At 51.7% G+C, this 70,459-nt stretch overlaps 1 protein-coding gene, 1 long non-coding RNA gene and 1 pseudogene across 3 annotated transcripts; 1 reads left to right on the forward strand and 2 right to left on the reverse strand.

Moving 5' to 3' along the window:
- The first annotated feature begins 25,513 nt into the window (after window positions 1-25,513).
- Window positions 25,514-32,306, forward strand: LOC133040436 (uncharacterized). 2 transcript variants are annotated; one of them, XR_009688958.1, is made up of 3 exons: window positions 25,514-26,260; window positions 27,102-27,227; window positions 32,185-32,306. It is a non-coding gene; the product is annotated as an uncharacterized LOC133040436 (long non-coding RNA). The 2 variants fall into 2 exon arrangements; XR_009688959.1 differs by lacking the exon at window positions 25,514-26,260 and adding an exon at window positions 26,313-26,464.
- Window positions 32,307-34,483: 2,177 nt separating this feature from the next.
- On the reverse strand, window positions 34,484-60,240 carry LOC133040025 (basic salivary proline-rich protein 2-like). Its single transcript, XM_061119777.1, has 5 exons — window positions 59,866-60,240; window positions 55,475-55,604; window positions 54,005-54,117; window positions 35,841-36,034; window positions 34,484-35,612 (listed from the first exon to the last, which is right to left on the reverse strand). The coding sequence occupies exons 1-5, from the start codon at window positions 60,238-60,240 to the stop codon at window positions 34,484-34,486; spliced, it is 1,941 nt and encodes a 646-aa protein (XP_060975760.1).
- A 6,533-nt stretch (window positions 60,241-66,773) lies between these two features.
- Window positions 66,774-67,875, reverse strand: LOC133040026 (endogenous retrovirus group PABLB member 1 Env polyprotein-like; annotated as a pseudogene).
- Window positions 67,876-70,459: the final 2,584 nt, after the last annotated feature.

Genomic DNA, 70,459 nt, shown 5'->3' on the forward strand with positions numbered 1-70,459 from the left:
ATATATCCTAAGTGATGAAAGGGAACCTACAACCAAGACTACTCTAACCGGCAAGGCCATCATTCAGATTTGAAAGGGAGAGAAAATCTTTACAGATGAACAAAAGCCAAAAGAGTTCAGCACCACTAAACTAGCCTTACAAGAAATGTTAAAGGGACTTCTCCATAAAAACTATGAGAGAGAGAGAGAAAAAAATCTCACTGGTAAAGGCAAACATTGAGTAAAAGTAATAGAATAGCAAGTTATAAATCTAGTAGGAAGGTTTAAAGACAAAAGCATTAAAATCATCTATGTCCATAATAAGTGGTGAAGGTGTAATATGTGACATCAGCAAACTAAACATGTGTGTGGGAGGTAATAATGTAGGGTTGTTAGAATGCATTTGAACTTAAGGTCATCAAATTAAGTAATCATGTATTTCTATAGGTTGTTATATATGAACCTCATGATAACCACAAATCAAAAGCCTGTAACAGACACACACAAAGAGAAAGGAATTCAAACATGACATTAAATAGCCATCAGGTCACAAGGGAAGGAAGCAAAAGAAGAAGAAGCAAAAAGAACTGCAAAAGCTATTGGAAAACAACTAACAAAATGGCAATAAGCACATACCTATCAATAATCACTTTAAATGTCAATGAACTAAATGCTCCAGACACAGAGTGGCTGAATGGGTGGAAAAATAAGACCCATGTATGTTGCCTACCAGATGCTCACTTCCACTATAAAGACACTCACAGACTTAAGGTGAGGAGATGGGAAAAGGTATTCCATGCAGATGGAAATGAAAGGAAATCTACTTATATCAGACAAAATAGACTTTAAAACAAAAACTGCAACAAGATATAAAAAAAAATATTACATGATGAAGGGGTCAGTCCAGTAAGAAGTTATAACAATTGTAAATATGTTTGCACCCAACATAGAAGCACCTAAATACATAAAGCAAATATTAACCATAAAGGGAGAAATTGATTGACAGTAACACAATAATAGTGAAGACTTGAACACCTAACATATCAAAGGGATGGATCATCTAGACAGAAAATCAATAAGAAAACACTGGCCTTAAACTATCCATTAAACCAGATAGACTTAATAGATACACGCATGTATGTTGTTGTTCAGTTGCCCAGTCATGTCCAACTCTTTGCGACCCCATGGACTGCAGCACGCCAGGCTTCCCTGTCCTTCACTATCACCCAGAGCTTGCTCAGACTCATGTCCATTGAGTCGGTGATGCCATCCAACCATTTTATCCCCTGTCATCCCCTTCTCCTCCTGCCTTTAGTCTTTCCCTGCATCAGGGTATTTTCTGATGAGTCAGCTCTTCACATCAGGTGGCCAAAGTATTGGAGTTTCAGCTTCAGCATCAGTCCTTCCAATGACTATTCAGGACTGATTTCCTTTCGGATGGACTGGTTGGCTCTCCTTGCAGTCCAGGGGACTCTCGAGAGTCTTCTCCAACACCACAGTTCAAAAGCATCAATCCTTCAGGGCTCAGCTTTCTTTACAGTTCAACTCTCACATCCATACACGACCACTGGAAAAACCATAACTTACATATATATTTACACATGCATACATATATTTTTTATCTGAAAGCAGCAGAATACACATTCTTTTCAAGTGCACATGGAGCATTCTCCAAGCCATAAAAGAAATCTCAATAATTTTAAGAAGATTGAAATCATATCAAACATCTTTTCAGACTATAACATTATGAGACTAGAAATCAATTAAAAAAAAAACAAACTGCAAAACCAACACACTTATAAAGTCTGAACAACATGCTCCAAAACAACCAATGTATCACAGAAGAAATAGAAAGGAAATAAAAACAATACCTGGAGACAAATAAAAATGGAAGCACAGCAATCCACAATCAATGTGGTTACAGTGACACAAATCTGCCTCAGGAAATGAGGACAGCCTCGAACAGCCAACCTAGCCTCATGCTTACAGAACTAGAGAAAGAAGAGCAAAGAGAACCCAGGATTATTAGAAGGAAAGAAATCGGAACAATCAGAGAGAGTGGAAGTCAATGAAAAGAGACTGCCCAAAAGACACAGTAGAAAAAGAAACAATGAAGCTATGAGTTGGTTTTTTGAAAAGATAAACAAAATTGATAAACCTTTATCCAGATTCATCAAGAAAAAGAGAGAAGACTCAAATAAATAAAATCAAAAATGAAAAAGGAGAAGTTATAACTGACACCATAGAGATAAAAGTGATCAGAGGAGATTACTATGAATAGCTATGCACCAATAAAATGGATAGCCTAGAAGAAATGGGTAAATTCCTAGTATTAGTAACATACAATCTCCCAAGACTGAATCAGGAAGAATTAGATCAGGCTAATTACCGGTAATGAAATGGAATCAGTAGTGATAACAAACAAACCAACCACAAGAACTCCTGACAAACAAAAGTCCAGGGCCAGATGGCTTTACAGATAAATTCTACAAAACATTTAAAGAAGAGCTGCCACCTATACGTCTCAAACTAGTCCAAAAATTTAAAGAGGCAGGAGTGCTTCTTAATTCATAATATGATGAGGTCAGCATCACCCTGATACTAAAAAGAAAAGACCCCCCCAGAAAGAAATGGGTCAATATCCCCTCTGCCAATGGTGAGGACCCCGAGGAGAGCATGGGCCATGGCCAGCCTGCCTACCGCCAACCTGGGGCCTCAGTCTCTCTCCTGATCGCAGCCCAGCTGCTCACACGCGTGTGGCCCTAGGCCTCTGTCTCTGGCATACACACGCGTGGCCCTGGGCCTCTATCTCCAGCACACACGAGCATGGCCCTGGGCCTCTGTGGCAGTGGCTCCCGCATGTTCACGTCCGGGGGAAGCAGAGCCCCAGCCTGCCTGGACGCAGGGCCACTTCATCAACCTGGCCTTTTCCTGTCGCTGGGCTGCTGACCTGAGTCCAGAGGGAGTGGGCTTGGTGGAGGAACCGCTCCCCATGGAGGCCGGCCTGGGGTCCAGGAAGCTGCAGGAGGAGGAGGCCACCTTCCACTGTGAAGGCCCTTGGTCTCTGGATGTGGGCGTGCCTGGCATGCAGCTGCCCGAGCCCTGTGCTGCCCTGGGAACTCCGGCCATCCCAGGGCTCAGGGATCAAACAAGGGGGCCTTTTCTCCTCCCGAGACAGCCCTCCGCCCTTGAAGTTTAATGTGTGAACCTTTGCCCAGCCCACGTCCAAGATGCATCACCCTGCTGGGGGGCTCCGGAAGGTTCCGGCACCTGGCCCAGGCAGCCAAGGACAGGGACCAGGGGCATCTTCCAAGTGCTCCTTGTGACATCATGAGGGTGTTGCTGCCGCTGTGACCTCCAGCTCCGGAGGCAGGGGCGAGGCCAGCCTGTGAGGGCCATGGGGTGGGATCCGAGGGGGCGGGAGGGTGACCACTTTGTGGGGGGCCCTGTAGACCAGAGAGGCTTAGAGATGCAGCAGTTTGTCCCCAAGGGCCAAGTCCTCCAGAGTCAGGGAAGCCGGTGATTAAGTGGGCAAAAACTTGGGCTGACGGCGTGGGAGGGGATGGGGGTGCTGACTGTGTGTGGGGCATCCACTCCACGGTGGGCCTGTCCTCTGGGAGGAGCGGGGTGGGCGCTGGCCTCATTCAGACCCGGGGAAACCTGGCACTTTAAGGGGAGCTCGGCCGCTCCTCTCTGTGGAGCTTCCCAAAGACACAGAGTCTCAGAGTTCTCACTCCAGGGAAGCCCAGCTCCGCAGGGCAGACTTCCAAGTCCTCACAGAGCAGGAATGCAAGCAGACAGACAGACAGACAGACAGAAGAGGTCACCAGAAAGCAGTGGGTGGTGGACAGAGACACACTGCCGTTGGTCCTGGGGTGGGAAGCAGGGACAGGGAGGCCACGGATGGGGTCTCTGGAATTCTGAGTGGGAAAGGCTGAGGACAAACGTAAATAGACCCCCAGAAGATGCGCGTGTGGCCCGGCTCCCATGCGAGCCCACGGCGGGCTCACCCGCATCACCTAGGGCTTACTCTGCGGTCCTCCCGGGCTGCTCGGGCTGCTCCTGCGGGCGGGCGTCCTCCTGTGTCCCCAGCGCCTGGCTGAGTCTGCCCCTCCCTTTTATACCGGCTCGGTGACCCGGGGCCTGGCGCCAGCTCAGCTCTGGGAAAGACGAGCTGCCTTCCGACCGGTGGCCCCTGGAGACGCGATGGGCCCCGAGGGCAGCGGAGACCGTGCCCGCGCGCTGGCTTCTGCCGGGATCGCGTTCGCGCCGCTTTCTCCTCCGGTGGCCTGCTCCTGGGACCCCTGGGAGGCGGAGGTTTTAAGAACACAGCTGTCATCAAACCCCCTTTATCCTAAGACGTGTGAGCGAAGGTCTCCAAACAGTACAGGACTAGCTCTTAGTAAAGCAGCCAGGCGTAAGGAGCATTTTTCTTTTTTTAAACACTTTTATTTTATATTGGAATACAGTTGATTTATAGTTATGATATTTATAGTTTTTGCTGTATAGCAAAGTGATCCAGTTATACGCATACACACATCCATTTCTCGTTTTTTCCCATGTGGGTTATAACAGAACATTGCTAGAGTTCCCTGTGCTCTCAGTAGGTTGCATCTAACAGAGTGTATCTGCTAATCCACAATTTCTAATTTATCCTCCCTCCCCCCAGCTTTCCCCTTTGATAACTATAAGTGTTTTCTGTGCCTGTGAGTCTGTTTTGTAAATAAATTCATTTGTATCATTTTAAAAGATTCCACATATAAGTGATACCATATTTGTCTTTCTCTATTTGACTTCCTTCATTTAAGATGATAATCTCTAAGTCCATCGATGTTGCTGCAAATGGCATGATTTCATTCTCTTTGGATCCACCTTCTAGAGTAATGAAAATAAAAACAAAAACACATAAATGGGACCAATTATACTTAAAAGCTTCTGCACAGCAAAGGAAACCATAAACTGAAAACAGCAGGATGGAAAAAAATATTTGCAAATGATGTGGCTGAAAAGGGATTAGTCTCCAAAGCATACAAGCAGCTCAGGCAAGCACAACATCAAAAAACCAAACAACCCACAGAAAAAGGGCAGAGAACCTAAATGGACACTTGTCCAAAGCCGGGGTCTGGGGGCAGGAGGAGGAGGAGGAGGAGGAGGACACCCCCAGACCTGTATATGTTTTCTGTTTTGAAATGACCCTGTTTGAAGGTAGAAAATGGCTGAAATCAGCTATGTCATGGGTTTGAATTAATGTAAACAAAGTGAGCTTTTCTAGGTGTTGGTGGAAGTGTTGTGGACACGCAGAACAGTGTCTGCATCCTGGGCAAGCAGACATCTCCTCCTCCTCCTCCTCCGTTTTCCATCCAAAACTGGCCCATCCTCTGACAGGCGTTGTGTCTGCCTGCTCTGAAGGGCACAGGCTCTTCTTCAGAGATCGCCTCCGCTGGGTTTCCGAAGCCTGCTGTTCGACAGTCAGTGTTAACCATGGAATGAGCCTCCGTGGAAGGGGAGGCTTCCTCTGTTAAGCAAGATTGCAAAGAGAGATGCGATACTAATCGACTGTTTTCCTGACATATTCCTGTGGTGCCTTTGAAAATCTGAAGCAAGAAGCATTTAATCCAGGGCGGAGTGGAGCCCTGGACACATGACTTGCTGGCGAGGGTAAGACCTGATCACTTTGGAGCAGCTTCACCCTGTGTCCCTGAGGGTCACTGTGACCCCACGCGTTTGTGGCTGAGTCACAGGAGCCAGTCTCACCTGTGGACATCACCTGTGGATGTCACCTATGGACATCACCTGTGGACCTCACATGTGGACCTCACCTGTGGGCGTCATGGCACCAGCCACTGGGGTAGAGTGCAGACTCTTGCACAAAGGAAGCTGGAGTGTTCTGAGTGGTCCTTTGGCATCCGGGCCCTCGGCCTGTGTCTGGAAATGCCCAAGAGGCAGAACGTACAGCAAAAATGTGGCAGGAAACATGTCCTGGGGATGGACAGGGTTCCAAGTCCCCTTCTGTCTATCTCTCCCGAAAACCTGGAGTGGAAAAATCCCGTCTTTTCTTAAAAAAGTGGAATTTAAAAAATAAAACCCTACCTGCTGCCTAAATTCTCTGGGTGATTGCTTTTTTCTCCTTGTAATTCCAAGCTAGACCCCAAATATTTCTTTGTAAGATGAGATCATTTCAACCTGCAAATGCTGATAAGACTTGTCTGCTCCTGGCCAGGATGACAAGGAATTCGCGGTGGAGCAGGGACTTGGCCATATCCTAAAACACGTCTGTCTTAAGGCCACATCTTCACCTGAGTTTTTAACAAGACTGAGTACTGGTCACTAAGGCTCTGCTTCCTCCTGGGTCCTGGCAGCCACGGCCCACCCCTGAGCCAGCAGCTCACCCTGAACCTCCACGCACACTGCCTTGGCGATGGTTGGGGGGCAGGGGTGTCAAGAGGGGCAGGGTGTTCACTGTCTTAGTTGTGAAGTTTCCTGGTGTATGTGTGTCAAAAGCTAACAAGCTGCACACTTTAAACGTGGGCTACTTACGACAAGAGTATCCCAATAAACCTGTTAGAAAACAACAGAAAACATCCATGGGAGCAGATCCAAGAGGTAAGTGGATGAACGGAAGTCTGAGTGCAGTATCGATGGATCAGGTGGGGGCTTCTGAGTTCATAGGAAAGAGAGAGAGGGCCAGAGAAACAGAAAGAGAGAGAGGCAGGCAGACAGACAGACGTCTCACGCACAGGGACTTCCACACAGTCTAATGACCAAACCCAGTTCCCCTGGAAAATGAACAAGATTACTGTCTTTATTCTTATTAGTTCACTTTCGAAGTCCACTGGTTTTGTAATTTTCCATTCCCCTTCATTAAAAGGTGTTATGTGATAAAAGGCTGGGAAACCCCAACTCTCCAGGCTGAATCAAACTTGAGGCAGGACTGTGTTCAGACGGGAGTCCTTTCTGTAAGCTGGCCATGTCCCGCGCTTACGAGAGGGCGGGCGGGCGCTGGGCACCCCGGGGGTTTGTGGGGCCACCGTGGGTGCCCAGTGCCTGGTTCTGGCTTCTCCAGAGATGACTGGACTACAACTACCCTGTCCTGAGCCAGTCTCCCTGAGTAGCTGTGTCCATGCTGGAGCGAGGACCCTGACGGTCTGACCCCAGGGCAGGGACCTCAGTCTCCCAGCCTGGCCTACAAGCTGGAGGCAAAGACAGGGCCTGGGTCACAGGCTGATGGGAGAGGGGCTGGGGGCAGAGCTTACCTGCTGAGTGCCCCCAGGCAGGGGGGCCAGGTCTCCACTCACCTGGGTTGCTATTCGAGCACGGGCAGAGCCCAGACCATGGGGTACCACTGCTCCAGGTCCCAGCACAGGGCCTGCCCCTGCCTCAGTTCGCTGGACGCTGGTGACGTCCAGCAAACGTCCTGATGGCTGGGGTCACTGGGGTGACTTCCAGTGGCAAACTGGGGAGGCAGGTTTGCTTTCCTGCCAGTTCACGAGTCTCATCAGCGAACAGGAAGGAAGCCAGGAACCACTTCACCATGAATCTGCATTTCATCTGTTAAAGCAGGTGAGCCAACTGCCTTTCCGATGCAGTTAAACTGCATGGTTTCCCCAGGAGCTGGTTAATTGGGGGATGGTGTAGGGGTGGGGAGTGGGGGGTTGGGAGTGGGGGGCTGCACACCTGGCCTTGTTTATCACCAGCCACCCGGAGCTGCATTAGTTTTGTTTTTTAGGTGAAGTTTCATTTTTTAAAATGTGCTTTATTGAAGTTTAGTTGATTTACAATGTTATATTAATATCTGCTGTACGTCAGTGACTCAGTTATACATATAAACATTCTTTTTCGTATTCTTTTCCATTATGGTTTAATCACAGGATGTTGAATATAATTCCCTGTGCTATACAGTAGGACCTTATTGTTAATTCATTCTATTATATATATAATTGCATCTACTAATTCCAAATTCCCACTCCATCTCTCCCCACCACCACCCATTGGCAAACACTAATCTATTCTTTATGTCCAACATTCCCTTTCTGTTTCATAGATCAGTTCATTTGTGTCATATTTTAAATTCCACACATATCAGTTCAGTTCAGTTCAGTCGCTCAGTCGTGTCCAACTCTTTGCAACCCCATGAACTGCAGGAGGCCAGGCCTTCCTGTCCATCACCAACTCCCGGAGTCCACACAAACCCATGTCCATTGGGTCGGTGATACCATCCAACAAGCTCATCCACGGTCATCCCCTTCTCCTCTTGTCCTCAAACTTTCCCAGCATCAAGGTCTTTTCCAATGAGTCAGTTCTTCACATCAGGTGGCCAAAGTATTGGAGCTTCAGCTTCAACATCAGTCCTTCCAATGAATACTCAGGGCTGATTTCCTTTAGGATGGACTGATTGGATCTCCTTGCAGTCCAAGGGACTCTCAAGAGTCTTCTCCACCACCACAGTTCAAAAGCATCCAATCTTTGCACTCAACTTTCTGTATAGTCTAACTCTCACATCCATAAATGACTACTGAGAAAACCATAGCCTTGACTAGATGGACCTTTGTTGGCAAAATAATGTCTCTGCTTTTTAATATGCTGTCTAGGTTGGTCATAACTTTTCTTTCAAGGAGTAAGTATCTTTTAATTTCATGGCTGCAGTCACCATCTGCAGTGATTTTGGAGCCCAGTACTCAGTGTAGCAACACGATAAAGAGCCTGTTGACCCTCGCCATTTGCAGAGGCTGCCCGTGTGCCACTCAGGGTCCTGGTCCTTGGGAGCTGTAATAATGAAAGCACCACAGACCAAGTCCAAGATCGAGGTGCCAGCCCACCTCCTGGTTGAGGACCGTCAACTTCCGTTGCTTCCTCACATGGGGGAGAGGAGGGAGCTCCCTGGGAGGGTCTCTGCTATGGGGCACCAATCCCAAAATGAGGCTCCACCCAAGGCCCCACCTCCTCCTGGAGGCCCCACCTCCCGACACTGTTGCCCTTGGGGTAAGGATTCCAACACAGGAATCTGGGGGCCACAGACATTCAGACCGTGGTCTCGGGTTAAAGTACTATGACAATTTTGCTGGCAGGACCCTGAGCTTGAGAAGTGAGAGAGCTCCCTTATCACAGAGGTCATCTGGGGCAGGGGGCTGGATGGTGGCTGACCTCTACCGCCCATGCTGGTGGTTCTGCCACAGAAGCAAGGGACCTGGACTGACTCCAGCCCCACAGGATGGGCTGTCCTGCCTGCCCACCTCTGCCCGGGTAAACACAGGAGCCCATGATTCCTCACGAGAGCCCCCTGCCCACGAGCACCCTGCCTTTGTGAAAGCTCATACCGGGGTGGGGTGTCAGTTACAGTCCCCACTATCAAACTGTGACCCTAGCAGCAGCACCCCCAGAGCCTCAGAAATGCAGACCCTCAGGCCCAAACCAGATCCACCAGAGGCTCGTCAAACCTTGGTGAGTGAGCGTCCTCTGGTCCTACAAGCCCTTCTAGTCTGAAAGCCTGTGGTGAGGGGCCCCTTTCAAGTACACACCTGTGCCTGTGTCTGTGTCTGTTTCCAGGTCCACTGAATACAAATCAGGGAGAGAGGGTAACATTTAGTCACTCAGCTAACAGAGCTTCTAAACTGGTATGGTCACTATGGAAACAGTATGGAGCTTCCTCAAAAAACTAAAAGTAGGGCTGCCATATGACCCACTCTTGGGCACATACCCAGACAAAACCATAATTCAAAAAGATACAAAAAAAAAAAAAAAAAAAAAAGATACATGCACCCCAATGTTCACTGCAGGACTATTTACAATAGCCAAGACATGGACATCAAGGCTGTATATTGTCCCCCTGCTTATTTAACTTATGTGCAGAGTACATCATGTGAAATGCCAGACTGGATGAAGCACAAGCTGGAATCAAGACTGCCGGGAGAAATATGTATAACCTCAGATATGAGGATGACACCACCCTTATGGTAGAAAGTGAAGAGGAACTAAAGAGCCTCTTGATGAAAGTGAAATAGAGTGAAAAAGTTGGCTTAAAACTCAACATTCAAAAAAGCTAAGATCATGGCATCTGGTCCCATCACTTCATGGCAAATAGATGGTGAAACAATGGAAACAGTGATAGACTTTATTTTCTTGGGCTCTGAAATCACTGCAGATGGTGACTGCAACCATGAAATTAAAAGGTGCTTGCTCCTTGGAAGAAAAGCTATGACAAACCTAGACAGTGTATTGAAAAGCAGAGACATTACTTTCCGACAAAGGTCCCTATAATAAAATCTATGGTTTTTCCAGTGGTCCTGTATGGATGTGAGAGCTGGACCGCTCAGAGAAAGCTGAGCGCTGAAGAATTGATGCTTTTGAACTGTGCTGTTGGAGAAGACTCTTGAGAGTCCCTTGGGCTGCAAGGAGATCCCACAAGTCCATCCTAAAGGAGATCAGTCCTGGGTGTTCATTGAAAGTCAAACATGACTGAGTGACTGAACTGAGCTGAACTGAACATTGAGTACAGACAAACTAGATGGGAACAGACACTCCCATCACCTCCTTTCTGCTAAACAATGGAAACCAGTGCTGTTCAGACCCTCAAAATCAACCCATTTCAGACTAACAGCCCTAATTTAAAGGCATGGATGATGTTCTGCTGAAACTAAATTCTGATGTTGAATTTAGTCACCAGTGTGTCTGGCTTCTTTATGTCTTATTGTGTCTGCCTGGATATTATGATTTCAGATACACAAGTCATCATTCAATCTCTCTCCTTATCATCAGTGCTATTTACCGTTTTTAATAACTTGTTCATTTTACCAATGGATACATCCTACTCGTGGGGCAGTCAGCTGAGCGGGGCGCCCCAGATGCTGGGCTGAAGGGTGAAGACGTCCGCTGCAAGGAGGCTCTGCTGTCATGCTTACTGCTCTGAGACCCATAACGCTGGTTTCTTCCTGACCCACCTGTCTTAGCAGTTCTTACCCGGGTGTGTTTATGGGGAATGCTGCCTTCTCTGGGCCAGAAGGCCCCTTCTCAGGCCATCCTGGAGTGAGCGCATGCTGCTTACATCCCCAAGGAGTAAGGGGGGTGACAGCTGGGAGGACAGTCCAGGTGCTGGGTGCCAGCCGTTCGGCGCCGGGCTGGGGACAAATCACCAAGGTCAGGAAGCTGAGCAGGAAGTGGGGCACTCGTCCAGGTGGACGTCCAACCCCTGTCCGCTCAGATGAACTTGTCGATGACAGCAAAGCTCCTGCTGGAGTGCCACTGTGGCTCTGCTCCACGTGTTCACCAGGCGCACATCAGTCAGCTACTGCGGTGTAACAACCACTCCCCACTTCCTGCAGGCTTGCAGACAGGGCCACCTCCCAACTTCCTTCCCCACTTCCTCCACCTGGACCCCTGAGCCTGCAGCTGGTGTTGCCCCAAGCAGCTCAATCCCCCCATTTGCTCCTTTTCAGTCTCTTCTCCTTTGAGTTTCCTTTGAGGCTGAGCTGTGTTGGGACCAGACTGATCTGGTTTCCGGGAGTGGTTTTCTGCTGTGATTTCCAACAGCGCTTTTGCCTCTGATCCCCAGGACTCTGCCCTGCTGGGGTGGCTGAAGCAGATTTAAGGTTTAATTTTGTCAGATTTGTGACATGGGGACTGGAACAGGTGGACTTTCAGAGCTTGTCACATGCATTTCTAAGTGATCTGGATTTTGCCCAAAAAGAGATCTAAGATTCAACCAGGTGATCGTGGGTGGTTCTGGATGTTTAGCTCTGCCCCCCACCCCAGGTCTCACACACACAACACGCGCATCTCCCTTCCAGAATGTCCCTCCTAATGAGAGAAAAGGAGGCTCGTGAGTGCTGACTCAGAGGAGCAGGGGGTGGGGGGCGGCCTCCCACATCACAGGCGTCACTGGGTGAGCCTCCAGGCATTAGCTGTGTTCTCACAAGCATGCAGTCAGCTGCGTCCTGCCTGGCCCAGGACGACCCTGCAGACCTTGTGGATGGCAGTCACCTCTCGGTGTGGGCCTCAGAGATGGAGGAGGGGTGAGTCACTTCTCATCGTAAACTTTTGGTAGCAAAATTGCTCAAATAGGCATATGTGCTATTTTCCTGAGATAAAAATTACCTAAGAAGTGGGAATTTTAGAACAAAGTCCCGCACTCTGGGATATACTATAAATGTCTTGGAAGACGCCTTGAAGTGTGACCTTGGCAGGTGACCTGCGTTTCCTCCTTCCACTGTGGTCTCTTTTTCCCTGTCTCTTTTCTTCCTCCTGTCTCGCTGAGGAGGAAAAATCAATTGTTCTGCCCCTTTCTGTCCCCACGTGACAGAGCATGTCCTCCCATGCTGTTCCAAGCTCTTAGACATGCTAAAACCCACATGGTGTTTGATGAGTTCCTGCTTCAGAATTTACTTGGCTTTGTTGGATGTTTGGGTGATTTCAGTCTTCCGCCTCTCATTATAACCTGCAAGGATGTGTCCTCAACTCTCCTCTTGCCTCCCAGCTATTTTAGTTTTTGGTAGAGTACTTCAGATGGACTTCGCCTTGTGGGGATGAGGATGTTTTGGGGCCAGACACCCCAGGAGAGACCCCAGCAGATACCACCAGGGAAGGAGAGCTGGGGTCTTGGTGCAGCCATGGCAGGAATGAGGCTGAAACCAAGCAGCTGAGAGGAGTGAATCAGGGACTTTGGGGTAAACTGTGGAGATGTTGGTTGCCATCTTCCATCCATCTGACGATTAGAACAATAGAGTAAATAAACACATGGTTTGCCTCATTTAAAGGGACAGGGAGATGGGGAGGCTGTTGGATTTTGGTTCTGAACCCACATGGGTCTGGCTGTCGGCCTTTCTGCTGAGCTCACGGCTCATAGTTAACAAATGGTGTGCCCTGTTTTGATCGGACATCATCCTTTCAGTCTGGAAAAGGCAGGGCCCACGGTGCTGTGCAGGGGGCATCCCTGGGTGCGATGTCCCTGGGCCGGGTGCCCAGCTGGCCTCCTGGTCCCACCCTGGCCCAGACCCCTCTGCTTCTTATAAGCACAACAGCCTGTTCACCGCTAAGTCCTTCACAGCCTGGCCACCACTGCAAATGGTTGCCACCTGTCAGCTCCTCTCTTTTATCACTGGGCAGCTCGTGCCTGTCCTTGGGTGCCCAGCAAGCTGACCATGAACGTGCACTTGTTTCAGGTCGGTGCAGCCTTGAGTGGTGGGGAGGGGCTGACAGGTTAGTTATAGGAGCACAGGTTCAAACGTGGGGCCAGGCTCAAGACGATTGTTTCCTTTGGACCAGAAGGGCTGGCCCCGTTCCTCAGGGGAGACCAGTGTGTCCTTTGCTGTTGGAGTGTCTTCTGATCTGAGGGGGCTTGGACCCTCTGCTGTCTCACGGGGGCTGGAGAGGACCAGCAGGAAGCTGGGTCTGGGGTCAGTCTGCCCTGTGTCCCCCCGGGAGGGGGTGGGGTCAGTCCCTGCTCAGGGGTACCACTGGGTGATGAGCCTCAGTGCCTGGTTTTACTTTAAAGGCACATGAAAAAGTCAGAGGCTGACACTGCCCCCCTCCACTCTCTTGCGTAAGTGGGGTTCACATTCGCCATTGTTTTTCCCAAGGGGGAGATACAGGTGGCCCTGGGAGCTGACCGGCCAATGTCCAATCATGGGCAAGCACAGTCGTTAGCACCAGCTGATGCCTGATCTGGCCGTCCTGACCACCTGAATTAGCTGGTGCATCCCATGAGCCCTTCAAGTGCATGAAGACCCCCGAGATCGCCTCCTGCATTGGCTGCGTCCTGACTTAGGGAAAGAGTGAAGGACATTTGAGGCCTTGTGCTTCCTTCCAAGATGGAGTAAAAGCAACCAGTTCACTCTCGCACTAAAAACAACCACAAATCAGGGAAAAACATGAAACTGGTTTTATATATTGGACAGCAAGTAATGAAGGGCAGTAGCCTCTGGGAGATGGAGAGCAAATGAGGTGAGACCTACAGTTGGGACAGCTTCCCTCCTTGCCCCCCAAGAGATTGCAGGCCCTGGGGGAGGGGGTACTAATGCTCACCTTGGGGGCAGAGATGCTCAGACACCTGCAGATGGTTTCTCTGGAGTCTCTAGTGGAATGTTGACTGACACATGAAGGTGAGGAAAGAAGCATCAGAAGGATGAGGGCAAACAACTCTGAGACTCGACTGGCCTGAGACTCACCTGGCCTGAGATTGTTTCTCCCTGTCACTGGCCAGGATCACATTGGATAAAGAATCAGCTGCTTATGAGAAACTGTGAATGAAGACATGAGTGGGTGAAAAGTAAAACATAGGAAAAGATACACTGGGCTGACACTAATCAAGCAAAACTTGGACTTGCTATGTTGACATCAGACTCTACAGTAGAGACCATTGACAGTCACTGAATACTCACCTATCAACAGCAGAAAGCTCATCATTTGCAAGTGCACATGTGACATTTACAAAGGCAGATTCTTCCTTGATTATTAAAACAGCTCTAAATAAGTAGAAAAAAGATCAAATCACACAGTGTTCTATGACCACAATGGAACTGAATTACAAATCAATAACACAGACTTATTGGAAAAATTCCCAAATTACTTGGAGACCAATAACACATTTATAACAACATCTGGGTCCAAGGAAAAATCCTAAGGAAAACTAGAAAGTATTTTGAGCTAAACAAAATTGAAAACCAACACATCAAACTCTGTGGAATGCCACTAATGCAGTGCTTAGGGGGATTTACAGAACTAAACACCTGTTTGGAACTACGGAAACTCTCAAATCAATGACCTTGTCTTCCACCTTAGAAGAAGAAAAGCAGATTAAATACAAAGTAAGCAGAAAAAAGGAATAACAAAGACCAAAGGGGAAAATCAATGGAGTAGAGAATAGAAAACAATAGAGAAAAATGAATGAAAATCAGGTTCTTTGAGATCAGCGCGGTTGACACATATCTGGTGAGACTAAACAGAGAAAAGAGGGGAGTATCAGAGAGACACATCACTATAGCCTCTACAGACGGGAGAGAAGCGTTGTGGTCGGTGGAGACTCTACAGCTTGGATGAAATGGGCAAAATCCTCGAATGACACAAACACAGACAGGAGGTCTTGTTTGTGTGTGACCCTCCTTGATGGCTTGGTGGATTGATTTTATTTTCTGTAGATTGAGTGTGCAGTTGTGACGTGTGACTGTGTGATTTTGTGTGAGTGTGAGGCAAGAGCAGGGTAGCACCCCCACACCCCCCACTCGGTCTGTGATTCAGACCCAGTGTGTCCCGTGTTTGCTCAGCTCTCAACTGAGAATTGGTTTACCTCAGACCCAGTCCCTGGAATATTCTAATGTACTGACCTGGGTTTGGGGCCATGTAGGTTCTCCTCATGTGCAAACTGGCTTCCCTGGGGCTGAGGTAAGCTGGGATATTTTTACTTTTGTTTGTGTTTAAGCAAAAGTACAAGTGATGCTGGGAAAGATTGAAGGCAGGAGAAGGGGATGACAGAGGATGAGATGGTTGGATGGCATCACCGACTCAATGGACATGCTTTTGAGCAAACTCCAGGAGATGGTGAAGGACAGGGGAGCCTGGCATGCTGCAGTCCATGGAGTCGCCAAGAGTTGGACACGACTGAGTGACTTGGCATGCATGCACACACAAGTGAACACACTAGGCTTCTGTCCAGGTCCTGACTCCCAGCAGAAGCCAGCGAGTCCCGGCAGGAGGGCGAGGGGACTGGAAAAGGGGCCCTTCCCATGAGCGGAGTGTCAGGCGGGAGCAGCCCAGGTGTCCCGGGTGAGTCCTCCCCCACCTCTCGCCCCTCCAGGGAGCACTGCTGGAGCTAAGACCTGGTTGCTTGGAGGCCATGGGCATCTGGTGTGTGTGTGTGTTTAGTCGCTCAGTCATGTCGGACTCTTTGCCACCCTTTGGACTGTAGCCCGCCAGGCTCCTCTGTCCACGGGATTCTCAGGCAAGAACACTGGAGTGGGCTGCCGTGTGCTCCTCCACTGGGCACCTGGATCTGCTCCCAGCCCAGCTATGCAGGAGGGGAAAGCATGGCACTCTCGTGGGCTTGGGGAAGGGACCTGGGCCCAGCTGTTCCCACCTACTGTCTGGTCACAGACCATGAGGTGGCTGTGGGCTGGTCACACCCTGTTTCTGCTGGGATGGCAGCTAGGTCGGGTCTTGGCTTCCAAGATGCTGATCTTGTGCCATGCAGTGCCCGTCCACGCCACCCTGCCATGGGTTCCATGACTGTGGGTGGACAGACAGATGGTGTTCAGTGACCTCTTGTCGCTGGCCTCACAGTCTTGGCTCTGATCTGCTGCCCACACTGAGGCCCCATGCTGGGGTGACAGCAGAGACCCCCATGTCTGCAAGGTGTGAAGGAGGGGCCCCATCACCCTCTCCCAGCCGCCCGCCTTGCTTTTCAACCTGACAAGTAGCAGGTGTGCCATCTGTGGTGCTTTCTGGGAGTCAAGTTTCCCTTCAGAAGCTCACCTTGGGTTCCTGGGCTCCCCCGACCCCTCACCCTGCGGCCTGGGCCCTGATTCTCCTGGGAAGCAGTTCTCTGATCTCAGTTCCCATTTCTTGGGCAGTGTCAGATCTCCTGCTGAGGGCTGTTTGGGAGGGGGCTCTCGCCCCCACCCCCCACACCTTGGCTTTGCGGGTTGACCTCAGGTGGGTGAGGAAAATGCTTCCTTACAGAAATGGCCTGACCAGTGCACACTGGGGGCCTCTGATCACCGACACCGTGGGCCTCAGGGCACAGACCTGGGTGAGGGGCCATAGGACGCCAGGCATCCGGGAGAGGACCCCCACAACCTCCCCGCCCCAGACTGCCACTGCAGGGGTCCGGAGTTGGGGAGGGAGCAGGAAACAGGGCCTGCAGGCTCCGCTCTGTGGGGACCCAGGCCCCTCATTCTCATTGACGGGAGGCAATGGGGTGGCCCTGGCCATGGTGCCCACCACCTCTGGGTCTGCACGCTGCAGCCCGGCCCCAGGTGGCTGCCCTCGGGGTCCCTGCCCGCGGTGGGTTCCTGGGGATGTGGCTGCCTGCAGGCCCGGGTGGGCTGTCACTGAACTCCTGGCTCTGGATGCCTGGCCACGACCTGCAGTCGTCTGGGCCAGAGGCCAGGTCAGTGCTGGCCCTGCTCGGCCTCCCATGCACCCTGGTCTGATGTTTTCCGTGCAGTTCAGCAGGGCGGGCGGGCGGGAGCGGTCTGTCGTCACCTCCCAGCTGCTCCTGGGCTGACGCCGTGGCCTCCATGGGAGGGGTCAGAGTGCTGGGGCCAGGGAGAGGGTCCGGGGGGCTCCTGACCCTTCTGGATGCCCACAGCCATGGGCGGAGTGTGCTGGGAGCTCTCAGAGCCTGTCTAGCTCCACCTCCCCGGACCCTGAGCTGAGCGAGGCCCCGGGTCCCCTGGTTTTGGCATCCAAAATGGAGGTCTCTCAGAAAACCCCAGGCTTTGGAGGTGGGGGCCCATCGGCGGCGGACCAGGCATTACACTTGGGAGCATGACATTCCCCCAGCAGCAGTGGTAACCAGGAGTCCCAGTCGGGAGTACGGTGGCCCCCTCAGCAGCAGTGGCCACATTAGGCTCTCAGCCTGGTGGCCGGGTGGCCTCTGCTCTGACAGGTCCCCTGTGAGGGCTGGGCCTTGGCTGGGCCAGCTGGCTTCATCCGGGAATGTCTGGAGTCACGCGCAGGCCACTCTGTGACTCAGGATGGCCACACTTGCCCGCGGTGGGAAACAGGGTGGCACAGGCTGCCCAGTCTGGGGAGCTGCTGACTCCGGGGTGTGTTTGAGGAGGGCGCATCCCACAGCCTCTGGTTCTAGCAGGTGGATGGTTCCGGCCGCTGTGGGACATTCAGCCTCCACCCCGCCAAGGGGATGGTCAGCCCCATGCCTGCGCCCAGGCACGGGGTAGGGCCCTGGCCACCGTGTGAGATGCTGTGATTAGCTGGCTTTTTCTCACCCAGTGCCTGGTTTAATGACAGAAGCAAATATTTTTTTGGAAGCTCAGAGTGAGGCAGAGAAATTCATCTTGAAGTCATGCTGCAGACAGCCACCCACACCGAGGGACGTTCTGAGGAAAACATGGCTCATGGAAACGTTCCCAAGTGAGTGCTGAAACCACAGATGTATACTTCAAAAAAATGCATTCATGTTATTTTTAGAATTTATGCTGACAACTGTTATATGCGAGCAGAGAGGGAACGCCACAGACATTAACAAAATGCTGTTTATTTTAGGTTTTTATTCCTTTTCTGCTCAAAAGAACACAGTGAACTGAACGAGTAACATGTCCACTTGAACTGTCTTGTTGTCCCTGAAACGCTGTAATTTTTCTAGTGACGTTGGAAGCTATTTTGGTTAATGAGATCCTCAGCTTGTCTCCAAGGAGAGGTGACTCCTCCAGGGCCTCCCGTGAGCGTGTTGCCTGCCACCCAGCCCCCACGCCCGGAATCTGCAGACTTCCCACTTGGCCCCCCTCAGGGACACGAGCTTGTTTCTTCCAGTGCAGCTGAGTACTACATGTGCAGTGTCTGGATTTCCAGACTGGATGCATATTTCTTTGGAGAGGAGCTGGTACCTTCAGGGGCTCTGGGCCCGAAATGAGAACCAGGCCTGTGGTCCTCAGCCCCAAGGTGGCTTCAGACTCTCTAGCGGGATGAGAAAAACAGCCCCACACCAGACTCAGTGGCCGAGGGACACTCTCTGGAGGGGCTCTCAGCACCCTTGCCACATTCCCGGTCTAGAAGGTGGGAGGTTCCCTTGGTCTCCAGTTATTGTGTCAGACTGTAAAGTCAAGGCAATCAGGAAGCCCAAGGGGTCCCCAGCCCAGTGGCTCCTCCAGGGTCTGCCTTCAGGGCACCAGAACAAGGCTGAGGCAGGTGCCTTGGTGGATTAGACCCCCTGGCTCTTGATTGAACTGCAGGTGTGTGTGTGTCTGTGCGTGAGTGTGCATGTGTTTATGCTACTGACTAGACTCAGAGCAAAAGTCCAAATGAGGGAAAGCAACGGAAAATTTCTCAAGTGCACCTAGGTCCTTCCCTCGTCCCACAGACGCCTCCACAGGCTGATGGCCCTGCACGGCTGGGCACTGGGGTGCAGCGCTCCGGCTGCTTGCCGAGGGGCTAGCCCCAGGGGCTGACCCAGTCCGGCCCCTTGGAGCCTATGGAGAGGAGAGCCCATCTGGACCCTCAGGGCCCCACATCTCCCATGTGGCTGACTCACTGGGCCGGGAGGAGGAGGGCCAGGGCAGCGTGGACTGGTGCTGGTGTGGGCTCTGGGAGCTGCATGCGCGTGCGTGCACATGATGAGAGCATGCCCCGGGTGTCCTTTGGCCTCGCTCCCACCACCTGCAACCGGGGTCTGGTGGTCCTGCCCCCAGACCAGTTCAGACTCCGAATGTGTACCTAGGGATTGGGAGGTGCACAGAGAAAGCCCCTTGTACCCCTCCTCCCACGGGAGGGCTGGTGGCTTCCTTTTCATGGTGTAGGGAGGGGGCCTATAGTCAAGGGAGTGAGAGCACAGTTGAGAGAACAGTTTGGTTGCAAGTTTTCAACTTGTTTAGAACCAGGAAATGATGACTTGGGTGAGACCCAGTATCATGGTTCCCGAGTCTCACGTGAGAGTGAAACATTTCATCACACACAACACTGTATGTGACACAGTACTACACCCACCCCCGTGTGTACATGTCTGTGTGTGACAACACATGTGGTCCTTCCCGGTCTTCACCTGTGTGTACATGTGTGGGTATGACAACATAAGCGGTCCCACCAGGTCCTCACCAGTGTGTACACATGTATGTGCAACACAGGCAGTCCCTCCAGGTCCTCACCTGTGTGTACATGTGTGGGTATGACAACACAGGCGGTCCCTCCCAGTCCTTGCCTGTGTGTACATGTGTGTGTGTGACAGCACAGGCGGTCCCTCCAGGTCCTCACCTGTGTGTACATGTGTGTGTGTGACAGCACAGGCGGTCCCTCCCAGTCCTCACCTGTGTGTACATGTGTGTGTGTGACAACACAGGCAGTCCCTCCCAGTCCTCACCTGTGTGTACATGTGTGGGTATGACAACACAGGCGGTCCCTCCCAGTCCTTGCCTGTGTGTACATGTGTGTGTGTGACAGCACAGGCGGTCCCTCCAGGTCCTCGCCTGTGTGTACATGTGTGTGTGTGACAGCACGGGCGGTGCCTCCAGGTCCTCGCCTGTGTGTACATGTGTGTGTGTGTGACAACACAGGCAGTCCCTCCCAGTCCTCACCTGTGTGTACATGTGTGTGTGTGACAACACAGGCGGTCCCTCCCAGTCCTCACCTGTGTGGACATGTGTGTGTGTGACAGCACAGGCGGTGCCTCCAGGTCCTCGCCCGTGTGGACATGTGTGTGTGTGACAGCACAGGCGGTGCCTCCAGGTCCTCGCCCGTGTGTACATGTGTGTGTGTGACAGCACAGGCGGTCCCTCCAGGTCCTTCTGGGGCGGCAGCACCCGGGTGAGGCCAGGGGATGTGGTGTCAGATGTCATGCAGGCAGTTTAACTCCACCTCCATGTGCTCCACTGCAGCGCCTGGATGAGCGGGGTGGCTGTCCCGGGAGGGAGGCACTCTGACAGCCTCAGGCTCTGATTACAGGCCCCCCAGGGGCTTTGACGGATGCCAGCAGCACCACTCAGCTCCCCTCAGTATTCTGCCTGTGGGTCTCCTGTGGGTGGCATGGTCTGAACAGCTGTGGTCCATGCTTCCAGTTTCAAAAGAAAGAAAAAATCTCAGTCATTGTCACATCTGCATGAGGTGTTGAGAGAGTCATTTCCTAGGCAGGTTGATAAGAAGTCTAGGGGTCCCCAAGGAGAGAGAGGTCTGGGATATTCAAGGAGGAAGAAAGGACAAACTTTTTTACTTTTTTCCCTCTACATTCCTTAGGATTATATAACAATAATGTATCCTGCTTGAGGACAGTCTTTGGATTAAATCCTCTGGCTAATTCTGTTATCTTAAAACATAAATTATGGGAGTAGGTCTGGTCTTTACAAGGATGTATCCTGCCTGAGGACGATCTTTGTATTAAAACTTCTGGCCAACTCTGTTATCTTAAAATGTAAATTATGGGAGTAGGTCTGGTGAGGTCTTTACAACCTCCAGACATTCTTTGGATTCATTGGAGAGTATATAACTCCATTGCTAACACTAGCAAAGGGGGTACTCTTTTGCCCCCTTCTGATGTCTATGTCAGAAGCTTTCTCTATCTCCTTTATACTTTAATAAAACTTTATTACACAAAAGCTCTGAGCGATCCAGCCTCATCTCTGGCCCCGGATTGAATTCGTCTCCTCCGGAGGCCAAGAATCCTGCGTCTTATCGTTCAGCAACAACTTTTCAGTGTCTGACTTTCTGAATAATCCACTGGTTCAAAGGAGAAATAACAAGAAAATTAGAAAACAAAGTGAAGTGAATAGAAATGAAATGCAACATTTCAACAAGTATGGGATGAAGTTAAAGTAGTTTTAGAAGAAAATTTCTGTACCACATGCCTATGTCTGAAAAGAGAAAAACCAGAATCAATGAAGCAATCTCAACCAGAAGAGGCTGGAAAAATCGAGTAAATTTATCTTGAACTGAGTAGAAGGAAGAAAATAATAAAGCCAATATATTGATTATGTTTAGAAAACAAGTAAATGGTAAAATCAGAAATAGACAAAGAAGTTAAAAAAATCAATGAGCACAAAGGCTGGTTGTTTGAAAAAGTCACACAAGTCGATGCACTTGCGGTGGAATAACTAAGGCAGAACTTGTTAATTTCATCCTAATTGCAAACTTCCTGCCTTCTTCTTGTGGCTTCTTTGTCTTTGGCTGTGAGGTATCTTCTTTGGTAGGTTTCAGTGATTTTTGTCAACGGCTGTTCAGCAGTTAGTTGTGATTTTGGTGCTTTCACGGAGGCAGAGACCTCACGTCCTTCTGTATCACCATCTTGGCTCCATCCTCCCAAACTTGCTGTGAGGAGGGGGCCCTGGGGGACTGCAGTGTCTCTGAAGGGCACGATGGAAACTAGACTCAGCTACCACTGTAGGAAGTTTCTCCTGCTGCCACAGACAGACGTGAAGGTTTTCTGCAATTACTCTGTCCTGAAGGACCTGCATGTCATTGGCCTAATTTACCTTCCTCAGATGATGGTAGCTTGTTGTTAGCACAAAGGCCACCTTCAGAATCTTCCCCTCCCTTAGGTGCTGCTCCCAGGCTCTCCCATAGGTGCTGCTGTCATCCACCCATCCTTCCATCTGTCCTTCCATCCATCTGTCTATCCATCCATCTCTCCACCCATCTATCCTTCCACCCATCTATCCTTCTACTCATCTATCCTTCCACCTATCTGTAAATCCATCCATCCATCCATCCATCCATCCACTCTTCCTTCTGTCCATCCTTCCATCCATCCGTCTCTCCATCGCTCCATCTCTCCACCCATCCACCCACCCATCTATCTTTCTACCCATCCATCCTTCCACCTATCCATCCTTCCATCCATCCATCTGTCTATCCATCTATCTATTCTTCCTTCTGTCCATCCTCCCTTCCTTTCTTCCACCTACCCATCCATCCATTCTTCCATCTGTCCATCCTTCCATCCATCTCTCCACCCATCCATCCACCCATCTATCCTTCCATCTATCTGTCCATCCTTCCATCCATCTGTCTATCCATCCATCCATCCTTCCTTCCTTCATCTATCTGTCCATCCATCCATTCTTCCTTCTGTCCATCCATCCATCATCCCATTTGTGGATCCATCCATCTCTCCATCTAGCAATTATGATTATTTACATGCCCTTTTTGGTCATAAGTGACTGACTTTCCTGGTTAAGTACTGGGTGATAAGAATGGATGATTGATCTAACATGCTTAATATGAATAACTCCCTTCAAAGAGCAGATATTGGAAAGTTCTTAAAAACAAAATTACCTCAGCAGTTTGGCCAAAGATAACAGACAAATGTGCTAATTTGGGGGGAAATTATACCCCCTTCCGAGTGTCAGTGCAAGCATGGAGTAATGCACAGATGAGGTGGAAAATGTGATTAGAGTGGAAAATACCTCCTTCTGGAGGAGGCTGCAGCTTCTCCCCCGCCCCCCCCCCCCCCCGCATTTCTTTCTTTTTTTTTAATTTTCCAAGGTGATTTGTATTTTTACTCTAGGGAGTACAAACCACTATGGAAAGTATTGACAAATGCACTGCATTAAAATTAAGCACTTGTGTTCATACCGTGCCTCCATCAAAAAGAACTAAAAAAGGTATTCAAAAGCAATATCACATGTAAAAAGAAATACGCAGGCATACGAATCTCCACGTGTCTCACAGTAGGCTTGACCCTGGGATGTGGCTCTGTTGTTCAGTCAGTAAGTCACGTCTGACTCTTTGTGACCCCATGAACAGCAACATGCAGGCCAGGCTCCTCTGTCCTTCACTGTCTCCTGAAGTTTGCTCAAGTTTGTGTCCATTTAGTCTCACCACTGCATTTCTATGAAGTTCTGGTCAGTTAGTGCCCAGGCTGGCCCCTGCCCTGGGACCGGTCCCGTCCATGGCATGGTGGACTTGCAGCTGAGCCTCCATAAGTGCCGAGGATGCATTCATCTCTGTTCAAAGCCCAGCTCTCAAGGATGGTGCCTCTCGGTGAGGAAAAGGGGTCTCTGTATGGCTGGAGATAGTCCTTTCAAGAGAGCTTCCATTACTGTGATAAACAGCAACTGAAGCTGCCTTTTACACATATTCCTGTTCTCAGAATGTGTCCTTGGCTTTTCCATCTTATTAGTCATGAATGAAAGCACTCTATAGTCTAGGATGAGCAAAGTGAAGCAACAGAAACAAAAAAGTAAAAGAATTACAAAAACCAAGATCAAAGGCAGTCTGGAATTTCCAAGCTTATATATATTTTTTCTTTTTTATTTCTTACTGCAGGAAACTGTGAAGCACATAAAAGTCCACAGGAAGTTGGGAAGATTTCTCATTACCAGTCCAGTAGCAATGTTGGTGCTTTTTAAAAAGCTGCCATAAGCTGACACATATACAAGAAGGCTCACACCGTAACATGCACTGAGTTGGCGGGCCAGCCTGGAGGGAAATGATCCCACAGCAGGAAGATCCCGGACTCTCCCAGGAAGTGTGGTCCCGCATGGTGGGAGCTTCTGGTAACTTCGGGCTGGGACCCCTACGCCCCAGCTGTGCAGGCGACTCTCCAGTGATGACGTCCAAAGATAAATGAAGTGTCCAGGTGTTCACACCGTCAGTCTGAACCTCCCTCTGGGGTGGCTGTTCCTGAGGAGTCCTCAGAGGACCCAACCCTCCCTAGATGCCTGCTGTGCCCTTGGCAAGCCAGTGGCCCATGTGGCCCACAACCTGGCTGAGAACTGCCCCCCAGCCTCTGGGCTGTGCCTGCTGGGTCCTCTGGGTCCTGACCGTAGGCAGGCGTGCAGAGTGGGAGAGAGGCGGGGCCCCAGGCAGGCAGACCCTTATTCTCAGGGTCCCCGTGCAGCCCCTGGTCTTCAGGACTGAGGGTGGATGTGCAGGGGTGTCCCAGGAGGCTGCTGTCCCCTGTGCCCCACCCTGACCCACCCACGCCCTTCCCGCCTGGGGCCCAGCCTGGCTGGAGAGGCTCTCTTGTGGCCTCTGTGGCTCGTCTCCCCCCTCAGACTGAGTGTGTCCCCGTCAGTCTCTCTGGAGCCCATGGTTTGTCATCCAGGCTCTTACGGTTTCACGTGGTCGGATGCTTCCACCTTTCCCGGAGCGCCCACTGAGTCTGACCACAGTTGGAAGAGCCCTTCTCCTCCCAGGAGCAACCCCGGCTCCTTGCCTTTTCTTCTGGGACCTTACGGTTTTGTCTGGACACTTACGCCACAGGCATACTGGCTGCTTTACTGTGAGGTCTGAGGGTGGCCCTGGTCCGATTTTGCTTCAACGGCCGGCCAGGCTTCTCAGTGTCATTTCTCCAAAACCTCTTGCTTTTCTTGCACTGAATTCAGGTGCCACTTTGTCATTTACTAAGCTGTGAGCAAGGGATTAGCTTTCCCTGATTAACAGTTACACGATTCTCAATTTTTTTTGGGATGAGTTCCAAATTTCCATCTGGTGTGCTTTTCCTTTTGCTGGAAGAGTGACTTTCAACTTTCTTTTTTGTAATGAGAATATGCTGGTGATAGTTTTGTTTTCTTTTTGTTGCTCTGAGAAGTTAATATTTCATCTGATTTTTTAAAAAATGAAAAACCATTTATGTTGTTTTGGCTGCGCTCAGCATTCGTGGTGGGCCTCTTGTTGCACTGGCCTCCCTTGTCTCAGAACACAGCTCTCAGGCATGTGGGCTTCAGTAGCTGTGGTGATGGGCTGTGCTGCTCTGTGGATCTTCCAGGACCAGGGATGAAGCCCTGTGTCCCCACCCTGGCAGATGAATTCTTAACCACTGGACCACCAGGGAAGTCCTCGTCTTATTGTCGATGGGTAGATTGGCAGCCATTTTCTCCCTATGCTGTAAACATCTGGCTTCTTCCCCTGAACCTCCGGCCACGCCTGTCTGCTGCGGGCCCCGATCTCTGCCTCCTCGTGGGTTCTGTGGGGAAGCGTCTGAGCTGTGAGGCTCGGGGGCTCTCTGCGCGTGTCCCCTTCCCGAGGGGCCGCACACTGTACCTAGGGCCGCTCAGCACTGGGGAGCACCTCCCCACATAGTTTCTTTGGTTTTATCATTGTCTGTAGTGAGAAATTAAGCCTCACTCTTACTAAGGCATCTTAGCTGAAAGTGGAAGTTCCTATTCACTTTTTGAATGTCTTTTAAAATTTATAATGAGAAAAAATAAGCCAGCAATGTAGAGTGCTTAGTCTGTGAAATTAAGCAACAGTTTCACCTTCTTAATATGGAAATTAGTGGTGTTTTCAAAGTGCTCACCACCTTAGAATGTATTTTACTTATGGAGCATCATGATGCCTTTGTTCTTATATGAGCTCCTGGATGGAATCAGGTGTGCAAACACAAACACTGCAGGCTGGGATTATGTGTTTCCTGATCAGTTCAAGTGTCCTAAGAATGTGCTCTCGACAGATAAACATTTCCTTGCATAGAAACAGAAACAGACAAAACATTAGCATGAGGTCAAATAAATCCCCCTTGTCTCAAAGGCCACAGAGACAGCTGGAGTGTGAAGATAACTGACACAGAAAAATAAGTCAGTGCCTCGGCTTTGGGCAGTTGACACGTGGAGAGGGCAGATGGCTCCAGAGGACGTGGAGAGCTGTCCACCACGGGGATGACGGCTGCAGCCCCTTCTTCAGGAACCAAGAGGTGATATTTCACAACCAAATCACGGGTAAAGATGCCAAAGCTGAATGGCCAGTGAAAACCTGCGGGGTTGCTTGCTCTGTGTGAACAACGGATGTCCTTGACTTGTGAACCAGATGCATCAGCTTGTCAGCGTGGTGCGGGGCCAACACGCTCTTCCCCATGGTCCCGAGTCTGCTTCCTGCCTGGGTGCCCTTACTGAAGCAGGTGTGCTGGCTTTTTCTCAGTTGTTCCCCAAGGTTTTCTGGGCGACGTGAACTTGGTCGCAGGGCCCGGGCCCCCGTCAGACGGACACGGGCTGGTTTCCTATCCTGTGCTGGTCTTGTCCCCCTGCAGCCAGGGGCAGAGACAGACCACGTGCTCCCTGATGTGGCCCTTAAACAGTCAGACCCTCCTGTTGACAGGACTTAGCATGTCATGGTAGCATGTTAACATCTCATGCCACGTCAACCTAGCATAAACACGGGACTACATCCTGAAGACTCTTATCAAAGAGGAAGGCATCACGAATCACAATTCTGGAAACCTATTTTGGTTGACATTGGGCTGGTATTACTCATTATTTGTGGGCGGACATGAGATATACAAAAATCTCATCTTCCCCTGAGGGATGTACGAGGTATTTCCATCATGTGGTAGGAATGTTTCAGGTACAAACATGTGCGTGCTAATTTACTCAGTTGTGTCTGACTCTTTGGGACCCTGTGGACGGCAGCCCACCAGGCTCCTCTGTCCATGGGATTCTCCAGGCATGAACACTGGAGGGGGAGGCCGTGCCCTCCTCCAGGGGGTCTTCCCAGCCCAGCGGTCAAGCCTGCATCCCTTACATCTCTTGCGTTTGCAGGTGGGTTCTTTGCCACTTTTGCCACCTGGAACATGTGAAGTTTCAACGTTGGCACATGGAAGGGTGAACCCAGGATGACAGAAGGGTTTGGAAGAGAAGAAACTTCCAGGAGTTTCCGAGATGAAGGTAAGTTTCTGTTTCTGGAGGAACATGGACTCTGCTCAAAGGCCTCACCTCACAGCATCAGAGAGTTCAAGGAGCATAAATGCTCTTTGGGGCAGTGATGGACACTGTCTGACTTCACCGAGTCCTCAGCAAGAGCTGATAATTTCTCTTCCTGCTTGTCTGATGCTACCATAACTGTTCCTCAATCTGTCTTCCATAAAACTGTTAAATTGTTTTCTTTAAGAGTCCTCGATAACTTGTCTCGCAATCATTAAAATTTGCGTTTCCCATGTCAGATGTGAGAAGCAGAGGACAGAGAGAGGCTGGTGGCGTTGGTGTAAGTCAGCCCCTGAACTTGGAGCTCTCATAAGCTTGCCGCCTGCCCGGGACTTGGGGCTGAATTACAAGCACCCGTGACCGAGCTGACTCATTACCCGCTGTCATCCTGTGGTGCCCACACCTAGTTTATGAGCTCAAAGCAAAGACACAATCAGGATGACCCTGCCATCACTGCAACAAAACAAAGCGGGGCTGGGGATGGAGCGAGGCCTGCTGCTCTGGGTCCTAGTGTCAAGCGCCTTCCTGGAGGGCAGCTGGCCATCCTGTGGTGATTTCCCATCATTTATGGCTGTGCCCCAGCCCTCTGTGGCCTCTCTGTGGTCATCTGCATGGCCCTGGACCCGAGCACTGGCTCCTCACGGGGTCCAGCCCAGAGCTGTGTGGCTAGTGCTTCCCGAGTGGCCACGCGAAGCTCAAGTCGTAAGCCAACCTGGCATGATGTGGGCCCTCCTCCCGTGGCCCCGGCTCCAGCCTCTTCCAGGCCCGCGCAGCTGTAGCCGCTGGGCTGCGTCCGGGGGACTCTGGGCTGTATGGACATGTGGGGTGTGGCGCCCGACCCTTCTTCACATGAGCCTGTGCCCAACCTGCCCCCCACACCAGGCTGGGGCCTGTCCTGCTCCTGAGCTTCTCTCTGGGGGCTTCAGCCCATGTTTCGGTCAGTGTGGTTGGGGGCTGCCGGGCTGGGGCTGGAGAAGCCGAGTCAGGGCCCTTCGCTGCTCAGACGGGAGTGCCCGCTGAGCCCGGGGCAGAGGAGGGGGGTGAGCGGCAGGGTGCTTCTGAGAGCGGACACTGGAGAACGGGCAGGGAGGCCTGGGGGAGGAGGGGTCTGGGCCGGTCGGTCATCTGGAGCAACGGGGAGGAACCAGGAGGGAAGGGGCTCTTCACCGTGGGCCCGGGGCTGCAGTCAGCACCCCACTTCCCCTCAGTCGGCTCCCTCCCAGGCGGGCGGGTGAACCGTGCTGTCTGCCCCACGCTGAGCTCTGTGCGGGACCCCGGCAGGCCTCATTCCAGACCCTACCTGGCTCTCCCCGAAGGTCACCCAGATGCTGCTAAAGGCGGTAGACTTGGAGGTTCTCAGGGGGCCTGTGGCTCAAGGAGGCAGACTGGATGGTGTTTTGGGGCCCGTGGCTCCCCTTTTGGGAATTCCTAACACAAGCTTCCCTGGTGGTTCAAAGGGTAAAGCATCTGCCTGCAATTCAGGAGACCCAGGTTCAATCCCTGGGTTTGGAAGATCTCCTGGAGAAGGAAATGGCAACCCACTCCAGTATTCTTGCCTGGAGAATCCCATGGAGCAGGAGCCTGGTAGGCTACATACAGTCCATGGGGTTGCAAGGAGTTGGACATGACTGAGTAACTTCACTTTCTTTTCTTTTTCTTTCTTACACACGTTCATCTCAAGTTTTGGACTTTTGTGCCACTATGCCCTCATTTTTTTTTTTTTTAAAGATCTTTCTGTCCACTCTCTCTGGCTTATCTTGTTCTTTTGGAAAGCTGGCTGTTTCCCTCATTTTCTGTTTGTTACTTTGGTTCCAGGAGTGGATCAGGAGGGTCAGCGAGTGGCGGCAATGTGCCATTTGGGGCACCTGCTCCTTGACCCCGTGGGCAGGGGTGGCTGTGGGCAGCTCTTTTCTGGGTCAAATGTGCCAATGTCCCTGCACAGTTTTTGGAGGCTGCTGCAACAGGGCCCCTGCATGATGTAGTCAAGGCCCACATCTGTGAGCTCTTCCTGTGAGTCACAGGTCAAGGGCGGTCGGGCCCTCTGGCCAGGGTCTTGCATGGATGACAGGGAGGCGTGGGCTCACATCCGAGGCCTGGGGCAAGTCCCCTCTGTCTGAGGCTCCCCCAGCATGGGCACAGCTCAGCTCCTTGCCATCACAGGGCTGAGTTGCTTCCTCACTGTCCAGCCTCTGTCCCTCAAACCAGCGATGGTGGGCAGATTCCTTCTCACCATCCAGCCTCTCTGACCCCTTTCTGCGGAGGAGGCACTCCTCCTTGTCTGCTGGGGTCCGTGTCACAGGTCAGACCCTCTGGACCATCTGGGACACAGCCCCAACCTGAGGTCTCTGGTCTTAGCCTCTTGCCCAGGGTCCTCTGGCCCCGAGAGGGGACATATCCACAGGTCCAGGGATTGGGATGTGGAGTTGGCCTATCGGCAGACCAGAGGCCCATAAACAGGGCGACGTCCAGTGAATCAGACACACAACACTGATGGCATCTGTGGAGAAAACAAAGAACAGCACGCTGGTTACCTGCAGATTGCTGGTTCGACCTCACGGACCAGGTAATGAGCCAGAAAGGACAGCTTGTTCCCGCCAGGACTGGGGGCTCCTGGAGGCTGGTCCTTCCTCCCTTGGGGGGCCATTCCTGGGCCCTGTGGGGCTGCAGCCACTTTTCAGGGGTGGGAAGGGATGTGGACATGGGGAGGACACAGGCCTCTTGGCTAAGTGGAAGGCTTGGGCGATGTGGGCAGGAGCTTGGTTCTGCTGGACCCTTAACATTTGCGGTGGTGATGCAGGCTTTTTAAGCTTGTGTCTATTACTTGGTGCTAAGATCTTGGCCAACTGGCTGAACTGGCTAAACTGTTGCCCCTTCAGGATCGTGATTTAGATTCTGGGCTTTGGTCTTCTGGGTAAAGTTCACTGTGGGCTCTGTCTCTATCAGAAGCCACTCTGACTTCCATGGATGTCAGCAGAAAACAGAATTCACTTCACTGTGATTGAATGTAAAACTTAGTCCACCATCTTCTAACCATTTCGCAAAATAATAGCCAATCAGTGTCACCTTTTACAGAACAGTGACGGGTAATTATCCTTGACTGAATAAATGGATCCACTTTGTGCAGTGTATGCCTTCCTGTGACTAGATTTCATTCCCTCCCTTTCCGGAATTTTAGCCTAAAAATCTTAGGTGAAGTCAGTCAGTTTTTGGAGAACAAGGAACCACCAATGGCTGTGTTTTCAAGGTTTCGGGACAAAGACCGTCTCAGGAACTGTTTGCTGCTAAACAAACATTGGGTTGGGCGGTGGGGAAGCAGAATGAACCCTGACCTCCAAGGTGCAATGAGATTCTTGGAGAGCTTGCTTGTTGCTCGCTCATCTTAGACATTCTGATATAGAAATTTCTGAGTTGTCTTGGGCTGGTCCTTGCCCAGTGGGAGACAGGCTGAATGATGGGAAGCCATCTGCTCGTGAGAGTTGGGGAGCAGCCAGTGTCTGGGGGTCTTGCTGGCTTGACGGGGAGAGGGGAGCGGTGACTGGAGGCCCATCCTCCTGCCCGTTATTGGCCTGGTGGACCCAGTGTCGCCGCCTACCTGAGAGCCCTGAGAGCCGCCTACCCTACCTATTGATGTGGCCTTTGGATGCTGTGTGAAGCCTCTCTTATACTTGGCTAAGCCTTTGCTGGCCTTATGATCTGGGCCACGAACTTCAATCTTAGTGCCTCTCCAGGTGGGTCCATCATGCCCAGGTCCTCCCAGGTTGGGATGGAAGCTCTGAGAGTGAATGTTGTGCCCCAGCATCTCAGATGCTCTCACAGGACTGAGGGAGCATCTGGGGTTCCATGGATGCCTGTCAGCTGATTGAGTCATTGTTTACAGGCGGCATTAGGCAGGCGTATCCGTCAGTGCCCAGGAGGCAACACCATGTGACAAGCTGCCCAGATACTCTGGCTCACAAGAGGCACTTATTCTCACACTCATGCAATGAATTTATCATGTGTGTCTCACCCTCCTTGCCCTATGGCCACCTGGCCTTGCTCCTCCTGTGTGATGGAGTATAAGAGACAAAGCCACATGCACATGTGTTATTGCATCTGTTCTTGGGACATCTGACAACATTTGATTGGCTGATGGAAATCTCATCGATGGGGCAGAAAACACATGAGAATCATGGGGCAGGGGGAGCACAGCCATATCACATGACCAAGGGTGTGTGCACAAGTCCTCTCACAGAGACAGACAGGCTGGGACCAGTGACCCCGTCTGTCTACCTGGACAGGGAGGAAAAGAGGCCAGGTCCAGTGAGCTCCCCTGCTTCCTTCTGCTCTGGTTGCATGTGAATTTTATATACTCTAATCCCTGAAGCCCATCTTAGCAGAGTTGTGAGATGCTGATAAAAATCCAAGGATGAACAAACTTCAGGAGCTGGCTTCTGAAGCCCAGTCCTCTGACCTCGGAGTTTCTGTTAGAGCAGGAATCCTGATGTCTCGCTGTGTCCTTGGGATCCTGCTGGGCACTGTGGGTGATGCCACACTGACTGGCAGTTGCTTCATGCCCCTTCCCTTTCCAGGGGGCAGGTACCTGGTAGGGGAGGGAAGCGTCGGGCCACAGTTCTCTATGTGATTTTGCGAGGGGAATGTCCTTGGCCGGGGTTGACCATATGTTCCAGAGGGCAGGGCTGCTCCCCACCTCATTGTGCCCTGGGGCAACCTCCTCCACGAGGTTGGGAGGGTGACCATTTTGAAACCACCGAGGTTGGTGCCTGATTACTGAAGAAAGTCAGGTTTTCAGGAGTCTCTGCTAAGTGCGGGAGATGCTCTGAGTCCCAGATGTGGTGTGAACCTGATGACAATCCCCTCCTGTGCAGACCCTGGTGGCCAGGAGCTCCATGCTCATTTCCTGTATTTCATGACCTTACTATAGAACCTGATGTTTATCGGCTCTGAAAGTCAGCCATTTGGAATATTCCGGAATGATGGATCCAGGAGTTTCCCAGCCTCCTCTCCTGTTCTCACTCCTGCCAGACACAGCAGGATGGTCTCAGCCTTCAGCCTCTGGCAGCCTCTCCGAGAGGTCATCCAGGTGATGTGCCTCAGTCATCGCAGGGGATTTCTGCCCCAGATGTGTGGACCATTGGGATGACGTCTTCCAGGGAAGGCCCAGGCGGCTCTGACCTGTGAGTGGCCTCAGCTCCGTGAGGACCCCAGCAGAGCCCTGAGAGGCAGGAGGTCATGCAGCTAGTGGGATGTTCCCCGTGGCGCCCCCAGCCCCATGTGCCCAGCGAGGGTGCCTGCTGTCCAGGACACGGACGACAGCCTTGCGTTAATGCTTAACTCAGACTTTGAACACGAGCTTGGTTAACGTTGTGCTGAGTCAGAAGGCCTGGAGACAAACACACAGGTTTTACCAGATCGCACGCTGGCACTGCAACAATCCACAAATCTGAGTTTTATTTTGTTGTTCATTGTGGTTCTCCCAGACTCCCCAGACTGAACCTTAGGTTTTCATTCTCTGCCAAGTCCCTGCAAAGTGGACATTAAGAGGCAGGTATTTAAAGTACTGAGCATTTGAAATGGTCACATATTTTATGAATAATATATTTTGTTACAACATATTTTTAGTCTCATTATTTTATTAACAGTATGGCTTTGCATCCAATTTTCTAACAATGAATGATTTAAAAGTTTAAGTGGCAGAAGTTGTTCCAGTTTAATGCTTTATTCATCTGCATGGCCAAACATTTCAATCACTTCTCTGTGTGGCCTGGTGCCCCTGAAAGTGCCTGTAGCATGCACCTTGAGGGCCCAAGAGGTTCTCCTTTGGGGATGGGGCAAGGCTTGTTCTGGGATTTGCAGCTCTTGTTCATGGAACCTCTGAAGCACACGGTGAAGGCTGATGTCAGTGCCTTCTGGTTTCTATAGTAACCCCGGCTCCCTGCATGGGACCCTCAGGCATGGGTGTCGACCCCTGGACCCAGAGCCTCATCCAAGCAAAGGATGAGTGAGGAACATGGGTGGATCCAATGCCCCTCACTCTCCAGACTTGAGGGCAGTGCCCCTGCCCGCACACTGAGGGGTGATGCGTCGACAGGCTCTCCCCTGGCGGTCCTCCGGGGGGCTCTCCTTCCTCTGCCCGCGTCCCACACAGTCCTCTGGGGGGCTCTCCTTCCTCTGCCCGCGTCCCACACGATCCTCCGGTGGGAGGGGCTCTCCTTCCTCTGCCCGCGTCCCTCACAGTCCTCTGGGGGGCTCTCCTTCCTCTGCCCGCGTCCCACACTGTCCTCCGGGGAGAGGGGCTCTCCTTCCTCTGCCCGCGTCCCTCACAGTCCTCTGGGGGACTCTCCTTCCTCTGCCCGCGTCCCTCACAGTCCTCTGGGGGGGCTCTCCTTCCTCTGCCCGAGTCCCACACAGTCCTCTGGGGGGCTCTCCTTCCTCTGCCCGCGTCCCACACAGTCCTCTGGGGGGCTCTCCTTTCTCTGCCCGCGTCCCACACAGTCCTCTGGGGGGCTCTCCTTCCTCTGCCCGCGTCCCTCACAGTCCTCTGGGGGGGCTCTCCTTCCTCTGCCCGAGTCCCACACAGTCCTCTGGGGGGCTCTCCTTCCTCTGCCCAAGTCGCACACAGTCCTCCGGGGGGAGGGGCTCTCCTTCCTCTGCCCGCGTCCCTCACCATCCTCCGGGGGGCCCCTCCTTCCTCTGCCCGCGTCCCTCACAGTCCTCTGGGGGGCTCTCCTTCCTCTGCCCGCGTCCCTCACAGTCCTCTGGGGGGCTCTCCTTCCTCTGCCCGCGTCCCTCACAGTCCTCTGGGGGGCTCTCCTTCCTCTGCCCGCGTCCCTCACAGTCCTCTGGGGGGGCTCTCCTTCCTCTGCCCGCGTCCCTCACAGTCCTCCGGGGGGAGGGGCTCTCCTTCCTCTGCCCGCGTCCCTCACAGTCCTCTGGAGGGCCCTCCTTCCTCTGCCCGCGTCCCTCACAGTCCTCTGGGGGGGCTCTCCTTCCTCTGCCCGCGTCCCACACAGTCCTCTGGGGGGCTCTCCTTCCTCTGCCCGCGTCCCACACGATCCTCCGGGGGGAGGGGCTCTCCTTCCTCTGCCCGCGTCCCTCACAGTCCTCTGGAGGGCCCTCCTTCCTCTGCCCGCGTCCCTCACAGTCCTCTGGGGGGGCTCTCCTTCCTCTGCCCGCGTCCCTCACAGTCATCTGGAGGGCCCTCCTTCCTCTGCCCGCGTCCCTCACAGTCCTCTGGGGGGGCTCTCCTTCCTCTGCCCGCGTCCCACACAGTCCTCTGGGGGGCTCTCCTTCCTCTGCCCGCGTCCCTCACAGTCCTCTGGGGGGCTCTCCTTCCTCTGCCCGCGTCCCTCACAGTCCTCTGGGGGGCTCTCCTTCCTCTGCCCGCGTCCCTCACAGTCCTCTGGGGGGCTCTCCTTCCTCTGCCCGCGTCCCTCACAGTCATCTGGAGGGCCCTCCTTCCTCTGCCCGCGTCCCACACGGTCCTCTGGGGGGCTCTCCTTCCTCTGCCCGCGTCCCTCACGGTCCTCTGGGGGGCTCTCCTTCCTCTGCCCGCGTCCCTCACAGTCCTCTGGGGGGCTCTCCTTCCTCTGCCCGCGTCCCTCACAGTCCTCTGGGGGGCTCTCCTTCCTCTGCCCGCGTCCCTCACAGTCCTCTGGGGGGCTCTCCTTCCTCTGCCCGCGTCCCTCACAGTCCTCTGGAGGGCCCTCCTTCCTCTGCCCGCGTCCCACACGGTCCTCTGGGGGGCTCTCCTTCCTCTGCCCGCGTCCCTCACAGTCCTCTGGGGGGGCTCTCCTTCCTCTGCCCGCGTCCCACACGATCCTCCGGGGGGAGGGGCTCTCCTTCCTCTGCCCGCGTCCCTCACAGTCCTCTGGGGGGCTCTCCTTCCTCTGCCCGCGTCCCTCACAGTCCTCTGGAGGGCCCTCCTTCCTCTGCCCGCGTCCCTCACAGTCCTCCGGGGGGCTCTCCTTCCTCTGCCCGCGTCCCTCACAGTCCTCTGGGGGGCTCTCCTTCCTCTGCCCGCGTCCCTCACAGTCCTCTGGAGGGCCCTCCTTCCTCTGCCCGCGTCCCTCACAGTCCTCCGGGGGGCTCTCCTTCCTCTGCCCGCGTCCCTCACAGTCCTCTGGGGGGCTCTCCTTCCTCTGCCCGCGTCCCTCACAGTCCTCTGGGGGGCTCTCCTTCCTCTGCCCGCGTCCCTCACAGTCCTCTGGCGGGCTCTCCTTCCTCTGCCCGCGTCCCTCACAGTCCTCCGGGGGGCTCTCCTTCCTCTGCCCGCGTCCCTCACAGTCCTCTGGAGGGCCCTCCTTCCTCTGCCCGCGTCCCTCACAGTCCTCCGGGGGGCCCCTCCTTCCTCTGCCCGCGTCCCTCACAGTCCTCTGGGGGGCTCTCCTTCCTCTGCCCGCGTCCCTCACAGTCCTCCGGGGGGCCCCTCCTTCCTCTGCCCGCGTCCCTCACAGTCCTCTGGGGGGCTCTCCTTCCTCTGCCCGCGTCCCTCACAGTCCTCCGGGGGGCTCTCCTTCCTCTGCCCGCGTCCCTCACAGTCCTCTGGAGGGCCCTCCTTCCTCTGCCCGCGTCCCTCACAGTCCTCCGGGGGGCCCCTCCTTCCTCTGCCCGCGTCCCTCACAGTCCTCTGGGGGGCTCTCCTTCCTCTGCCCGCGTCCCTCACAGTCCTCTGGGGGGCTCTCCTTCCTCTGCCCGCGTCCCACACGGTCCTCTGGGGGGCTCTCCTTCCTCTGCCCGCGTCCCACACGGTCCTCTGGGGGGCTCTCCTTCCTCTGCCCGCGCCCCACACACCTGACCGGGTGACACCGTCCCTCCCATCAGTTAGTAAAGAATCCACCTGCAATGCAGGAGACCCCGGTTTGATCCCTGGGTCGGGAAGATCTGCTGGAGAAGGGAATGGTTACCCACTCCAGCATTCTTGGGCTTCCCTGTGGCTCAGCTGGTAGAGAATCCACCTGCAATGTGGGAGACCTGGGTTTGATCCCTGGGTTGGAAAGGCCCCCTGTAGAAGGTAAAGGCTACCCCTTCCAGTATTCTGGCCTGGAGAATTCCATGGACTGTATAGTCCCTGGGGTCCCAAAGGGTTGGACATGACTGAAATAAGGTATATCAAGAACTATTCCCACTGTAGGTTACATGAAAGAAACACTTTTATGTTGTAAAAATAAAGATATCCTAAATTTAAATGTTAAATAGTGTGTGTTGATGGGAATGTAAATTGATGTAGTCACTATGAAAGAAATTATGGAGGTCCCTCAAAATATTAAAACTAGGACAACCTTAGGATCTAGCAGCTTCACTTCTGGGTGTTTTTCTGAAGAAAACAAAAGCAGTAATTTGAAAAGACACATGCACTCTTACGTTCATTGTAACACTATTTACAACAGTCAAGATAAGGAAGTGACCTAAGTGCCCACTGATAGGAGAACAGATAAAGAAGCTGTGGTACATGTATACAGTAGAATATTACTAACCCATGAAAAGAATAAATCTTACCATCTGTGACAATGTGGATGGACCTGGAGCATTTTACGCTAAGTGAAGTGTTAAACAGAGAAAGACAAATAGTCTATGATTTCACTTACATGTGGAATCTAAGAAACACAGCAAACAAACAGAAATGGAAACAGTCACAGATTCAGAGAATGTACAGGTGGTCACCAGAGGGGAGAAGGTGGGGCAACGAGTGACATGGGTGACAGATCAGAGGCGCAGACCTCCAGGTGTAAAGTAACTAAGTCTCGTGCAGGCACCAGCATCATAACAAGCTTGTGCAGAGACAGATGGCAACTTGACTTACCACATTAGTCATTTGATAATGTCCACAAGGGTCAAACCACTATCTTGTACACTTGAAACTGATACAGTCCTGTAAGTCAAATGTACTTTGACTTTGGGCCAAAAATGGCCCAACCGTTTGGAAACAGTGATTCATTTCTCCCCCTCCTGGGAGAATATTTGGCAAATAGTGTTTAGTTCCAAAAGAAGCTGGGTAATAAAATACGTGTTATTCATGTTTTCTCATATTTGTGCAACAACCACCCTTCTTCATGCTCAGATGCCCATGTCAGTAGTGGGTTTTGACAATGTTCCCGCAACTCCCCACACCCATCCTGTAAGCACCTCGGCCCGTGGAGATGTCCTGGATTTAGTTTAGTTCACTCAGCTGTTCTGTTAGCTTGGCCAAATCATTCTAAGTTCCGTCTCTTAGGGGTGGGGCCTGGTGGTTGGAAACTGGCCTGACTGGCTCCGTCAGCGTCCGGAGGGGAGGGGGGACCACATGACAGTTCATCCTGCCCCTGGGCTGTCTGTCCGTGTCCCCCACGGTGGACCCACGGATGGGTTGGGGAGCCCCTCTGGGATGTGGGGACTCTGCGTCACTGCCTGCCCCCAACTTACTGTGCACGAGGTGTTACCAGCTGCACAGGATGGAGGGCTTGTCTCCCTACACGGAGTCTGCCTACATGGAGTTTCAGCTTCAGCATCAGTCCCTCCAGTGAATATTCAGGACTGATTTCCTTTAGAATTGGCTGGTTTGATCTCCTTGCTGTCCAAGGGCCTCTCAAGAGTCTTCTCCAATACCACAGTTCAAAAGCATCAATACTTTGGCGCTCAGCTTTCTTGCTAGTCCAACTCTCACATCCATACATAACTACTGGGAAAACCATAGCTTTGACTAGACAGACCTTTGTTGGTAAAACAATGTCTCTGCTTTTTAATATGCTGCTTAGGTTTGTCACAGCTTTTCTTTCAAGGAGCAAGCGTCTTTTAATTTCATGGCTGCAGTCACCATCAGCAGTGATTTTTGGAGCCCCCCAAATTAAGTCTGTCACTGTTTCCATTGTTTCCCTATGTATTTGCCATGAAGTGATGGGACTAGATACCATGATCTTAGTTTTCTGAATGTTGAGTTTTAAGCCAACTTTTCCACTTTCATCAAGAGGCTCTTTAGTTCCTCTTCACTTTCTGCCATAAGGGTGGTGTCAATCTGCATATCTGAGGTTATTGATATTTCTCCTGACAATCTTGATTCCAGCTTGTACTTCATCCAGCCCGGCATTTCACATAATGTACTCTGCATATACGTTAAATAAGCAGGGTGACAATATACAGCCTTGATGTACTCCTTTCCAATTTGGAACCAGTTTGTTGTTCCATGTCCAGTTCTAACTGTTGCTTCTTGACCTGCATACAGGTTTCTCAGGAAGCAAGTAAGGTGGTCTGGTGTTTCCATCTCTAAGAATTTTCCACAGTTTGTTGTGATCCACATAGTCAAAGGCTTTAGTGTAGTTGATGAAGTAGCAGTAGATATATTTCTGGAATGCTTTTGCTTCTTCTATGATCCAACGAATATTGGCAATTTGATCTCTGGTTTCTCTGCATTTCCTAAATCCAGCTTGAACATCTAGGTGTTCTTGGTTCATGTATTGTTGAAGCCTAGCTTTGAGAATTTTGAGCATTGCCTTGCTAGCATGTGAGATGAGTGCAATTGTATGGTAGTCTGAATATTCTTTGGCACTGCCTTTTTTGGGATTGGAATGAAAACTGACCTTTTCCAGTCCTTAGGCCACTGCTGAGTTTTCTAAATTTGGTGGCATATTGAGCGCAGCACTTTAACAGCATCATCTTTTAGGGTTTGAAATAGCTCAACTGGAATTCCATCACCTCCACTAACTTTCTTCATAGAGATGCTTCCTAAGGCCCACTTGAGTTTGCATTCCAAGATGTCTGGCTCTAAGTGAGTGATCACACCGTCATGGTTATCTGGGTCATTAAGATCTTTTTGTATTGTTGTTAAGTTCATTCTTTAAACTCTCTTAGGCAGTGCATGTCATGTGACCATTTTAAAATGGGAAGCTGCTTATTGGAAAAGCAGCTGCTCGGAACATATGGGAGATATTAAGAAATAGTGAGAAACCAGAATCGAGTGGTGAGCTTTTGAAAAACTGTGCTTCGAGTCTTATATGGTGAGGTGAAACTTGAGGCACCTCATTACCCTTGATGTCAAAACCTGACAAAGACTTTAAATAAGGAAAATTATGGAAATGTCTCTCTCATGATAGCAAACAAAAAAATCCTAAACAAAAACTGGCCAAATTATATACAAATGCTAATATGTCTTGATGCAGTGGGTTTATTCCAGGAATACAAGGGTGGTTTAAAGCTAAAAAGTCAATGTAATTCAACACTTTATCAGGTGAAAGAGAAAACCCCATCTCAATGGATGCAGGAAAAGTATTGATAAAATGCAAACTCCATTCATTGTGGAATCTTTTAACCAACACTAGGAACCAAAGGGATCCTCCTCAGTCCAATAAACAGAGTAGATAACTGTCCAGCCACAAACAGCACTCGTGAGTTTGTAACATTGCCACCATGTCTGTTCAATAGCTCCCTAGGTGAGAAAAACATTTCTGAGGATTTGGAAAGAAGAAATAAAATTCATAATGTGATTGTGTACAGAGAAAAAAAGAATACATTAAAAAAACCGCCAAATTAATATGGATACAGATCAATATTAAAAAATCACTTGTACATCTCAATACCAGCAACAAATAGACAACAGAATCATAAGATAGCAGCCCTTTCAGTCATGCAAATGGTACCCAGTGGTATGTGGATGTCATGAGCTCTGAGAGCCAATCTCAGCTGAAGGAGATGAAAGTGAGTGGGGTGAGAGGCCACACGGGTTTTTAAATGTCAATCTTCCTCAAACGGACTATAAATTCAGTGTGATTCTAGTCAGGATTCTAGCTGATTCCTTTTCTGGAAATCAACAAGCTTACCTTGAACTCAATGTGTGTGGTCATCAGCCTCTGAGACGACCCAGGGGCCCCCAACTACCCCCATAGCCACCCCTGCCACACTCGCCAAGGTGGGCTGGCCCAGGGACCCTCTCCAGCGAGGACACAATGTCGCTTCTGAAGGTGGGTCCAAGCGCTGAGGTTACCTTCACTCAAGGAAGCTGCTCCTGGATTCCTGATTTACGCTCAGAGATAATAAGTGAGGGTGTTTACACTGATGAGTTTTGGGTGGTTTGTTTCTCAAATAATAAATAGCTAATATAATACAGAAATGGAAAGGGCCCAGAATAGCCAGAGCACGTGTGAGAACAAAGCTGGAGGACTTCCTGCAAAGCAACAGCGATTGAGATGGCGTGACGCTGATGCGAGCTTTCCTGGTGGCTCAACGGTAAAGAGTCAGCCTGCCATGCAGGAGCCAAAGGAGGCATGGGTTCGATCCCTGGATGGGGAGGATCCCCTGGAGGAGGGCATGGCAACCCACTCCAGTATTCTTGCCTGGAGAATCCCATGGACAGAGGAGCCTGGTGGGCTACAGTCCACAGGGTTGCAAAGAGTGAGACAGGACTGAGTGACTCACACACACGCACCCATGATGCTGGTGTAGAAGCTGACAAGTGAAACCAGAGGAGCAAATAGACACGCAGAAACTGCCCCTGACCCGTGACAAGGTGGCTCCTCACTGTGGGCAAGGGCTTTTAAAAATAAAATGTGCGTGCTCATTGGTTCAGTGTGGGAAAGAGTGAATTTTTGACCCTTTCCACATTTTATGTAAAAACAAATTCACATTCCAGGGGTACTGTAGGTCCACACGTGGATGATGAAGCAATCAAGATTTAAGGAGAAAACAAGGAGAATGTCTTCCTCTTTTGGGAGGTGAAGGCATCTTAAGCAGGAAGCACGCACTCGATAAACATGAGGAACAGGCTTGCTACTTGTGCGATGTTGCGATTAAGAACATCTGCTCATCAACAGACACAGTGAAGAAAGTGAAAATGCAAGGTCACATAACAGGAGGCTTTGTATCTGCTTATCTCTACATACATATACACGTCAAAACATCTCATCCAACGAAGAGCTAAAAATCTCTCAAAGACATGCACAGCAAATAAAGTGTTTACACAGGCCCTTCAGAAAACCATCCAGACAGCATGTAACAGCAAAAAGGGCTAAAGTGTTACTCTTTAGGGAGAATGGCATAAAACCCCAGCATGATACCACGGCACACTCATTAAATGGCTGAAACAGAACTCACGTGCTGACTTGTGGCTGGCATGGCATGAGTGCAGGGGAGACAAAAGCCACGTGTGTTCTGAGCCTGCAGCCCATGACTCCCTTGCGCAGCGTCCCCACGGCTGTGACCGGATGCACGCACTTGAGCTGCTGCCGGAGCGGGCAGCCCGAGGCAGGTCCAGGCTCAGTGACAGCGTCCGAGGGGAAAGAGCTCCCGGGGATTTAACAGAAAGAGACCAGCGGATTGGCTCCTGAGGGGAGACTCTTAGAGAGATGACAGAAGCTCCAGAAGGAAGTTGTTGTGCAAATCTGTGACACAGCCAGGAACCTTTTAAGCATTGTTGAACAGCAGCCCTGGAGCCACAGAGGCTGGAAAGATGGGCTGGTGTCCAAACACTGTCATGCAAGGCGGGAGGTGCAGGCAGTCACCTGCTGGTCACCCCAGAAGGGGGGACGTTGCCTATAGGATCAGCCCAGTCACATTCATTGTTGGTTTATTAACCTGAAGTTATTTCAGCAGGAAGCATCATGCAGATCAATATAATTAAACCTGCAGCAAATCTGAGGGGCATTATTTTATCCTTGGATTTAATAGTTTTCCCTCTCTGATCTGGCTTGTAAAGAACCAAGCCTAAATGCCTGTGAGGCCCATGCATGGTGTTTTGGTTGTAAGATTTCAAACTCTATTCAGTTTCAATCAGGGCAAAATCACATTTTGTTACAGTTTTTGGGTATTTCTCTAGGTTAAGTCCCAATGCCAGCAAAGTCATAACTGAGATGACTGTTTAGATTACTTTAAAATAAGGTATCTGATTTCTTTGAAACTATGGACCAGATAGTAATGGAAGGTATTAGATTTTGTCTTTTATATTCAACAATATTTCTGCAATATTAGATTCAGGAATTTATGACAATGATGAACTGCTTTATTGAAATAATAGAAACAAATGAATTTCAGGACAGAAAGCCTGGGAAACAGCCAACTGGAGCCTGGGGTTCTAGAACATTCACTCTGATGGCACTTTCCACCTCCTGGTCATGAGGGGTTTGGTGTCACCAGGTTGAAGCTGAGGCTGTTCCAGAAGCTTGGATGGACAGGCAGACAGCTGAGCCCCAGGCTTCGAGTCTCCCTTGGAGTTCCAAGCAGGGACTGGCAGCCCCACAGCCCTGCGTGTGGGGAGAAGCTGCTGGTAATGAAAACACTTTTCTGAAAAAGCCTTAATTGGAGTAGAGGCAGTCAAGGGCTCGGCCTTGCTTTAGCGGGATTTAAGGGTTGGTAGCTGTCTGTCTAACTGTCTGTTTGGGGACTCCACTTGCTGCTGTGGGCGGTGCTTGCTGGGGGCCCGCCCACTGTCTGCTCTGTCAGAGCAGAGCCCCCCAGGGGTGTCCATAGGGCTCTCTGAAAGGGCGTCCCCTTTTCTCCTCCCCTTGTCCGGTTCGGCAGCTTTCACAGCTGTGGGAGGCCAACCTTTGTTTAAGTGCCTGCCTACTGCAGTGAACATGTGCACACACACACTCACAGACACACAGACACACAGACACACAGACACACACACACACACACGTCTGTCAGCTCCAGAAGGGCCCCATGTATTCCCTGCAGAGTCCCAGGGCTGTAGGTTCACCACCTCCCAGGAGAATTGGTTCCAGTCAGAACAACACAGGGACTGCTGAGGAGCCGGGCTGGCGGGGGGACAGCGAGAGGCAGGGGGGTTGGGGGGTCCGAGATGCTGGCTGAAGACCCTCAGGGACTGCAGCCCGGCCCCCCAGGAGGCCCTTGGATCTCCCTAAGGGTCCCTGAGACAGAGCAGCTGCCCTGAGACAGCACTGAGGCTGGGTCACGTCCGAGCATGAGATGTATCACTTACAATATGGCTAGCTTTTAACAGAAAAAGAAATGATGTATAGAAATAAAGCTTTGGGGAGACACAGAAGTTAATAGAAAAGATGAAGTTATTGGAGTCACAGGCAACAAGAAAAACAAACCCTGGGAGAAATAACAATAGTTACTGCAAAAGGACTCGAATTAGCGGAAACACTGTCTCTGAGAGAGATCAGAGAACTGTTACGGGCTCTAGGCTTAACCTTGTGAAACTGCATGTTGAATTCTGTGGATTGCAGTCCTGTGCAGGTAACATGTCTTGAAGAGCTGAGATTCAAACATCAAATTGCAACACATGGAAGCCAACTCTGCCCTTCAGACGCTGCAGAGGGCGCCCAGCTCCCCCTGCTCCCGTTCCCTTGCTGCAGGCAACTCTGAAATTCTTGATGAGCGAGGTGGTTGACCTGACCTTGAGCTGGTGTTTGGGAATCCTTGTTCCAGGGGTGCCGGATCATTCCGGGAGTGGAGGGGCAGCAAGAGTCCTGCGGGAGGAGGAGGCCCTGCGTTTGTGGTTGGCGGATCAGGCGCTCACCGCCCCGCGTCTGTGGGAAGGCTCCCTTGTTCTGTTTTCTGTGCCTCGTGTGGCCAGCTCTCTGTCTGGGATGGTGTGCTCATGTCCTAGGGATGGATGGTCTGCGGGAGCCATGCACAGGGTCTCTGGAGCCCTGGGAGCATCACAGCGGCCGTCTGTGTGTCTCTCCAGGACAACCTGCCCAGCCCAGGCACCTTGCCCTTAGCTCAGGGTCTTTTCTGGGAGGATTGGAAGTTGACATGTTATTATTGCTCCAAGAAAATGTTTTATGCAGCAAACATGTGCGTGGTGGTGGGGGGGGGGGCACATGTGAGCTGCTCAGGACCCACCACGACACAGGCAGAGAGGCACCAGGGAAGCAGAAATGTCGAAGGCCAAGGTCAAGAAGCAGGGAGCGGGTGGGGTCTAGCCAGGCCTGGCAGAGGTGGAGGGTGCAGCCCCCTGACCTCGGGGACTGGGGGCCAAGGGGTCACCTCCGCTGGAAGGGGGCTCTCTGACAGCTGCTCTGAGAGGAGAGGCCTCAGCACTAGGGGTCCACATGGCCCCTCCCTGACTGTCACCTGCTGTCCTGGGCACTGGGTGGCGGAGTAGCCGCAGGCCGCTCTCTGGGTGGAAGTTCTGATGATGACTGGTGTGCTGGCTACGGTGGCCACGGTGACTTTTCTGGCCCGGCCCCCCCCACCACTCCCTGTTCAGACTGTGGCATCCAGACAGGGGCTGGGGGTGGCGTGGACTGGAGCCCTCCTTCTGCTTGAGGCTGTGAGCTTCTAGGGCTTGTTAAAAATTGTTCGACTTTAAAATAATCAGTTACAAAAAATGTTTGCAAAATAGTACAAGTAATAGTAAACCCTTCACCCAGATTCCCCAAATATTATCATTTTATCGCATTTAAGTCATCATTCTTGTGCACCTGGTGCTTTCAGGTGGGTAGGAATCCAGGTAAGGGATGGGTGGGTGGGTGGGTGGGTGGGTGGGCAGTTGGTTGGGTGGGTGGGCAAGCAGATGTGTAGGTGGGCAGATGGGTAGGTGGGCAGATGGATGGCTGACTGGGTGGGTGGGTAGGTGGGCAGATGGGTGGGTGGGCAGGTGGTTGGTTGGGTGGGCAAGCAGATGTGTAGGTGGGCAGATGGGTAGGTGGGCAGATGGATGGCTGACTGGGTGGGTGGGTAGGTGGGCAGATGGGTGGGTGGGCAGGTGGTTGGGTGGGTGGGCAAGCAGATGTGTAGGTGGGCAGATGGGTAGGTGGGCAGATGGATGGCTGACTGGGTGGGTGGGTAGGTGGGCAGATGGGTGGGTGGGCAGGTGGTTGGGTGGGTGGGCAAGCAGATGTGTAGGTGGGCAGATGGGTAGGTGGGCAGATGGATGGCTGACTGGGTGGGTGGGTAGGTGGGCAGATGGGTGGCTAGGCAGATGGGTGGGTGGGTGGATGTGTGGGTGGGCACATGGATGCATGGGTGGGCACATTGGTGGGTGGGCGGATGGGTGGGTGGGCAGATGGGTGACTGGGTGGGTGTGTGGGTGGGCACATGGGTGGGTGGGCAGAAGGGTGGGTGGGCAGAAGGGTGGGTGGGTGGGTGGTAGGTAAAGAGGATAAGGTGGTTGGATGTGCAGAGGGTGTGCCTGTCTAATTCTTTCTCAGAGACTTCTTGATGTGCTTATTGTATCCAACATGTCTAAATTACTGGAGCTGCAACTTCTAGATTCATATTAAAGTATCCATATTATGAATATTTTAATGATAATCACCCTGTTAATTGGCTTAGTTTATGCTTGTTTGGCACTTAAAAGCATCAGTTCCTTTCCTTCTACATTTAAGGTCAGCATCTGTGTCTGGACCCACAGAGCTGTTTGTCTCTGCTACCCGGAGTGCTGCGGGGTGGCCTGCAGTCACAGATGGGCTGTGACTCAAGAGTTAGGCTTCCTGACTCACCCTGTTTCTGATGAGCAACGCTTTATAAGGATGTGGGTTAAATTATAACAGCTGAGTAATCACTGACTTGATAGATGAGATATGACAAAGGACGACAGCAGCAGAGTCATTTGCTATCACTTCAACCCCAGACCCCCACCAGCTGGGCCTGCTTTGTTGGGGGTGGTGGGGAGGGGAGGCAGACCGTAAGCCCACCCAGAGAAGAGCAGCCATGGTGAGGGGCTCCCCGGGGCACAGAGAGACACGCTGAGGGAGGGGAGGAAATGTTCTTGTGTTTGGGGACTGCAGAGGACACGAGAAACGGTGGTCCTCAGTGATCAGAGGGTGGGGGGCCCAGTCTTGCAGGGATAATTCCAAGACGCTTCCTGGGAGGGAGGGCTGGGCTGAGTGATGCTAGTTCTCATCACTCTGGTTTTGAACTTGGTGGCACGTTCTGTTTGGTCGAGTCAGGAGCCACCCCGTATCTCCAAAGGTGTCTGAGACTTGGCTCGGTGGTGGTGGCGGGGGACTGATGGCCCGTGACCAGGTGGTGCAGAGAGCTGGAGCGGCAGTGGCCCCATCAGTCACTCCTCACTGAGGAGCAGGTCAGGAGTGTCCCTGAGCACCTGGGACGACCGTGCGCAGCGGCCCTCCCAGCAGAGCCCATGGTGCTGGGCAGAGGAGGGGCCTGACCTCAAGGTGGGGAAGCTTGGGCACCTGGGGAGGACGCGTGCAGGCGGGATGCAGCTCCGGGGCCTGGGGCCACCCACCCTAATAGCAGGGACCAGAATGCAGAGGGGGAGGGGTGGGGTCAGTGTCAGGCGAGGGTTGGGCGCCCTGGGGAGTCCCTCCTGGGGGGTGGCCCCTCCAGCGCCCAGGCCTCCAGCTCTGGGATGAACAGCACCTGCAGACCCCCTGAGCCGGGCAGAGCCCTCTCCCTAGGGCTCACCTTCCCACTCCCAGGCTCGCGGCCTGGCTTTGTGTTTTGGAGCAGACACCTTCTCTGTGATGAGTTCACCTTCGGGATGCTTCCTGGCAGGGCCCCCAGCCCCTGACTTCTGGGTCCTCCAGCCTCCACTTAGATTGGACCACCTAGAACATAGTCAGGATTTGGCAAAATCAGCCACATACAAACAAAGGAATTCTCTCTTGGAGCAAAACAGAAGGCACACAATAACCTGGTGGAAAATGAGTCTTGAAACTTAAAAAACATTTAAAATGTGTCTCAGCCACGATGGAAGAGAACTGAAGCTCCACACAGATTCTAGGATATGGGAGGGGATGAGACACAACCCTCAGACTCATCGGGTCCCAGGCAGATCAGCTGTCAGAGCTCACTTCTCTGGGGTTTTGAGCTGACGGAGCAGCCACCCATGTCAAATGTGGATTCAGTCTGGAGATCATCCACTTTTCTGTGGCCAGCTGAGCCCCAAGCAAGTCAGATCTGGGCCATAGACGTGCAGATCAAACGATGTTTCTTTACATGCTAACAAGCAAGCTTTTAAAAGTTTGAATGTTTACTTTTTTCAGTCCTGTTTCTGCTTCTATATCTTAAGTCTGAGTATTCTTCCTTTCCCTCCCTCCTCCCCCACTCCCGCCTTAGGTCCACGGGGGTGTATCTCCTCTCCAGCTGCACCACAGGCACGACCCCTGAGCTGGTCACGTGTTGGATGAAGCGCTGTGGCCTCATCATGCCCAACCCCGGCAGGCAGGGGACATCACTGGCATTGATGATACACCCGGGGACCTGGGTTCAGCTATGAGTCCACAGCCAGATGCCTCTGTTGACCAGGGCTCCTTAGAAACAACACTGGATGGATGCTGGGTCTTTCTCGTCATGCCTTTTTCAGCTCTCAGGTAAGAAGGCGCACTTTCCAGAGAAATGTTGGGAAGATGTGGGGAAGAATTAAAAGGGGAGAAACCGCCAAATGTATTGCAAACAGAATGCATTTTACAGCGAACACCTGTCTGGACCCACTAAGAACTGCCAGTCACGTCTCGCCAGACGCCTGTCTCCACTTCTCCGCCCACTTCTCCAGCCTTCTATCCTCCATCCATCCTAGGTCAATGCCTATTCACAGTGTTTCTCCTTCTGGAGCAGAGTTTACACACAGTGACTGCATGAGCACTCACGGAGCTTCGACACGTGCCACCCCCGAACAGTGTGGGATGGCTCCTGCAGAGCCGAAGTTCCTGGGGTCCCTCCAGGTCCCCTGCTGTTTCCCTGATGCAGTCGTGGGTCCGACGTGTCTCCACCAAAGGCTGGCCTGCCTGTGGCCTCAGAGGACAGGGCGTGTGCTGGGCTCACCTGTCGAGACTCAACTGTGTGGTGGGGACAGGAGGGCCCTCCGCGAACACTGAGAGGGCTTCTCTACCCCTCCTGCCTGTGGGTTCCTCTGCGGCAGGACGTCTGGCTGCTGCGCGTCTGCTTTGCCCATTCTCTTCCTGAAAACGTCTGTTCCCATTGCCCCTGGGGGTCTGGGCTGTAGGGACAAAACATCTGTTTCCATTGTCACCGTGGGTCTGGGCTGTAGAGGCGGCACCTGCTTACTTTTATGGAGCTGCTGGGTGTTTCCTGCTGGCTTTTCTTCAATGTTCTGGGTGCACAGCGCCCTCTCCCCACCGGTGCTGTCAGCTGCGTAGATTCTGCCTTTCTTCCTGTTGTGTGGCATTTACACTCGACTCCCTGTGGCTGGTCTGCTGAGAGTTTTTTCATGTGCTTATTTCCCAGCAATTGGCTTGGTGTTTGTTCAAGTGTTTTCACTGTTATTTTATTGAGTGGCTCGTATTACTGAATTTTTCATGTTATTTATTCTAGGTGTCAGTCCTTTGTCAAATATGTTTTTGAGAACTGTATATATCTGCAGTCAGAGCAGTGATTTGATGAGCAAAGATTTTAATTTTGATAAAGTCTAATCGTTAAAGCTATGATTTTTCCAGTAGTCATGTATGGATGTGAGAGTTGGACTGTAAAGAAAGCTGAGTGTTGAAGAATTGATGCTTTTGAACTGTGGTGTTGGAGAAGACTCTTGAGAGTCCCTTGAACAGCAAGGAGATCAAACCAGTCCATCCTAAATGAAATCAGTCCTGAATATTCATTGGAAGGACTGATGCTGAAGCTGAAGCTCCAATACTTTGGCCACCTGACGTGAAGAACTGACTCATTGGAAAAGACCCTGATGCTGGGAATGATTGAAGGCAGGAGGAGAAGGGGACAACAGAGGATGACTTGTGTGGATGGCATCACCGACTCAATGGACATGAGTTTGACTAAGCTCCAGGAGTTGGTGATGGACAGGGAAGCCTGGTGTGCTGCAGTCCATGGGGTTGCAAAGAAGCAAACATGACTGACTGAACTGAACTAAACCAATAGAAGTAACATGAGCGTGTTCCTAATGCACATGTTTGAATGGTTCATGTGTTCTTCCGTGATTGACGTATGTGTCACATGAAGTGTGGAGACTGTGCCCCCCGCTGTGTAAGCCCACCACACTACCTGCTTTTTTGGTACAGGTGTTGCAGGCAGGACATTGACATGAACCTAAGATGCGGTAGCTTTTTCTCTGAGCATCACATGCAGTTGATACTTTCCTGCAAAACCAGGGGCTGCATCTCAGTGTCCTGAACTCACCCTGTGCAGCCTTTTGCTTTGTCACCACAACAAGGTTGGCCAGAGGGGAAGGATGCTGTGATGCAGGGTCTTCAGCAGCCTGGAAATTCCTGGAGGTGGTGCTGTCTGGGCACCAATTGTCTGGTGTGGCTCCTGGCCCCACCATGGGGGAATCCAGCTAAACTGACAGGTCCCTGACCTCCAGACAGCCAAATGTCTCCTCGAAGTATTCTGGGCATCCCTGTAACAGCATCCCGCTGGGCCACTCACAGGCCATAAAATGTGAGAGTGGTTGGCTATACCTGTCTGCTTCCTGGTAGCAGGCAGTGTAATGATGACTGTTGAATGGTTTTCAGTTTATGTTAACGAACAGCCTCAGCCAAGCCACTGAAGGAATAGTGCCGTCTGCATCTGGGAGCCCTTTGCTCTAATGCAATTAGGTTCCATCCCTGCCCCTTTCAGCTTCCAAGCAAAGCAGCGGTTCAGCTGTTAAAAGTCTGATACTTTAATTGGAGTTTTGATCAGAAATTTCAGGGTATGGAATTATTACATGGCACCAGGTTTCTGTAGGAATGATGGCTTCACATATGAATCATATAAAATCCTCATAGTTTCACTGGAGAGCTTTACTGACGCCTAGTATGGGGGTCTTGAGGGTTTGTCCAAGACTGAGGAACAAAGTATGGATGTGGGAGTTGGACTGTGAAGAAAGCTGAGCGCCAAAAAATTGATGCTTTTGAACTGTGGTATTGGAGAAGACTCTTGAGAGTCCCTTGGACTGCAAAGAGATCCAATCAGTCCATCCTAAAGGAGATTAGTCCTGGGTGTTCATTGGAAGGACTGATGCTGCAGCTGAAACTCCAGTACTTTGGCCACCTGATGTGAAGAGCTGACTCATTGGAAAAGACCCTGATGCTGGGAGGGATTGGGGGCAGGAGGAGAAGGGGATGACAGAGGATGAGGTGGTTGGATGGCATCACCGACTCAATGGACATGAGTTTGGGTAAACTCCGGGAGTTGGTGATGGACAGGGAGGCCTGACGTGCTGCAATTCATAGGGTCGCAAAGAGTCGGACACGACAGAGCCACTGCACTGAACTGAACTGAACTGAGGAACAAAGAATAATTTTCAGATCTCTGCCTGCCCTGGTAAATAAGCATGAAGTGAAAGTGAAAGTTAGTCCCACAGTCATGTCTGACTCTTTGCATTTCCATGGACTGCAGCTTGTCCCACTCCATGAAATTCTCCAGGCAGAAGTACTGGGGTGGGTTGCATTTCCTTCTCCAGGGGATCTTCCCAACCCGGGGATCGAACCAGGTCTCCCGCATTGCAGGAGGATTCTTTACCAGCTGAGCCACCAGGGAAGCCCAAATAGGCATGAGAGTGACCAAAACCAAAAATATCACCCCCAGTGGTATTTCTCCTAAAAGCACTGAAGTGGACCAATCAGCGTTGCTAGATAGGAAGATGGGTAAGTGAAGGTCAAGGACATTGGCATCAAGAAGGACCTGGGAGAGGTGCGCGTGCAGGGCTGGCTCGTTATGTGGTTAAAGGTGCGTCACACCTGACAGACCCAGCCAGGCAGGCTCATCCTGGCCTCTGCCTCTCGCGTCAGGACACTTCCTTCCTAACTGAGCCCGTGGGTGTTGGCACTACTGTGACCCACGTGAAATCGATGCTCCAAGTGTAGGTTGGTGGTGCTGTTTCCCAAATTAAGCTGCTGACTGACCGGAGGGTCACAGAGGAGGTGTCCATCAGCAGAGAGAAGGCCCCCTCCGTCCGCTTCTTGAGGAGTTGAAGAGCAGCCTCGGAACAGTCTTCCCCACAGACTCTGTGGACACCAGGGTTGGGGGCACCCGAAGGGCCTCCTAGCTTCAACCCAGGGCCCACCTGCCACCCTCCTTCCTGTGGCTGACCCGTGCCCCCCACCCCACCCCGCCTTCCTCTAATCCGGCCGCCCTCACTTGTCCTTTCCTGATGGACCCTCCCACCTGCCGAGACCCCAGGGCCGGGCCTTCAACCTGCACAGCTCTGGGCCCGGGGATGTCAGGCGCTGTCCCCACGGACTCCTCCCTCACCTGCGTCCCCTGCTGGGTGCCAGACAGCCCTGACCCATCACTGTCTGGCCATCTCCCCCGGGGGGCTCATCCGCTCCTGTGTCTCCCGCTGATGACCCCACATTACCCCCAGGTGCCCAGCCCCTGCTCACATGCCCGCTGACTGTGACTCTGAAATCCGGGGACGGCTGCCCTACGACCCTGCCACCCCCAGCTCCTTGGTGTCACCAACCCTCACGCCGAAGCAGTGGGAGGTGTTTCTCACTTAATCACAGACGCACCCGCCCGACGGTGTGTAACGAGACCCCACACAAGTTCTGATGACAGCTGAGGGAGAAATGTACGTTCTGGTGCCACTTTTTGGCATTTTAACCTTTTTTCCCTATCATTCATCTGGGAGGTTTGCCTCTTCTGTGTTTCACTCACGCGCTGGTTGACTTTATCTCAGGTTCTCTCCAGACTCATCTCTGAGGGAGTGTCTTTTGCTTCCTGTCCTGAAAAGTTACTCCTGGCTTTATTCTTTACCTTATTGAAGGTCGAGTCTTGACGTCCTAGTTGGAGTGGGCCTGTGGCCTTGTGGTCGCTCTGCCTGGGGTTTTCTGTCAGTCAGGGCCTGCTGGGGCCACTGAGACAGTCCTGAGAAGGACAAGGTTTCCACTCGTCCTTCAGGTGCTGCTGTCCGTTGACTGGGGTTTGTGAGCAATGACATCTGTGTCACTCACACTTGGAGCTGCCTAGTCATGGGGCGCAGCCCACTCTGTCCCTGGGGCCCCATTCCCGTTAAAATGTGTGGAGTTGGTTCAACTGTCCTCGCAAAGAGTCTGACGCGACTTAGCAACTGAACAACAACAGCAGCGAGAGGAGGGGAGCCCAGCTCTCAGCTGGTGTGTTTTTAGCTCCATTTTGGAAAAAGACAAGATGGAGAGAAGCATAGCCGTCACCCCGAGGAGTATGAAGGCAGCAATGGAGGTTTTAAATGAGAAGCTGGTGTCCACACTGGAGGCACCACATGGCTGGCATTCGGAGGGAAGGCGCTGGAGACCAGCACCCTCTTTGCAATTCAGCGACCCCACAGGCACGTCAGACGAGTGGCCTCTGCTTGCCGCTCACTCCTGATGTCTGGGGTTAAGTCGGAGCTACAGTTGCATTTGCCCACTTGGGCGGCCATAACAGAGTATTATGGGTGTAGTGTGAACAACAGACATTTACTGTCTCCCGTCCTTGAGGCTGGAATCCAAGACCCAGGTGTGGGCAGGACTGGTCCCTCTGAGGCCTCTCCCCTCGGCCTGTGGACGGTCATCTCCTGCCCGTGTCCTCGTGTGGCCACCCCGTGTGTGTGGGTGTCTGTGTCCTGATCTCCTCTTCCCACAAGGACACTGGGTCTATTGGATCAGGAGCCACCTAAATGGCCTCATTTAACTCAATCACCTGTTCAAAGGCCTCGCCTCCAAAGGCAGGCCCGCTCGGAGGTGCTGGGGGCAGGGCTTCCACACATGTGTCTGAGGGGCAGAATCTGGGCATCACACCAGCCAGAGACATTGTGGCCCTTTGTGTGAAAGTGACAGACCGGCGCCCCCCATGGTTCTGGGGCTGAGCTCCCGGGGCAGAACTATGACCTACCTGTCTGAGGACTGAAGCACTTGCATCTATAGTTCCTGGGGAAAGGATGTGGATTTGGAACAGGAGTTGGGACCTGGCTTAGTGTGTAGACGGGGCCCACAGGCCGAGCAGACCCTCTCCAAAGTGGCCGTGTCCTGGCGTCCTGCGCTGAGCCAGGGCTCCCACGATGAAGCTTCTCCCGAGTTCCTGTTAGGCCATATATGCCAAGGGGAGGGTTTGTGATCCACGTGGTGATGGTCGGAGCTGGAGGCACAGTGCAGACTTGCGGGGACTGAGCAGAGACGTGGGCGGGATGAGATGATATGCTCAGACACATCTCTGCACGGGTCAGTGCATGAGTGTCCCTTCAGGCATTGATGCCTCGCTCTGAGTATCTTGGAGGTCCTTGGCGTTTATTTACTGGACACTCTCCACCATTGCCTTGGACACGCCAGCCGTAGCTGTGGGTGTTTGGGACCACCCTGAATTTCCCTAACAGCAAAGAACCTTTTCCATTCACACTATTTCTGTGTTATTCCCATGTCTGCCCCTTTGCCCTGGGGTCACTAGATCTTCCCTGTTTACACCTTGGCCTCCCTCATCTAGGGGGTGCCTCTGCTCAGGTGAGCTCTGACCTCTGATCAGCCTGAGAGGCAGTGCGGTTCTGAGACTCCAGCCGGGACAAGGGCAGTGGAGGGGAGCGGATGTGGCCTTGGATCTATCTTCCAGGAACAGACAGTGACTGCGGAACGGTGCAAGTGCCCGACTTTGACCCCAACTCTGACTCTGACCCCAAGCCTAACTCTTCCGATCTCATCTACCCCATAGACACACAAGCTCCTCTTTAGTGGGGAAGACTTTTACTTTGAAAAATACTCTGACAGTAGGTAAGAGTTACCTTCCGGAAGGTTCAGTTACTCAAGAAATACCTGCCTTTAGGCCGTGTGTGAAGCATTTCGGGGGCACATCAGGTGAGCGGGTGAAGCAGGCTTGGGGACTGCCAGGCCTTGTAATGTTCCTTCACAAACGATGGCACTGCTGTCCAGGTGCGCGCCCCGCCATGGACGGGTACAGAGAGAACTTTCCTGTAGAGAATTCAGTTGGCGGAGGCCACTCACTGTCGTTACGGGGCCAGGTGGAGGGTGTTCAGGAGGGTGGGACGCGGCCGGGGAAGGGGTGCGAGTGCTCACAGGACTGTCGTCAGGCGCCCTCTCCCCTGACCTCCGAGTCTCTGCAACAGACCGGGCTGAGCTCACCTGTCCCCTCCCGCCAGAAGGGTCTGTCTGTTTCTGGGGTCTGTCTACCTTTGAGGGCAGCTTCAGGGTCTGTAAGGGCTCTGTGCCCACCCCCGCTTCCCTCCTATGGGCCCTTGGCCTCGTCAGCAGCCGCCGCCTCTCCTCAGGTTCACTCCGCTCTGGTTCTGCTTCTGTGCTGCCGGCACCTCCCCTTCCCACACTGCCCCGGGCTCTGCCCCTTTAGGGGTCTTTGGGGTGGGTAGGGGGACCAGGGGGCATTTCTCCCCCTCCCTCAGGATCTCAGCTTGAGTCTGGGCTTTCTCCCCAGCTCTGTGCCTGGCCCCCCAGTGCGGGGGTGGACTGTCTCCCTGCAGCCGGTCCTGGGGGCCTCACTGACTGGTTCCCACCTCTCAGGCCTCTCAGCTTCTGGGACTTGAAATGAAGGCCTTTTGTGGGGAGAAAGGACGCAGAGGAGAAGGAAGGAAAGGCTCACCCTGTGACCAGGAACTGCAATCACAGGAGAGGGGAGTGACCGCCTGGGAGGGCGGTGGGCAGGGGTGGGTGCGGCCAGGACCCCCTCCCTGCCACCCAGTGTGGCCCCTGCCAGGCACCCGGTGTCTCAGGCCCTGGGACCCTGCTGTAATGTCCACTGGTCCCACTGAGACCCCACACTCTGCAGCCACGAGCCCCGGAACAGGCCGGGAGGGCACCACAGTCAGGCCCCTGAGCCTTGCTGATAAGGGGGCTGCTGGGTCCCTCGGAGGGGCAGACTGGGCGCTGTCGTTCTCAGAGGCTCTTGCTTCTCCTCTTCGCACTTCCCCGTGTCACCTGTTTATGAATCTCGTCTCCCCAGCAACACCCCCCACCTCCCCTCCGCCCCCTACACCCAGAGCCTTTCAAGCCTAGGCAGCATCTCAGGGAGGGGTGAGGCCACCGGTCACGACAGTTACAGTACCCACATCTCAGGCTCACTGGCCACGGTGACTGGCAACAAGATGACGTCATGACCTCTGACCCCTCGGCCAGAGGCCCTGCCTTGGAGGGACATGGAGGGTTGCTGACGTCAGTGGGTCTCAGGCTAACTGCCCTGGAAGTGAGCCCAGGGCCCTGAAGGAAGGGGGAGCTGGGATCCCTGGCTGCCCCAAGCTGCAGACCCTCTCCTTGTCCACCTCCTGGTCACGCCCCCACACCCCCAGAGACAGGCGGGACCTGGGCCTGTTCTTACTTCCCCCGGCTCGTGGGGCTCATCAGGGGCTCATCTCAGAAGGTCATCAGAGGGGGGACACAGTCCTGCCTTAAACTGGTGAGTACACGTCAAATGATCAATGATGATTAAGTGTTTATAACAAATACCTGGAGGGTTGAGCGGCTTTCTATAGGACGCCTCCTCCTGGTTCAGGGGACCAAGGCCCATCCCCCCTTTGTGCTGGTCCTGCATCTGTTTATGAGCTTTGCACCTCCTCCGGGTGCTGGCGTCTGTCACCTTCACGCAACACAATATGGCACGTTAATCCACACCTAGTGTGCTAATTTGTGCGGTTTTTAAAAAAGAATTTTCTGCTCATGTCCTCTGCCTGTTAGCCACTGAGAATTTGTGTTTGCTTCACACTTGCACATGTGATAATAAACACCTGCTTCAGAGGCAGCCGACGACACTGCATTTGATGGTGAAACTCTTTAAACTTTATATTTCAAGTTGATGGTGACAGGAACACATGTGCTGCCCTGCTGATCTTGTCACTCAAGGAGAACAGGATTTCTGGAGGCAATTAGCAAGTGGATACTGAGTGTCTTAGTACATTTGAACTACCCTGCATCCAAAAAGATTTGAGTTGGTTTTCAATAAAATGCTCCTATAAATAACTACATGAAAATAGAAATACACGTTGAAAATTACTAGAGAGGGAGAGAAGATGCTGACATCAGAACCACGCCAGAAGCAGGTTCCTGCAGTTGACGTTCAGTTTAGTTCTAAAATTTTTAGCTATTAAGGCAAAGACACATCATCTTCAAATGCAAGTGCATTTATTTCTAAATTCATTGCATGAACTAAGCGTCGGCCTAATTCTCCTAAAGACTGGGAAAGTGATCTTAATCCTTCTAGAAAGTATCAGAGCCACCGTGCTCTCTGGTGTTTAACTTTTTCCAGGCAATGCAGCCCGCTGTGCCCTCTGGCAGCCCTCTGATTTCACCTGACCTGAGCAGGCACACTGGTTCTTGTAAGGGTGATTTTGAAAGTGATTTTGTTTCTATTTATTTTTGGTTATACTATGTTGGCTTGAAGCACTGAGCAGAGCTCCTGGGACAATTAAGCCACATTCATTAAGAAAGATTTAGCTGAGTCAACAATATTCTTACTTGGGCTCCGAAAGAATGCAGACTACAGCATCATGTGGAGATGGCTGAAATCAGGATCTTCTAACAGGGACACTTGCATGAATGGTTAGCAATTTTTTTTTTTTTTTTTTTTTACTAAGAATGAGAATGCATGGCCTGTGTTGCTGCATATTGTATGTTAATTATAACTTTTTTTTTTTTTTTTTTTTACTAAAAATGCCTGATTGTTAAAGAAAGTAAAGAGACAAGACCCTTGGCTGCTATTAGTGGCTCTGAAGAACCCATGATCTGTTGGTGTGCTTACATTTTAAAGATCAAAATTTATAATGAAAGCAGATAAGAAAAGAAGCACATTCATGTTTATCCAAATAAATCAATTTCTCTTTTTTGTGTTTAACTATCACAGGGGTCAAGCCCTATGGTTTTCCCAGTAGTCATGTACAGATGTGAGAGTTGGACCCTAAAGAAGGCTGAACACTGAAAATTGATGCTTTTGAAGTGTGGTGTTGGAGAAGACTCTTGAGAGTCCCTTGGACAGCAAGGAAATCAAACCAGTCAATCCTAAAGGAAATCAATCCTGAATATACATTGGAAGGATTGATACTAAAGCTCCAATACTTTGGCCACCTGATGGGAAGAGCTGACTCATTGGAAAAAACCCTGATGCTGGGAAAGACTGATGGCAGGATGAGAAGGGGACAACTGAGGAGGAGATGGTTGGATGGCATCACTGACTCAATGGACATGAGCTTGAGCAAACTCCGGGGGATGGTAGAGGACAGGGAAGCCTGACATGCTGCAGTTCATGGGGCTGCAGAGTCAGACATGACTCAGCAACTGAACAAGGGTCAGTTCAGTTCAGTTCAGTCACTCAGTCGTGTCCGACTCTTTGCGACCACATGAACCGCAGCACGCCAGGCCTCCCTGTCCATCACCAACTCCCAGAGTCCACCCAAACTCATAGCCATCAGTCCTTCTCCTTGGGGAAGCTCAGTGTTTCCTCATAAAGCCTTCAGCTGACTCGAGGAGGCCCCCACATCGTGGAGGATGACCTGCTCTACTCAAAGTCTGCAGACTTAAATATCAATTCCATCTAAAAACATCTTCATGGTGACATCGAGGTGGTGTTTGACCCCAAACAGTACTGTGGTGCTATGGTCTGAATGTTCATGTCCATGTACCCAAATTCATGTGTTGGACTCTTAACCCCCAAAGTAATGGTGTCAGGAGGTGAGGACTTGAGTAGATGATGGGTCATGAGGGTGGGGCCCTGTGAATGGGGTTGGTGGCCTTAGAAAAGAGACCCCAGGGAGGTCACTGGGAGAGGTCAGCATCTGCAACTGGGAGGCCAGCCTTCACAGGAACCCAACCAGGTCAGCACCTTAATCTCAGATGTCCAGCCTCCAGGCTGTGAGAATTAACTCTTGTTTATAAATATCTAGCACATATAACTTCCCATAGAAAGACACACAGCCTAGCCAAGGTGACATGAAATGAACCATCAGGTATGGGTTTAATTGCCACTTGATTTTTACATTTTCCCAACTGATCAAAAGTTTTCTTTGGGCTGGACTTGTTCTTCAGCCTGAGGTTGGTACCTTGGCAGGGACACATCCATGCAGTGTGAGTGACAGGCAGGGGGTGGGTGGTCCAGCCCTATGTCAGTGGTTCTTCCTGGTGATGCTCTCCTCCACGACTGACCTCTGAGCTCTTGGCCACCACCTATGGCCAGCACAGGGCGAGGGGAGGGGACAGCCCGAGCAGAGGCCCACCTGCCTGCCTTGGGTGGAAGGGGGCCTGGAGGTGTGTTGCTGGGCCACACTATCCTGTTCGGAACATCTCACCCCAGTGGTGCCTCTGCAGCCCATGTGGAACAGTGCAGATTCCAGAAGCTATAAACGTATTTTGTAGCAGTGCCATTTAGAAAGTAGGAGGCATTTAGCTTGTGCTCACAAAGAGAAGATGCTTTATTGCTGATGATTATCTGTTCTCCTTTCTTTTGCCAAGAAATAAAATAGGAAAGTATTAAAGCTTTTCCAGTTTTGCATTTTATCTGAGGATAAATTGTCTTTGCGACCAAAGGAAAGACATTTTATCTCCTTGCATTTGGAGTAATTACCCTGTGTCTTGCATTATGTTATTAGGAAATGGACCAGAAAGTATGCTGATTGAACATCATTTTAAAAACAGGCTCATAGGATGTGTTTGGTACCCAGCCCCGCTCACCAAAGCAGTTTGGGAGGAGGGACAGGACCTCCTGAAGGGTGGGGAGTCGTGGCTGGAGCCTGGGACAGCCGCATGCAATCAGGGGTTCTAGTGGGATGGCTTCCTGAGGCTCTGGTTCCACTGCCATGGACAAGTCCAGGAGCCCGGGAGCTCAGAGTAGATCCTCACAGCCCTGGCTCCTAAGCTAAGAGACACAGAAGCACAGAGATAGGACGAGACAGAGGCAGGGAGAGGGACTCCTGGGGCTCTAACCAGGAGAGTGATCCTATTCATGGGGCTCCACCCACACGACCTCCCCATCTCCCCAAGGCCCCACCTCCTGACAGCATTGCGCTGGGGATTCGGGACAACCCTGTCCACCACAGCACAGCTGCATGTCCGGTGACTGCTGCTGCCCTTGTCCAAGGCATGGTCAGAGCCCAGTTGGAGAGGGAAGCCAAGGCAGAGGAAGGCACAGCCCTGTCCCCAGGCTTGCGCATGCCTGTCTGTGTCCTCAGGGAAGCAAGGACCATGTCTTATCTCAGTTTGCTTAAAGCTTCCTTGGAATCTGAGATCATGTAAGTAAAAGCAGAAAAGCAGATGGTGTGCACGGAGATGTCAAGGTCTTCCCCTGTGGCTCAGATGGTAAAGAATCTGCCTGCAATGCAGGAGACCCATGTTCAATTCCTGGGTCAGGAAGATCCCCTGGAGAAGGGAATGGCAACCTGCTCCAGTATTCTTGCCTGAATTCCATGGACAGAGGAGCCCGTCAGGATACAGTCCGTGGGGTTGCAAGAGTTGAACATGACTAAACCACCACCCCAGCACACCAAGATTTCACCTTTATTACACACTTGAGGGTGTGGGGCTCTCAAAGGGAAAACATGCAAAGATACATCTGACTTAAATGAAACTATCTTTTGTTTTCAGGGTAAAAAATGTGAGATGTCAAAACATGCCTGAATTCACGTCTGTAAGATTTCTTTTGAGAACTCAATTTTTCTTGATTATTAAAGCTGTCACTTTAAACAAAGAATTAAACAAGAGATAAAGATTGAAATTTTGCCCACAGGGAAATAAAAGCACTCTGAAAAGGATTAAGGGAATCTTCTCTTCACACTTTGCTCTATTAGGGCCCAGGTGCAGGCATCTGCTTCTGTGTGCAGGGTGGATGCAGAGTGTCTGTGCAGACGTGGCCCTGCCTGCAGTCCGGCTCCGCCCAGCGCAGTGGCACGGCGGCCCCCAGGCAGCCCAGGCCGGAGAATGCGGGGGCTGCTGGGGCTTAGGGGGGAGTGCGGGACAGGCCGGTAGGTCAGCTTCACCATCGGGACAGAGACCCCGACTCCCGGAGACAGGACGAGGAATCGAGTCGCTCTCAGGTGGTGACCGGCTTGGGACCGGGGGCCCAGGACTCGAAGCAGAGGACGCAGGCAGCTCCCCATCAGGAGGGGCTCCGGGCACCGGCCCCGAGTGGGGTCCCCGGGGCTCCTGCCCGGCCTCACGCCCTGCGTTCCACCCCAAAGAAGCCGGGGTGCTGCCTTCCCTGCGTGTCCATGGCCGCCACCCTCCCCGGCCATGCTCCCACAGCCAGGCTCTCCCCCTGGGGACGGGGTGGGGTCCACCACGCATGGCCGCCTCCTCCCGGCACAGGCCTTCCCCTGGTTGGGACCAGCCGGGTGGCTGCTCCAAAACCCCCATTTGGGCTGGGACTGTTCCCACCCGGGGCAGGGGGGCAGGGAAGGGAGGACCCGGCCAGGAAGGTCTGGACTGTGCAGCCATCCTGTCGCTTTAGTCACTGTCAAGACTGTCCCAGACTCCGTGGTTGGTGGCCTGGCCTGGGGTCTCTGTTGTGCTCAGGGCCAGCCTGTGACTCCCCAACGGTTGGGGAGCTGGGGGTTCCCCAGTCACCTGGACTCACCTGGAGCCTGACCATGGATGCCGGGGCCCCCCAGGCTGGGCCCACAGGTGGCTGCTCTGGGTGAGACCCGCTGGTGTGGAAGGGATGGGAAGGAGTAGAGTGCAGAGTGGCCTGGGGCCCTCACTCCCTGGGGGCTCACGCTCATGTGTAAAGGCACACTGGTCACTTCCTAGGCTTGTGGGGAATCGTAGGGAAAATACCGCACCTTGGTTGTTGGTTCCCCTCTAACTGAGTCTGCAAAGGGACCTCACATGTCTCCTTCTGGCGGAATTCCTTTCTGCTTCTCCAGCAACTATTCCAAATGATCAGGCTGTCCCCACTCCCAGGTTCACACCCACTTCAGGCAGCACAGAAGTCAGTCTCTCCTCTCACAGAGGAAATCGGCCTTTGACCCACCGGCTCCATTTCCTCAACCTCCAAAAACCTGCAAGCTTTTCCTCCCTGTGTCAGAGGGCGCTTCTGTCTCCTTCTCAAGGATACCCATCCCCACATCCTCTCCTGCCTTCGCCCTACCACTGTGCTCCTACCTGGGCTGATTCACATTCTGTCTTTAATTGCACTTTTCAGTTGTTGTTGTTCAGTCACTCAGTTGTGTCCAACTCTGACCCCACGGACCGCAGCACACCAGCCTTCCCTGTCCTTAACTGATCCTGGAGCTTGCTCAAACTCAAGTCCATTGAGTCGGTGATGCCATCCAGCCATCTCATCCTCTGTCAACCCCTTCTCCTCCTGCCTTCAATCCTTCCCAGCATCAGGGTCTTTTCCAGTGAGTCAGCTCTTTGCATCAGGTGGCCAAAGTACTATAACATCAGTCCTTCCATGAATATTCAGGGTTGATTTCTTTTAGAATTGACTGGTTTGGTCTCCTTGCAGTCCAAGGGACTCTCAATTCTTCTCTAGGACCACAGCTCGAAAACATCAATTCTTCTGTGGTCAACCTTATTTATGGTCCAGCTCTCCATGACTACTGGAAAAACCACAGTTTTGACTATATGGACTTTAGTCAGCAAAGTGATGTCTCTGCTTTTTAATATGCTGTCTAGGTTGGCCATAGCTTTTCTTCCAAGGAGCAAGCAATTTCATGGCTGCAGTCACAATCTTCAGTGATTTTGGAGCCCAAGAAAATAAAGTTTCCCCATCTGTTTGACATGAAGTGATGGGACTGGATGCCATGATCTTAGTTTTTTGAATGTTGAGTTTTAAGCCTACTTTTTCACTCTCCTCTTTCACCTTCATTAAGAGGCTGTTTAGCTCTTTTTAGATTTCTGCCATTAGGGTGGTGGTCATCTGCATATCTGAAGTTATTGTTATTTCTTCTGGCAATCTTGATTCCAGCTTGGGCTTCATACAGTGTGGTATTTCACATGATGCACTCTGTATTTAAGTTGAATAAGCAGGGTGACAGTATACAGACTTGATGTACTCTTTTCCAATTTGGAACCAGTTCGTTGTTCCATGTCTGGTTCTAACTGTTGCTTCTTGATCTGCATGCAGATTTCTCAGGAGGCAGGTAAGGTGGTTTGGTATTCCCATGTCTTTAAGAATTTTTCGCAGTTTGTTATGATCCACACAGTCAAAGGCTTTAGTGTAGTCAATAAAGCAGATGCTTTTCTGGAATTCCCTTGCTGGGAATAGTTCAACAGATGTTGGCAATTTGATCTCTGGTTCCTGTGCCTTTTCTAAATCCAGCTTGTACATCTGAGAAATTTTTGGTTCATATACTGTTGAAGTCTAGCTTGGAGGATTTTGAGCATTACTTTGCTACCATGTGAGGTGAGTGCAATTGTGCGGTAGTTTGAGCATTCTTTGGCATTGCCCTTCTTTGGGATTAGAATGAAAACTGGACTTTTCCAGTCCCGTGGCCACTGTTGAGTTTTCTAAATTTGCTGGCACATTGAGTGCAGCACTTTCACAGCATCATCTTTTAGGATTTGAAGTAGCTCAACTGGAACTCCATCACCTCCACTAGCTTTGTTCATAGTAATGCTTCTTAAGGCCCACTTGACTTTGCATTCCAGGATGTCTGGCTTTAGGTGAGTGACCACACCATTGTGTTTGTTTCAGTCATTAACACTTTTTTTTTGTATACTTCTATGTATTCTTGCCACCTCTTGTTAATACCTTCTGCATCTGTTAGATCCTTACTGTTTCTGTCCTTTATTGTGCCCATCTTTGCATGAAATGTTCCCTTGGTATCTCTAATTTTCTTGAAGAGATCTCTAGTCTTTCCCATTCTATAGTTTTCTTCTATTTCTTCGCATTGCTCACTTAAGAAGGCTTTCTCTCTCCTTGCTATTCTTTGAAACTCTGCATTCAGATGGGTGTATCTTTCCTTTGCTGTTTGCCTTTCACTTCTCTATCTCAGCTCTCACTCAGCACTTCTCAGTAAATGTGGGCATTTGCACAGGACACTTCTTCCCACCTGTGTCTCCAGCCATCATCACGGCCGGCACTCTGGCTGACGGGCAGGCCAAGAGAACATCAGTCCATGCCCCTCAGCCCCTGGTTCCAGGCAGAACCTGAGCAGCTCTGGTTCCCAAGCCCCTTGCTCTGTGAGGGATAATGTTCTATGCGAAGGTCTACACTGCAGGCCTTTGCCTCACTGCGTAGTGCCGTACCTAAGGTCTTGTTCATAGCCTGGCTCCATGGCCAGCCTGTGTCCACTCTCATGGCTTCATGGGTGCTCTCTGGTGTACACACCCACTCACCCACCCACCACCCACCTTGCTCCTAGCTAAATTCAGGAGGTTTGTGTTTTCTCTGACAATGTCCACTTGAAGCATGTGTTTGACCTTCAAAGGCCTTCAAAGTGACCTTCAAAAGATCACAGACACACAAATGGGGGAAACACAATGATGACATTTAGCCACTAATTCAAAGAGCAAAGGAAAGGGGGTTTTAAGAAAATTATTTGTCATCCATCTCTCACTCATCATGCACCATCTGCCATCTAACAATCTATTCACCAACCCACCTGCCTATCTATTGCTGCTCCTGACCAACCAGACACTTCTATACACCCACCATATAATAACTAACTGTGCCAGAGGCTTCTGGATGACTCTGCTCTGATGCTTTCTGCAGCCAGTTACACCCCCACCGCACCCCTGCCCCAACCTCTCCCTGAGTTGACGTGCTTGAGGGTGTTGATAGCCCAGGTGTGCAAAGTGCATGGGAGACAGATGTTGCCCAGAGTCTCCCCTGCCCTCTGGGATGGCAGTGCCACCCTAACTGGAGGCCTTGAGGCACCTTGGGGAGCCCGGCCCCTCCATGGACCAGCTCCTGTGATGCATGAGGTCCACCTCCCTTGGGTCATTCTCACATTCTTCCCAGGCTGTGCACTTTCCATGGGAAACCGAGCAGAGGGTGAGCGTTCAGCCTCCTGGAAAACCTGGGAGAAGAGGTCCAGGCTGAGGCCTGTGCTCAGACACCAGCGCAACCCTGGAGCCTGCTGTGGACGGAGTCCACACCGGTCACCTGCCCTCACCCCCAGCAGACTCAGCCAGGAGACAGTGGCCAATGGTCCCGGCGAGGGAGCGTTGGAGGCACAGCCAGACCTAGCCGCGTCTGTTACTCACCAGGAGGAGAGTCTCATGTGCTCCCGGGCAGCTCTTGGCACGGCCCGGACAGAGGCCAGAAAATATGTTCTCACTTGGAACAGGCTCTATTGTTTATGAAGTTCTATTTAATACTTGAAAATCAAAAGCTTGAAAAGAAAACATCCCACAGGGCCTCAGGGTAAACAAGCAGGCCCTCTAATGCCATGCAGCAGGGCCTCAGCTGGGGGGCCGGGGTGGGACCCCTGGGAGGCAGCAGAGACCTCAGAAGGTGGGAGAGCCTGCGCTGACATACGGGTGAGCCTCCCAGGGTCTGTGCTAAAACCACACACACCAAGTTAACTTTCAGAACTCACAGCACCACTCATGGGTAAGAACTTCTGCATTTAATTTAGTAAAATGCGCTCCTAGTCGTAAATGCTACATCAATTTTCTTTACAAAGTGGAAGAAAGTACCTGTGGAGGCTGGAGCCAAGTCTGCCAGCCTCCCTGTGAGTGTAGCTTCCAACCAGCGTGTCTACAGTGGGGCAGGCCTGTCTCCACCAGGGCAGGCGGTCTACACGGGGGCAGGTGCGACTACACCCAGGCAGGTGCGACTACACCCGGGCAGGTGTGTCTACACTGGGTCAGACGCGACCACAGGAGGGCAGGCTTGTCTACACTGGGGCAGGCGCGTCTCCACGAGGGCAGGCAGGTCTCCACGGGGCCAGGTCCTTCCCTTGTTTGCTATACATTCTTTCCCAGGAGTTCTGTGTCTGGGGAAAGTTTAAAGCTACATCTTCCAGACAAATGAGAGCCAGCCGAGGTTGGATGCAGCTCCCAGGATGTTGGAAAGCTCCCAGGCCCCACAGGACCAGCAGGCAGCTGAGCCGGGCCACAGCGCTGATGGTGGTGCTGGCTCAGGAGGGTGGTCGCGGTGTGTCCTGTACCAATGGAGCAGCTGGCAAGAGGCCGAAGGGTCTGGGAAAGCACGCGCCGGGAGCCCCGTGCGCATGAAAAGAGATTCTCCACTCACACGAAGGTCTCCGTGTGACCTGGAGGGGCTCACGGCTGAGGCTAAATGCATCCTCGTGGCTGCGGCCCGTGGGGGGGCCCACTCACCCCACCCCCGAGGGATCCGGGTGTCTTTGGGAGGTGGCCTGGGGGAGGTGGGAGGCGGGATGGAAGAAGGAGAAGTTTCAGAGTTTAGACACAGAACGGGCATCTGTACCTGTTGGGGTGGGGGTCGGGGTGGCGGGGGAGTGGAGGTGGGATTAGACCCTGGTGGGGGCGGGGCCCTGCGGACCCTTGTGAGCCCCCAGCTCCGCTCCGCACCCCTTGCTGTGTGCACCAAGGGCAGGAGGGGCTCACGGTGCTCCAGGAACCTTGGTTCCCAGCGCTCCACCCTCGGTCTGCGGGGCGACCTGCAGGGGAGGGCGAGCTCTGTCCCTGCGGGGTCGGCCTCCTTTCCATAGGCCTCACCCCCACAGGTGGCTCTGTCTGCCACCTGCCTGCTCAGGGCTCCTTGGTGCCAAGGGTTGTCACGGCAGCCAGAGTGGTCCTGGAGCCCTGGGCTTTCTCTGTTGGTTTCGGGGTCTCCTCACCTGCTCTAATTTCCTCACTCAGCAGATTTGTGGGTGTGCTTCCCTGCAGGGCATAAACAGAGGTGGGCACCCACTCAGAGTCCCCACACACTTAGCTCGCTCATTTTCTTTTCATAGAAATAAAGATCCGGGGTACTGTCTGTCCTCTCTTGGGACACACATCTGCATCTAAGAAGCCTTCTAGGGAGGCAGGAGCTCAGCTCCAGGGACTGTGGTGAATCCGGTGACACGGGAGTTTTTTCTGTGGAAAGAAACCAAAGCTTATACTAGAAAGTAAAAGTGAAAAGTTGTACACTTCATTGATGTTTGTAAAGATCATTTTTCTATTAAATCTCAGATGGTGAAAAAATAATGAGTGGGTTGAGAGGGTCTTAAATCACATAACTTCTGTAAATTTCTGAGTTACAGCCTGAGGACCAGAATGTTATTTTTCTTGCTACTTGATCCAGAATCAAGCATCAGTCCTTTTAAGTTTCCCATGTAGTAGCCACGCGTTCTGGGAAACAAACTCATTCAGAAGGACAATGCAGATAGTGGAGTGCAGTTTATTACACCAGCAGGCCCAAGGCAGAGTCTCCTCTTAGCCAAGGACCCCGACCAGCATTTGTGAAAATCTTTTCTACCCCATGTGTATGTGTCCGAATCCACCACTCCAAATTCCTTGAGATGTACATAAATAAAGGAAGGGTATATACAATCCCAATAACCCCATCATTCATGTGCCATGTGCTTAGACAGTTAAACAATTAGCCAATAATCAATAAGCCTGAGGTTACACTCTGATAGGTACAGAAAATTTATGGCCTGTCTGGAGGAAGGGGTGATTAGTGTATGTGCTCTCTTAGGCAATGAGTAACCTGGATATGATCTTCAAGGTTCCCCTGTCCGGAGGGAGTCTTATCCTTCTGTTGTCATTTCCATAGGCACTAAACACAGAGTTCAGAGCCCACTGGAGAGGTAGCCGAGCATGATCAGCATGGACAGGCCTGAGACGGGGTCCAGGCCCTGTGAATTCCTTCTTCATCCCCCCCCCCCCCCCGATGCTCCTAGTTTCAGTAACGAGCATCATTTCTTGCAATATATTGTACCCTGGCCCTCCAGCCACCCACATGAGAGAATGCTATGAACCTCTGGGTTACAAAATTCATAATACATTGTAAAATTCAGGTTCCCCAAAGGAGAACTATCAAGGCAACTCTAACAGTGGTAAATATAGTTTTCTACCAATCACCCCTCACCCAAGATAGGACTGAAGACCAGAAAGGAGTGTTTTCATTTGATATTGCTTTTACCTGGTTTTTCATGTCGTCTAAAGCAGTTGATACATTTCCAGATAAGTCAGGAGTGTATACACAACATTCAACATTAATTATAGCACAGGTCCCTCCTTGAGCAGGTGTGAGTATGTCCAAAGCCATTCTATTATGAATTACTGCTCTTCTCATTTGGATTTGCTCTTCATTTAAGGCTTGGATGGCTTTTATTCTATCTAGGAGGGCCTGTTTTGTGAAATTAGTCAAGGCCTCTACTTTAATCATAATATCTGTTGTCCCTATAGAGGGTACAAATAAGGCAGCAATATACTCATACCATTGAAATACAGATCTTGTCCACCTAGCATGTAAATAAGGTAGATTTACTGGGACTTGTTGTAGGTTAGGCTTTTGTTACACTAGCATTTATATATGAAATGTAACCCTGAGTCTATTGACTGTAGGTCTTACACCAAGAGAGAAAGGAGAGGTTATAATTGACAAGAGAGGGGAAAGTCGCTTTTTGTTATCCCAGAAAAGGGCAGAGTGGTTTAAAATCTCCTTGGCAGAGTGGTCACACCCGCCAAGGAAATCCATCCATCACTGACAGAGGCACAGCGCCACATACCCAGCAGTTGGAGGTGTTGTGGAAGTCTGCATAGGAATGTGCCCATGAGATGAAAACATTGTCCTGAGTTGAAACAGAAGTTAAATTCAAAATCACGTTGATGAGGCCAAGGAGCAGGAGTTGATTTTGCGGCTTCATCCTGAGGGGGGGCTCATCTGGGATCTTCTTTTTCTTCTTCTTAAGGATGGTCTTAGTCTCTCGAGGGTCAGTGGGGTCCCTCTGTGCAGCCCACTCAGCGTTTTCTGGGTCTGCGTGGTATGTTCTCTTCACCATCGTACGATGGATCAAGGGACAATACCTGCAACTTTAACTGCAGTAGGGGTAGTTAGAATAACATAAGGGCCTTTTCACTAAGGGACTAGCAAATCATGTTTCCAATCTTTGACCCATACTTGGTCACCAAGCATAAACTCATGAATCTGTTCCCCAAAGGGGAACAGCACCCTTTCTTGTACAAACTTAGTTACCCGATTTATTACCTTACCCAGTTCCATCTGCTGTGAAATCCTATCCCCCCTTACCTGAGGCAAATTTTTTGACACCTGTTTTATTATGGGAGAGGGCCCCCATACACAATTTCATATGGAGAATAGCCTTGGGACTGTGGGGTCATCCTGAGTCTGAGCAGAGCTATTGGAAGCAAGTCCACCCAGGAGCAGTCAGTCTCTCTGATCCACTGGGAGAGTCTCTTTAAGTGTTCGGTTGGTTCATTTCACCATCTCAGAACTCTGGACCTATATGCAGTATGCAGTTTCCATTTGATGTTTAAAGTTTTGCTTACTTGTTGTACTAAATCAGCTACCAAAGCCAGGCCATTGTCTGAACCAATGCTGGTAGGAAGTCCAAATCTGGGAACTGTTTCCCTAAGCAGGCACTGGGCTACTTCTGATGCTCTTTCAGTCCAGGTAGGAATAGCTCCTATCCATCCCGAGAACGTACATACCATGACCAGCAGGTAATGGTAGTGTCGGTGAGGTTTCATTTCAGTGAAGTCCACTCCCAGGTGTTCAAGGGGCAGCGTGCCTTTCAGCTGAATACCTGAAGGTTTTTGTCTGAATACCCGAGAGGCAGCATTAACCTGTTAGCAGGCAGCATGGCCTAGGTGGGTCGCTTGGTGTGTTTGGCTCACCAGAGTGTGTGCCAGCTTCTCCAGTACCAATAATTTGCCAAATTCCCACCATCCCTTTTCAAGTCTTGATGGCCCCTTCCGCTTTGGCTAACCTGACAGCCGTTGCCCTTTTTATCAGGCTAGTGCCATCAGTATATAGGACCCAATTAGGGTCTGGGACCTTGTGTCCTTCTTTAAACAAACCCCAGATACCTTACCTCCCCCTTGCAGATCTGTGCCTTCTTTGACACCCGGTAACCTGCTTCCATCAGCAGCTGGAGCAGCGCTTTTGTCCCTTTCTAGCATTTTTCCTTGGACTCAGCAGCCAGCAGCAGGTTTTCCCCATATTGTAGGAGCCGACATCCACGCTCTTCTGGATGGAATGAGTCCGGGTCAGAAGCCAAGGCTTCCCCAAAGATGGCTGGGGAGTTCTTAAACCTTTGTGGGGCGTCCAGATGAGCTGTTTTTTGGTGCCCCTGACTGGATATTCCCATTCAAAGGCAGAGATGGGCTGTGACGCTGGGGCGAGGCATACACAGAAGGCATCCTTGAGATCTAGGCAAGTATAAACTTTAGTACTTGGCAGGAGGAGACTAAGTAAGGGATAGGGGTTTGGAACAGTGGGGTGTAAAGTCACAGTAGCCTGGTTGACTAGCCTGAGATCTTGTACAGGCCTATAGTCCTGTCCTCCTTCCCTTTTGACTGGCAGGATCGGTGTATTCCAAGCCAACTGGCACTCTAATAGAAAGCCCGCTTGTTTCAATCTATTGATGTGGGGCAGTATGCCGGCCCAGGCCTCTATCGGTAGCGGGTACTGGTGCTTTCTAACTGGGATGGTGCCTGGTTTGAGTTCTCTTATCACTGGGGCTTGATGTTTAGCCAGCCTGGGGGTAGGGGGGTTGTCTTCTGCCCAGACCTCACGGAATAATTGACTTAGCTCTCTCTCATGCTCTTCTGGCCCACCCGGTTCTTCGGAGGCTCATGCAACCTCCACTCATGTTGGGGGGGATATTGAGAGAGAGAGCAAATAAGTCATAGTGTCCATCTGGAAGGTGGGCCTCTCCTCAGGGGAGAAAGTCACTGGTGCTCCTAGTTTGGAGAGCAAGTTTCTTCCCATCAGGGGTACTGGGCACTCAGGAATGTAGAGGAATTCATGAATCACTTGGTGCCCCCCCATCTGACATTTTCTGGGCTGGCAAAACGATTTAATCATCTCTTCTCCCGATACCCCAGTAACAGAGGTAGTCTTTTTGGACAGTGGTGCCACAGGTTTTGTTACTACTGACAGTTCTGCTCCTGTATCCACTATGAAGTCAATGTTTTGGTCCCCCACTTTTAAGGTTACCATGGGCTCTCGGGGACCTGATATCTCTGAACCCCGGCTGCCCTATTTAATTTCCAAGTCAGCAAGCCCCACAACTGAGGGAGCTTCCTCTTCCTTCCTTGCCTTAGGGCATTCATTCTTCCAGTGGCCAAAAGCTTGGCACCGGGCACACTGGTTTTGCTGTAACGGGGCCCATGGCCTCGGTTGGGACCGGTTGAAGGACTGTCCTGTCCCTGGGGCAGATGAGGTTTTCCGGAGGGCCCGCGATAGACTTTTCCAGAGCAGCAGCTAACACTGCAAATCTCTTGTCTGTTCTCTTTCGTTCCCTCCGGCTCTCTGGCAGAGCGCAGTCTCTGCTTAATTCCAACATCTCCCTCCCCTTCTTGTCAGTACTCACTGGGAGAGGCGGGTGTAGCTTGGGCGGT

The sequence above is a fragment of the Dama dama genome, chromosome 20 (assembly GCF_033118175.1).
Source record: "Dama dama isolate Ldn47 chromosome 20, ASM3311817v1, whole genome shotgun sequence".
Lineage (NCBI taxonomy): Eukaryota > Metazoa > Chordata > Mammalia > Artiodactyla > Cervidae > Dama > Dama dama.

Excerpts from the sequence above, each read along its gene's own strand:
- LOC133040025 (XM_061119777.1), bottom strand. The coding sequence starts at position 60,240 with ATGGCCGGGGAGGGTGGCGGCCATGGACACGCAGGGAAGGCAGCACCC. Across the intron at positions 55,605-59,865 it reads TGGGCGGAGCCGGACTGCAG|GTGACAGACGCCAGCACCCG; the intron begins GCAGGGCCACGT and ends TGTTGCGTGAAG. Across the intron at positions 36,035-54,004 it reads CACCTGGCCCCGTAACGACA|AGGAAGGAGAGCCCCCCAGA; the intron begins GTGAGTGGCCTC and ends GGGCGCGGGCAG.